This window comes from Lolium perenne, chromosome 4 (assembly GCF_019359855.2).
Source record: "Lolium perenne isolate Kyuss_39 chromosome 4, Kyuss_2.0, whole genome shotgun sequence".
Lineage (NCBI taxonomy): Eukaryota > Viridiplantae > Streptophyta > Magnoliopsida > Poales > Poaceae > Lolium > Lolium perenne.
In genome coordinates this window covers 193047494-193118628 of record NC_067247.2, presented here as the reverse complement: position 1 = coordinate 193118628, position 71135 = coordinate 193047494, and the positions used below count along the sequence as shown (strand labels likewise).

General features: G+C 43.8%; 5 protein-coding genes across 7 annotated transcripts; 3 read left to right on the top strand and 2 right to left on the bottom strand.

The window, feature by feature from the left end:
* The first annotated feature begins 34542 nt into the window (after positions 1-34542).
* On the top strand, positions 34543-38812 carry LOC127295314 (proteasome subunit alpha type-5). Its single transcript, XM_051325247.2, has 9 exons — positions 34543-34702; positions 34842-34923; positions 35117-35197; positions 35999-36112; positions 36195-36296; positions 36879-36937; positions 37779-37881; positions 38327-38392; positions 38477-38812. Exons 1-9 carry the CDS (start codon positions 34689-34691, stop codon positions 38567-38569), a joined length of 714 nt encoding a protein of 237 aa, XP_051181207.1. The 5' UTR covers positions 34543-34688; the 3' UTR covers positions 38570-38812.
* A 4292-nt stretch (positions 38813-43104) lies between these two features.
* Positions 43105-46500, top strand: LOC127295315 (uncharacterized). Its single transcript, XM_051325248.2, has 4 exons — positions 43105-43283; positions 44547-44623; positions 45751-45838; positions 45908-46500. Exons 1-4 carry the CDS (start codon positions 43200-43202, stop codon positions 46286-46288), a joined length of 630 nt encoding a protein of 209 aa, XP_051181208.1. The 5' UTR covers positions 43105-43199; the 3' UTR covers positions 46289-46500.
* A 941-nt stretch (positions 46501-47441) lies between these two features.
* Positions 47442-50603, bottom strand: LOC127295317 (DNA-directed RNA polymerase I subunit rpa49). The gene is made up of 4 exons (XM_051325252.2): positions 50118-50603; positions 49451-49597; positions 48636-48944; positions 47442-48098 (listed from the first exon to the last, which is right to left on the bottom strand). The coding sequence occupies exons 1-4, from the start codon at positions 50535-50537 to the stop codon at positions 47664-47666; spliced, it is 1311 nt and encodes a 436-aa protein (XP_051181212.1). The 5' UTR covers positions 50538-50603; the 3' UTR covers positions 47442-47663.
* A 187-nt stretch (positions 50604-50790) lies between these two features.
* Positions 50791-58637, bottom strand: LOC127295316 (uncharacterized). 3 transcript variants are annotated; one of them, XM_051325250.1, is made up of 12 exons: positions 58418-58637; positions 54965-58261; positions 54145-54701; positions 53990-54063; positions 53509-53593; positions 53219-53305; positions 52528-52600; positions 52053-52096; positions 51809-51937; positions 51542-51646; positions 51310-51456; positions 50791-51224 (listed from the first exon to the last, which is right to left on the bottom strand). In XM_051325250.1, the coding sequence occupies exons 2-11, from the start codon at positions 57864-57866 to the stop codon at positions 51406-51408; spliced, it is 4107 nt and encodes a 1368-aa protein (XP_051181210.1). In that variant the 5' UTR covers positions 57867-58261; positions 58418-58637; the 3' UTR covers positions 50791-51224; positions 51310-51405. The 3 variants fall into 3 exon arrangements, with proteins under 3 accessions (XP_051181210.1, XP_051181209.1, XP_051181211.1); XM_051325249.1 differs by having other exon boundaries at positions 54965-58637; XM_051325251.1 differs by having other exon boundaries at positions 51340-51456; positions 54965-58637.
* Positions 58638-60892: 2255 nt separating this feature from the next.
* Positions 60893-64069, top strand: LOC139839241 (uncharacterized). The gene is made up of 4 exons (XM_071829293.1): positions 60893-61142; positions 61240-61526; positions 61695-62222; positions 62855-64069. Exons 1-4 carry the CDS (start codon positions 60893-60895, stop codon positions 64067-64069), a joined length of 2280 nt encoding a protein of 759 aa, XP_071685394.1.
* The last annotated feature ends 7066 nt before the right edge of the window (positions 64070-71135 follow it).

Here is a 71135-nt window from a genome sequence, read left to right as displayed (position 1 = left end):
CCGGCTACAACCAAATTTTTATGGCTCCAGAAGATATACACAAGACTGCATTCAGAGTGCGAGGCTCGGTAGGCTTGTTTGAATATGTAGTCATGACTTTTGGACTGAAGAATGCTGGCGCAACATACCAAAGAGCCATGAATTACATCTTTCATGATTTAATCGGCAAATTGGTGGAAATTTACATCGATGACGTGGTGGTCAAGTCTGTTTCGACGGATGGACACTTCGAGGATTTGCGACACGTCCTGGACCGAACTAGGAAGTTCGGACTAAGAATGAATCCAAAGAAGTGTGCCTTTGGTGTGACGGCCGGTCAGTTCATGGGTTTCTTGGTTCATGAACGTGGAATTGAGATCGGCCTGAAAAGTCAAGAGGCAGTGCGAACGATGAAGCCACCCACCACGAAGAAGGAACTTCAATGTCTCATCGGCAAAATTAATTTCGTCAGAAGGTTTATCTCCAACTTGTCAGGACGAATCGAGCCGTTCATGGGATTAGTTAAAATCAAGTCTGATGAGGAGTTTCGCTGGGGGGCAGAGCAACAACAGGCATTTGACGATATTAAGGAGTACCTAACGAAGCCACCTGTTTTAGTTCCGCCACAGCAAGACAGGCCGTTCTACATTTACTTATCAGTGGCTGACACCTCCATCGCATCAGTGGTGGTGCAGGTTTTTGATGGTCTGGAAAAAGTGGTTTTCTACCTCAGCAGAAGGATGTTGGATGCAGAAACAAGGTACCCTAAAATTGAGAAGTTGTGCCTCTGTCTATTTTTCACCTGCACCAAGATCCAGCACATCTTGTCGAGAAATCATCGTCATCCGCAAATCGGATGTCATCAAGCACATGCTTTGTCGGCTCCCATGAAAAGACCGACTCGACAAATGGATGTTTGCGTTATCGGAATTTGATATCCGGTATCAACCTGCGAAAGCAGTCAAGGGACAAGCGTTGGCCGATCTTATCGCTGAACGAATAAACACGGACGTAGCCGCACTATCTGTGCGTGCATGGGCCATGTTCTTCGATGGATCGGTCTGTGAGGATGGTTGCGGCATCGGCGTGCTACTCGTGTCGCCTCGGGGGGCAACATTTTCCTTCTCCATCAGGATAGCTACCCCTTACACCAACAATGTTGCTGAGTATGAAGCGATGTGCAAGGGAATGGAGTTGCTATTGGACGCTGGGGCGGAAGCGGTTGAGATCTTTGGAGACTCCAAATTGGTGATTTCTCAACTCACGGAAGAGTACAAGTGTGAGAGCGAATCGCTCTTTCCATTATGGATACAATGCCGTGAGCTGATGACACGGTTCAGATATATAAACTTCCATTGGATCCCAAGGTCGCAAAATACCGAGGCGAACGATCTCGCACAAACGGCGTCAGGATACAAGGACATAGCCGATGGAGCCGATTTTCAGGTGCAGTTCATGGAACCAGATGATTGGAGAGCCGATATCTTCAATTACTTGAAAGATTCGGCTCGGGGGGCACCTAAACGGATAAGATATAGGGCCATGAAGTATGTACTGATTGGCGATGACATGTTCTACAGGACATTGGAAGGATTACTTCTCAAATGTTTGGGACCAGCCGAGTCCAATCGGCTCTTGCATGAGGTGCATGAAGGTGCCTGTGGAACTCACCAATCGGCTCATAAGATGAAGTGGCTGATCAGGCGATCGGGATTTTATTGGCCCACCATGCTTGAAGACTGTTTCCAGTATTATAAAGGGTGTCAAGCATGTCAGAAGTTTGGGAGCATTCAGATGGTACCCGCATCAGCAATGAATCCTATCATCAAACCTTGGCCATTCCGAGGTTGGGGCATGGATATGATCGGCAAAATTCATCCTGCATCAAGCAAAGGCCATGAATGGGTTCTGGCCATTACAGATTACTTCACTAAATGGGTGGAGGCCGTCCCTATGAAGTCAGTAGCATCGAAAGATGTTATCAGTTTCGTGTTAGAACATGTCATTCATAGATTCGGGATTCCCCAGTCTATCACGACCGATGGAGGTTCGGTCTTCGTTTCTAAGGAGTTTAGAAAATTCTGCGAGGATATGGGAATCAAGCTGATCCGATTGTCTCCATACTATGCTCAAGCAAATGGGCAGGCTGAAGTGTCCAACAAGAGCCTGATCAAGCTGATCAAGAGGAAAATCGACGAACACCCTAGACGATGGCATGAGGTATTGTCAGAAGCTTTGTGGGCTTATCGCATGTCGTGTCATGGAGCAATAAAAACCTCGCCATACCAGCTGGTCTATGGACAAGAAGCTATGTTACCCTGGGAAATCAAGGCTGGGTCGAGATGGATTACATTTCAGAATGATTTAACTGCTGAAGAATATGCAGCCCTGATGAGCGACAGCATTGAGGACGCAACGGAACTCAGACTATGGTCACTTGAGAAGATCAAGGAGAATAAAGCCAAGGTGGCTCGCGCATATAATAAAAAGGTGAAGCCAAAGGAGTTCCATGTTGGTGATCTGGTATGGGAAGCTGTATTGCCGTTGGGGACTAAGGACAAGGCATATGGTAAATGGTCTCCAAATTGGCATGGCCCGTACAAAGTTGACCAAGTTTTAAAGGGGAATGCGTACATGCTTGAGCAATTGGATGGTGTGAAGTTCCCAGTGGCTATCAAGGGTCAGCATCTCAAGAAGTATTTCCCAAGTATGTGGGATGATGGGCAGTGAGATACGGGGGCCGATTTTTAAATCGGCCAGTAAAAAAAAACTTTTTAGCCGATGCACGGTTATCGGCTTAAGAATAAAACAGCCGATGCACGGACATCGACTTGAGAATGAAACAGCCGATGTACAGCCATCGACTTTAGAGTTGCGAAATGTTGTGGTCGGATATCAAGTTACAGTCTGAATTCGAGGAGTGTTTGCTTGAATATCTGTCTGATTTAGGATTTGAGCTCGGCCTTATGGGCATTTGAGGGTGAAAGGCCGATACGTTGCTATCGGTTCTTAGTGCGTTGACTTGTTTTGGCAGTCGGAAGATTTGAAATTGAACAAATGGAGAATCACATTGGAAGAACGATTTTCATTGATTCGAAGAGGAATTTTTACAAGAAAGAGCCGATGGCTCTCAAAAGATCATCCGATGCCTAATGCGCTACTACTACTGGTCCTGCGCTACTTCCTAAATCTACGGGCCGTTGCTGCCCTCGTCGTCGTCATCACTGCCGCCGGCGCAGCTGCTGGCGGGCTCCTCGTCGCTGCTCCCGTAGCCCTCTACGGGAGCCTCGTCTTCCTCCTCGTCGTCGTCGTCGTCATCGTCGTCCCACCAGGCGCGGAAGCACTTCGCCGGCGGATATTCGTCGGAGGAGGTGTCGTCCTCCTCTTCCTCCTCCTCGTCAGAGGAGGTGAAGTCGTCCCAGGAGAAACGGTCGTCCTCGCTCTCCGCCTCCTCCTCCCCGTCGACGAGGAATTGGAGGTTGTCCTCTCCGTCGGTCAAGGACTTGTCATCCTCGGACCAGACGGAGGAGTCGTGGTCCTCCTTGTCCCACGTCGTTGGGGCGAGGATGTCGTGCGCCGCCAATGAGCCCCATTCGGGCGTCAGTTCACGAGAGGGAGATGATACGTAGGAGGAACCTGATGTGGCCAAGGAGGAGGAAGACATGGCTACAGAGGATTGGGGTTTCTTGGTGCCGATAGCCAGTACGGAGCAAGAGGATGAAGAGGCGAACTGCTCGGCGCGGTTAAATAAAGGGGATATAGTGGAGATTTAATGCTTGAACAGTTTTCGAGGATGCGGTGCCAAAACTGTCAATCGTGCAGAAGTTGAGAAGACAGGGTATCATGATGGAAAGATACTGAAGCGGTTCTGCTCTGCCACGACATGACCCTACGAAGGAAAAACAGAGTGGTTTTGAAATTATCATTACCAAAACCAGGGGGCATGTGTTATCCCCAGATTTTAGCCAAATCAGGAGATGGGCCGTAATTGAGATGGGCTTGAAGAAGATACACGTGGAGAATATCTGAAGCGGCCTTGCACGAGAGTTGGGCTGAATTGCCCGTGTATCTGTATATTATTAGTAGATCGTATTTAGAATTGAAAGATAGAGTTTAGCTCGTACACGGTTAGGTGTACTTCCGAATTAGCAAGTCCCTTGGACTATAAATATGTATCTAGGGTTATTGAGAAAGGAGGACAATCACGTTCACAACAAACACAAACCAGGCGCATCGCCACCCCTTATTTCGAGGGTTTCTTCCGGGTAAGCATCATGCTGCCTAGATCGCATCTTGCGATCTAGGCGATATCGTTATTCGTTACCTTGTGTTACTCGTGCTGAAGCGTTGTTGATGGTGAGTAGCACTATTTATCGTAGATGTTTTGGGGCTTGCATTGAGGCTTTTCTTATGCATATTTGCTTAGCAATGCCGTCCCTCGATATCTAGCTGTCCTTACACCTATAGGTGTAAGGGCAGCACCTTGCTTGTTCGTTACTTAGTAGATCCGATCTGTTAGTTGTTCCTTGTTCTTCAAGGATTAGTTTAATATCTGCATGATTAGGCCTTATGCTGGGGTTGGATGATCCGGTAGTGCGTTAGGTGTTGTTTTACCGTTCCTACAAGGGATGTTCCGGGAATTGACTTAATGTTGGTTTTTAGGCCTCTTTTAGGAATAGTTTCCATCATCTTTCGTATCTGCTAGGCCCAGCTACGCGTAGGATGTTCCGATTATGCGGTGAAAACCCTAAACAGTCGTAGATTGGTTTAGCTTTGTTTTGATCAAGCAGGATCCCCATGTCATCGTAAATCCGACGTGAACCATGGGGCGATCGGCTCTTTGAGCCGATCCACAGGGCAACCTGAGAGCCGATCGGGCTCGTATTTAATATTTACGTGTCTACCATGCAGGAGACTGATACGTCTCCGACATATCGATAATTTCTTATGTTCCATGCCACATTATTGATGTTATCTACATGTTTTATGCACACTTTATGTCATATTCGTGCATTTTCTGGAACTAACCTATTAACAAGATGCCGAAGTGCCGATTCTTGTTTCTGCTGTTTTTGGTTTCAGAAATCCTAGTAAGGAAATATTCTCGGAATTGGATGAAATCAACGCCCAGGGTCCTATTTTGCCACGAAGCTTCCAGAAGTCCGAAGACGAGACGAAGAGGGGCCACGAGGCAGCCAGAGCGTAGGGCAGCGTGGCCCCTGCCCTGGCCGCGCGGCCCTATGGTCTGGGCCCCTCGTGCCGCCTCTTGACCTACCCTTCCGCCTACTTAAAGCCTCCGTGACGAAACCCCCAGTACCGAGAGCCACGATACGGAAAACCTTCCACAGACGCCGCCAACGCCGATCCCATCTCGGGGGATCCAGGAGATCGCCTCCGGCACCCTGCCGGAGAGGGGAATCATCTCTCGGAGGACTCTACGCCGCCATGGTCGCCTCCGGAGTGATGTGTGAGTAGTCTACCCCTGGACTATGGGTCCATAGCAGTAGCTAGATGGTTGTCTTCTCCCCATTGTGCTATCATTGTCGGATCTTGTGAGCTGCCTAACATGATCAAGATCATCTATCTGTAATTCTATATGTTGCGTTTGTTGGGATCCGATGAATAGAGAATACTTGTTATGTTGATTATCAAAGTTATATCTATGTGTTGTTTATGATCTTGCATGCTCTCCGTTACTAGTAGATGCTCTGGCCAAGTAGATGCTTGTAACTCCAAGAGGGAGTATTTATGCTCGATAGTGGGTTCATGCCTGCATTCACACCTGGACGATGTGATGAAAGTTCTAAGGTTGTGTTGTGCTGTTGCCACTAGGGATAAAACATTGATGCTATGTCTAAGGATGTAGTTGTTGATTACATTACGCACCATACTTAATGCAATTGTCTGTTGCTTTGCAACTTAATACTGGAGGGGGTTCGGATGATAACCTGAAGGTGGACTTTTTAGGCATAGATGCAGTTGGATGGCGGTCTATGTACTTTGTCGTAATGCCCAATTAAATCTCACTATACTCATCATGATATGTATGTGCATGGTCATGCCCTCTTTATTTGTCAATTGCCCAACTGTAATTTGTTCACCCAACATGCTGTTTGTCTTATGGGAGAGACACCTCTAGTGAACTGTGGACCCCGGTCCAATTCTCTTTACTGAAATACAATCTACTGCAATACTTGTTCTACTGTTTTCTGCAAACAATCATCTTCCACACAATACGGTTAATCCTTTGTTACAGCAAGCCGGTGAGATTGACAACCTCACTGTTTCGTTGGGACAAAGTACTTTGGTTGTGTTGTGCAGGTTCCACGTTGGCGCCGGAATCCCTGGTGTTGCGCCGCACTACATCCCGCCGCCATCAACCTTCAACGTGCTTCTTGGCTCCTCCTGGTTCGATAAACCTTGGTTTCTTTCTGAGGGAAAACTTGCTGATGTGCGCATCATACCTTCCTCTTGGGGTTCCCAACGAACGTGTGAGTTACACGCCATCAAGCTAAATTTCTGGCGCCGTTGCCGGGGACCTGAAGAAAAGTTACATCACAGGGATCTCTAACTCCCACGTCAACTTTGCGCCAGCAGTAAATTTCTGGCGCCGTTGCCGGGGAGATCAAGACACGCTGCAAGGGGAGTCTCCACTTCTCAATCTCTTTACTTTGTTTTTGTCTTGCTTAGTTTTATTTACTACTTTGTTTGCTGCACTAAATCAAAATACAAAAAAATTAGTTGCTAGTTTTACTTTATTTGCTATCTTGTTTGCTATATCAAAAACACAAAAAAAATAGTTACTTGCATTTACTTTATCTAGTTTGCTTTATTTACTACTATTAAGATGAGCAATCCTGAAGTTGAAGTTCGTACGTTTAAGCAACAAGGGGGAGAATGTTTAAGAGATGCTTGGTATAGAATTAGTAATGCACATAATAGGTGCACTAAGAAACACTCCACCACTATTTTACTCAGGAATTTTTATGTTGGTATCTCTAGCTGGAATAGGTATGTCCTTGATTGCCTCGCAGGAGGTAACTTCTTAAGTACTCCTGCATTAGAAGCTAGCTGCATTATTGAGAGTCTATTTGGAATACCCCCTGTTGATGAAGTTAAAACTGAAATCTCTCTTGAAGATGTTATGAAAAAATTGGAAACCATAGAGAATTTTTTTCCAAGTGTTGAAACTAAATTGGAAATGTTACTTGATAAAACTGATGAACTTGATAAATCCTTAGGAGGAATTGATGAAAGAATTAGTGTCCTAGGAACTTGTGTTGTCCATGATGATCAAATTAATAGGATTAACGAACTTGAAAAAGCTATGGGAACCTTGGGTTCAACATTTTCTTCTCTTAAATATAAGGAGAAAGCTTATGTGGGTAAGGAGCAAAAGTTTATGTATGTCTCTAAAGTGCCTAAACCAAAGAAATATTACTATAGGCCTAAAATTGATAAAGCCCTTAGTACCACCACGGATGGGGGAGCTTGTGATAACGTTACACCATCTCTTGATAATACTTGATGCACACTTTCTGCGCCTAGCTGAAAGGCGTTAAAGAAAAGCGCTTATGGGAGACAACCCATGTTTTACCTACAGTACTTTGTTTTTATTTTGTGAATTGGAAGTTGTTTACTACTGTAGCAACCTCTCCTTATCTTAGTTTTGTGTTTTATTGTGCCAAGTTAAGCCGTTGATAGAAAAGTAAGTACTAGATTTGGATTACTGCGCAGAAACAGATTTCTTTGCTGTCACGAATCTGGCTGTTTTCCCCTGTAGGTAACTCAGAAAATTATGCCAATTTACGTGAGTGATCCTCAGATATGTACGCAACTTTCATTCAATTTGAGCATTTTCATTTGAGCAAGTCTGGTGCCATTTTAAAATTCGTCAATACGAACTGTTCTGTTTTGACAGATTCTGCCTTTTATTTCGCATTGCCTCTTTTGCTATGTTGGATGAATTTCTTTGATCCACTAATGTCCAGTAGCTTTATGCAATGTCCAGAAGGGTTAAGAATGATTGTGTCACCTCTGAATATGTTAATTTTTATTGTGCACTAACCCTCTAATGAGTTGTTTCGAGTTTGGTGTGGAGGAAGTTTTCAAGGATCAAGAGAGGAGTATGATGCAACATGATCAAGGAGAGTGAAAGCTCTAAGCTTGGGGATGCCCCGGTGGTTCACCCCTGCATATATCAAGAAGACTCAAGCGTCTAATCTTGGGGATGCCCAAGGCATCCCCTTCTTCATCGACAACATTATCAGGTTCCTCCCCTGAAACTATATTTTTATTCCATCACATCTTATGTGCTTTTTCTTGGAGCGTCGGTTTGTTTTTGTTTTTTGTTTTGTTTGAATAAAATGGATCCTAGCATTCACTTTATGGGAGAGAGACACGCTCCGCTGTAGCATATGAACAAGTATGTCCTTGGTTTCTACTCATAGTATTCATGGCGAAGTTTCTTCTTCGTTAAATTGTTATATGGTTGGAATTGGAAAATGATACATGTAGTAATTGCTATTAATGTCTTGGGTAATGTGATACTTGGCAATTGTTGTGCTCATGTTTAAGCTCTTGCATCATATGCTTTGCACCCATTAATGAAGAAATACATAGAGCATGCTAAAATTTGGTTTGCATATTTGGTTTCTCTAAGGTCTAGATAATTTCTAGTATTGAGTTTGAACAACAAGGAAGACGGTGTAGAGTCTTATAATGTTTTCAATATGTCTTTTATGTGAGTTTTGCTGCACCGGTTCATCCTTGTGTTTGTTTCAAATAAGCCTTGCTAGCCTAAACCTTGTATCGAGAGGGAATACTTCTCATGCATCCAAAATACTTGAGCCAACCACTATGCCATTTGTGTCCACCATACCTACCTACTACATGGTATTTTCCGCCATTCCAAAGTAAATTGCTTGAGTGCTACCTTTAAAATTCCATCATTCACCTTTGCAATATATAGCTCATGGGACAAATATCTTAAAAACTATTGTGGTATTGAATATGTGATTATGCACTTTATCTCTTATTAAGTTGCTTGTTGTGCGATAACCATGTTCACTGGGGACGCCATCAACTACTCTTTGTTGAATTTCATGTGAGTTGCTATGCATGTCCGTCTTGTCTGAAGTAAGAGAGATCTACCACCTTATGGTTAAGCATGCATATTGTTAGAGAAGAGCATTGGGCCGCTAACTAAAGCCATGATCCATGGTGGAAGTTTCAGTTTTGGACATATATCCTCAATCTCAAATGAGAAAATTATTAAATGTTGTTACATGCTTATGCATAAAAGAGGAGTCCATTATCTGTTGTCTATGTTGTCCCGGTATGGATGTCTAAGTTGAAGAATAATCAATAGCGAGAAATCCAATGCGAGCTTTCTCCTTAGACCTTTGTACAGGCGGCATAGAGGTACCCCTTTGTGACACTTGGTCAAAACATGTGCATTGTGATGATCCGGTAGTCCAAGCTAATTAGGACAAGGTGCGGGCACTATTAGTACACTATGCATGAGGCTTGCAACTTGTAAGATATAATTTACATGATACATATGCTTTATTACTACCGTTGACAAAATTGTTTCATGTTTTCAAAATCAAAGCTCTAGCACAAATATAGCAATCGATGCTTTTCCTCTATGGAGGACAATTCTTTTACTTTCAATGTTGAGTCAGTTCACCTATTTCTCTCCACCTCAAGAAGCAAACACTTGTGTGAACTATGCATTGATTCCTACATACTTGCTTATTGCACTTATTATATTACTCTATGTTGACAATATCCATGAGATATACATGTTACAAGTTGAAAGCAACCGCTGAAACTTAATCTTCTTTTGTGTTGCTTCAATACCTTTACTATGAATTATTGCTTTATGAGTTAACTCTTATGCAAGACTTATTGATGCTTGTCTTGAAGTGCTATTCATGAAAAGTCTTTGCTTTATGATTCACTTGTTTACTCATGTCATATACATTGTTTTGATCGCTGCATTCACTACATATGCTTTACAAATAGTATGATCAAGGTTATGATGGCATGTCACTCCAGAAATTATCTGTGTTATCGTTTTACCTGCTCGGGACGAGCAGAACTAAGCTTGGGGATGCTGATACGTCTCCGACGTATCGATAATTTCTTATGTTCCATGCCACATTATTGATGTTATCTACATGTTTTATGCACACTTTATGTCATATTCGTGCATTTTCTGGAACTAACCTATTAACAAGATGCCGAAGTGCCGATCTCTGTTTTCTGCTGTTTTTGGTTTCAGAAATCCTAGTAAGGAAATATTCTCGGAATTGGACGAAATCAACGCCCAGGGTCCTATTTTGCCACGAAGCTTCCAGAAGTCCGAAGACGAGACGAAGAGGGGCCACGAGGCAGCCAGAGCATAGGGCGGCGCGGCCCCTGCCCTGGCCGCGCGGCCCTATGGTCTGGGCCCCTCGTGCCGCCTCTTGACCTACGCTTCCGCCTACTTAAAGCCTCCGTGACGAAACCCCCAGTACCGAGAGCTACGATACGGAAAACCTTCCAGAGACGCCGCCAACGCCGATCCCATCTCGGGGGATCCAGGAGATCGCCTCCGGCACCCTGCCGGAGAGGGGAATCATCTCCCGGAGGACTCTACGCCGCCATGGTCGCCTCCGGAGTGATGTGTGAGTAGTCTACCCCTGGACTATGGGTCCATAGCAGTAGCTAGATGGTTGTCTTCTCCCCATTGTGCTATCATTGTCGGATCTTGTGAGCTGCCTAACATGATCAAGATCATCTATCTGTAATTCTATATGTTGCGTTTGTTGGGATCCGATGAATAGAGAATACTTGTTATGTTGATTATCAAAGTTATATCTATGTGTTGTTTATGATCTTGCATGCTCTCCGTTACTAGTAGATGCTCTGGCCAAGTAGATGCTTGTAACTCCAAGAGGGAGTATTTATGCTCGATAGTGGGTTCATGCCTGCATTCACACAGGACGATGTGAGAAAGTTCTAAGGTTGTGTTGTCTTGTTGCCACTAGGGATAAAACATTGATGCTATGTCTAAGGATGTAGTTGTTGATTACATTACGCACCATACTTAATGCAATTGTTCCGTTGCTTTGCAACTTAATACTGGAGGGGGTTCGGATGATAACTTTGAAGGTGGACTTTTAGGCATAGATGCAGTTGGATGGCGGTCTATGTACTTTGTCGTAATGCCCAATTAAATCTCACTATACTCATCATGATATGTATGTGCATGGTCATGCCCTCTTTATTTGTCAATTGCCCAACTGTAATTTGTTCACCCAACATGCTGTTTGTCTTATGGGAGAGACACCTCTAGTGAACTGTGGACCCCGGTCCAATTCTCTTTACTGAAATACAATCTACTGCAATACTTGTTCTACTGTTTTCTGCAAACAATCATCTTCCACACAATACGGTTAATCCTTTGTTACAGCAAGCCGGTGAGATTGACAACCTCACTGTTTCGTTGGGACAAAGTACTTTGGTTGTGTTGTGCAGGTTCCACGTTGGCGCCGGAATCCCTGGTGTTGCGCCGCACTACATCCCGCCGCCATCAACCTTCAACGTGCTTCTTGGCTCCTCCTGGTTCGATAAACCTTGGTTTCTTTCTGAGGGAAAACTTGCTGCTGTGCGCATCATACCTTCCTCTTGGGGTTCCCAACGAACGTGTGAGTTACACGCCATCAGAGACTAATCAAAGCAATCCAACACCTTCCTGATCAGGTATAGGTCAGGTGGCACGCCCTTGCAACCGCCAGGACGTGTGCTGGGACTTTGCGGGACGACGCGAGGCACCAGGGCCCACTTAGCAGTCTTGGGAGTCTCCCGGCTCTTCGTGTTGCTTAACCACTGCTCGCTGGTGGGTTTTGGCAGGCAACACATATCTACTTAAACGACATCAAACCTTAAGTGTGTCACCCTACTGTTCGCGAACTATGCAGACATGGTTGAGACCTCTCTCCGACCAATAACCAATAGCGGGATCTGGAGATCCATAATGGCTCCCACATATTCAACGATGACTTAGTGATCGAATGAACCATTTACATACGATACCGATTCCCTTTGTCACGCGATATTTTACTTGTCCGATGTTTGATCATCGGTATCTCTATACCTCGTTCAACCTCGTCTCCTGACAAGTACTCTTTACTCGTACTGTGGTATGTGGTCTCTTATGAACCATTCATATGCTTGCAAGCTAATTAGACGACATTCCACCGAGAGGGCCCAGAGTATATCTATCCGTCATCGGGATGGACAAATCCCACTGTTGATCCATATGCCTCAACTCATACTTTCCGGATACCTAATCCCACCTTTATAACCACCCATTTACGCAGTGGCGTTTGATGTAATCAAAGTACCCTTCCGGTATAAGTGATTTATATGATCTCATGGTCGAAAGGACTAGGTAACTATGTATCGAAAGCTTATAGCAAATGAACTTAATGACGTGATCTTATGCTACGCTTAATTGGGTGCGTCCATTACATCATTCACATAATGACATAACCTTGTTATTAATAACATCCAATGTTCATGATCACGAAACTATGATCATCTATTAATCAACAAGCTAGTTATACAAGAGGCTTACTAGGGACTCCTTGTTGTTTACATAACACACATGTATCAATGTTTCGGTTAATACAATTATAGCATGGTATGCAAACATTATCATAAACACAAAGATATATTATAATAACCATTTTATTATTGCCTCTTGGGCATATCTCCAACAGTCTCCCACTTGCACTAGAGTCAATAATCTAGTTTACATTTGTAAAGATATAACACCTTGGCCTTCCGGTGCTTTATCATGTTTTGCTTACGGGAGAGATTTTAGTCTACGGTTCTGACATGCTCAGAAACATATGTATTTTGCAATTCTTTTATGTCTTCACGCATCACTCATTTTCCTAATGAGTCGGCATTAAATATGTTTTGTCTTCTGGTGGAACCTTAATTCCGCGGTCTGAAGTATGTCACTAATATTGTCACATACAATATAGCTTCAAAGTTCTGACACTATCGAAACTACACCAAGTTCTCAAAGAACTTTTCGACTTAACATCCTCAATCATTGTCAAAACAATGACACACTCTGCCTTCTTTTGTAGAATCCGTCATAATATTTAGAACTCTTTAAAATCTAGCATTTGTGCTACCTTTTTAATAACACTTAGCCTAATTGAGATTGAAATTTATTTTTATATGTGACCAAACTGATATCGGTGCAACACTTTACAGCGATTTTGTTTGTCATTACCCCATATAAAACTATATATATATCCTTGGTTCTTCTAAAGCACACATGGATATTCTTACTGTTTTGTCCAATGATCATCACATGAATCATTCTGGTATATGCTCCTAACTTTTTAGAACACGGGACATCTGATTGTGTACATATTATTCATGATCTATAATCACTCATGTGTTTTTACTCATTGAGTGTCAGATACACTCAAGTCTTATTAAACCTTCACATGACAAGAACATTTTCTTAAAATTTCTTATATTGAACTACTTCAATATCCATTCTATGTACTTTGACTTAAACTTATTATGTGTTTCAATCTATCTTCATAGATCTTGACACAAAATATGTTTCAGTCCATATTCTTTCATTGAAATTAATTCTCAATGAAACCTTTTATAATCAAGTATATAATTACATCATTTATAACCAACTATATGTCATTTACACAAAGTATTATAAATATGTCTCAGCGCTCCCACTTAATTTCTTGTAAATGCAAGCATCTTCATCGTTTCTGATGAAATCAAAAACTCTTTGACTATTTCATCTGGTGAAGATTCCAACTCCGTGATACTCACTTTATCCATTTGAAGTTCGTATACCTATCTAGTATTCTACGGACTAGCAAAACTCTTGGTTGTATCTTGTATACACCTTTAACACACACTTCTGTTAAGTAATGTATTTTTCCATCCTACTAACATATCTCATAAAAGAAATATGTAGCGATTACTAGAATAATCCACATAGACTATAAGCATTGCTACGGAAGATCTAATCTTATCGTAGTCAACTCTTTGAACTTTGTCGTAAACAACTTTTCGACAAGTCGAGCTTCTTCAAGGATACTTCATCCAAGTCCATCAATTTTATAGATCAATTTAATTTCAAAAAGTATTCATCTATCTTGGATTTCATGGCGTATAGCCATTTTAACGGAGTCAGGGCCCATCATAACTTCTTTGTTTGTAGTTGGTTTATCATTGTTCAAAATCAATCCTTTGTTCACAAATCATTTATTTGATCACAAAGTAAACCATACCTACAAGGTTCAATATGTACTTTGATCTCCATGACTAAAACACTTTGTAGTCATGGGAGCCATGATTGTCGTGGCCGCTTCCGGAACCAATTCCGATGCTGCGCTACTCTGATTATTATGCTCAGGTTCATAAACCTTATCAAGTTCTATTGTCCTCCCACTCAAATACTTCGCTAGAAAACAATTTCTGGGAAATAAGTAAGAAACATCGACAAACACTTTTGTCTTTGTCTCCATAGTGGAAAGAATTCCCAATAAATTCTTTGGGATAACCAACAAAGACATTCATCCTATTTTGGTTTTAAACTCTTAGACCAAAATTTAAATAAATGACTATTAGGATTTATACCCATACCATAACTCGTATGGTGTCATTTCAACGGATCATGATGACGCTCTATTCAGTGTAAAAGCGGTAGTCACTAAGCATAATCCACAAAAATATAATGGCGTCATTTTATTTTATCTCATCATTGATCCAACAAGGTTTGGATACATCTCTCGGATACTCCATCATCACTATGATACTCCAAGAAACGTGAGTTGTAGAACAATTTCATAACTCTCTTAGATGTTCGCTAAAACTCATAATTCAAATATTTCCACCATGATCCAATCATAGATATTTGACTTTTCTATTACGATTATTTCCACTTCATGCTGAAATTTATTTGAATCCATTCAAATGTTTCAAACTTCTTCCTTATCGAATATATCCACATATATATACTCAATTCATTGTTGGAAGTTTTTATGAAGTAGAAGAATCTCCCGCACACAACTATGCCCAGTGAACCACACATATCATCATGTATGTTTCCACTAAGTTAGTTGCCCGTTCAACTCTTGGCCTATGAACGGTATTTCAGTCATTTTCTTTAGAAAAGATTTGCAAGCGCCAAACGATTCAAAAATCGAATGACTCCAAAACTCCATTTGCATGGAGTTCCTTCATGCGTTCCTCTCTAACATGACCTAAATGGCGGTTCCACAAATAAGTGGAATTCAAATCATTTGCCTTATGGCATTGTAGCGTCAGTATTATGTATGTGTGATTCACCATTAAGATTTATAATAACTTATCCATCGTATATGGATTAATGTCATAATTTGAACAACTTATTGTTTTTATTTGAGCAGAGCAAAATAACAATTATTAAGTTCTTTATTATAAATTCTAAGGGCTAGATAGAATGCCAACGACGAACATAATAACACTTTATTTTTGTTCCAGACGTGCATTCCTATCATATTCCTTGTCAGTCACTTAGGCCATTCTATTCTTGTATTGCGTTGTTTTGTATGACACTTCATACCAACCAATATGGTACTAATACCCAAGACTTTCATTGTGTGATCAAACTAGGAATACAACCATAACATGTATATCATTTATATACACCTGAGCTAGACTTTCTAGTCTTTTCTTTTCTTTCTGCCAAAATATCTTTTGTAGTTTCTCTTTTAGCTTTCCTCATTATTCAGAAAAACACTTCAACATCAATAACTTCTAGGTTTGTTGGTCAAATACCAATAACCTTGAGGTTCTGAAGTTGATCATCATATGACAAGTGTTCCAGATTTCACTATTAGTAATTTTGTAATATGATGAACAATTTCACTCATATTTTTATCCATTATATCATGACGACTTTCCGAGACCATGTCTGTACATGCTAGGCTCGTAAAGTTTAACCTCAGTATTCGCATGTGCAAATCTGGCTTGCACTCGTTGTATGCACACGTAGAATCTATAACACCCGATCATCACGTGATGCTTCGAAACGACGAGTCTTAGCAACGGTGCATTCTAAGGACGATCACTTCATGGATATGCGAATATCGTTAGTGCCCCAATAGTTGGAGGATTGGGACGCCTGGCGTCTTCAACCTTCATACATTCCCATAAAACTTAGGAGTTTATGTAGTCTCACCAAATTATATTCTATCACCTTGCAATAAGGTCTTAGATATCACATATATCTCATACCTCACTTATTTCTGAAAACAAACTTTTCAGCTCCTTACTTTTCAAACGGATTTGAACATCAAGTTTCACGGAGACAAGATGATTCTAAGTACTAATTGAAACCATTGTTCTTTGAATCAGCAATGTGAGGTTTACTAAAAGTTTGCAATAGGACTTAATCAATTCTTGATTCTTTAACAATACGGTACCAGTCCGTAAAGTTTCTTGTCAGATTTTAACAGTATTTCTATCTCAATTACAAGACTAGCGCATGGTAGAAAACGGATGCCAATACTACAAAATTAATTCAAAATACTACTCAGACTATGTTTATGATAATTAGTTCATGTTTTAATCTAATTACTAATGAACTCCCACTTAATACAACATCCCTCATAGTTGTTAAGTGGTACACGATCCACATCCACTACACCAAAACCGATCATCACGTGAGATGATGTAGCTTCAATGGTGAACATCAACATGTTGATCATATCATCCATATGACTTGTGTTCAACCTTTCGGTTTCCGTTGTCCCGAGGCCATGTCTGTACATGCTAGGCTCGTCAAGCTGTTGCGGTCAGAAACCCACTGGCGAGCAGCGACGGGCAACACAGTAGAGCCGGGAACAACTTAGGGCTGCGGCTGGCCCTGGTCCCTCCGAGCGACGGCCCGCAAAGCCTCCGGCACGCACGTCCGATGCTGGTGCAAGGGCATGCCACCTGACCTATACCTGGCCAGGAAGGTGATGGAGATGCCTCGCTTAGTTTCCTGCATGGCATACACGTAAACATTAAATACGAGCCTCGATCGGCTCTCAGGTTATCCTGTGAATCGGCTCAAAGAGCCGATCCACCCATGATTCGTACGAGGTGCACGAATATATGGTGGTCCTGATTGATCAAGATAAAGCTAAAACGATCTACGACGATTTAGGGTTTTCACCGCATAATCGGATCATCCTACTCACGATTGGGCCTCGCGGCCACGCACGGTGATCGTAAGACGATCCTAGATAGGGCCTAAAAACCAACACGAGGTTGATCCTCGGAACATCCTGTCTAGGACTAGCAAACGACACCCTACGCGCCGCTGGATCCTCCAACCCTTTGTAAGGCCTAACTATTGCAGATATTAAACTAATCCTTGAAGAACAAGGAGCAACCGTAACGGATCGGATCTACTAAATAATGATCAAGCGGGGTGCCGCCCCTACACCTAAGATAGGTGTAAGGGCGGCTAGATGTATAAGGGTTGCACTATGATAGCATACGATACGAAGAACAATGCTAACCCTAACACATCTAAGATAACTACGTTGCTCGCCATCAAAAAGACTTCAGTACGAGCAACGCATGAACAACGAAATAAGCTTATGCTGCCTAGATCGCAAGATGCGATCTAGGCAGCATGATGCTTACCGGAAGAAACCCTCGAGACGAAGGAGTTGGCGATGCGCCGAGATTGATTTGTGGTGAACGTTGGTTGTTGTTTATTTCATAAACCCTAGATACATATTTATAGTCCAGGGGACTTTCTAACGTGGGAATAATCCCAACCGTGCACGAGGCAAACTCTACCTAACCGATACGTAATCTACTATATTAAGATACACGGGCCAACTAGCCCAAACTTTGCATAACAGGCCGATTCACGAATTTCTTCTATGTAAATTCTTCAAGTCCATCTTGATCGCGGCCCACCTCTGACTCGGTCAAATTCTGGTGATAACACATGCCCCCCTGGTTTTGGAATTGATAATTCCAAAATCACTCTGCTTTTTCTTCGTCGGGTCATGTCGTGGCAGAGCAGAACCGTTGCAGTATCCTTCATCATGATGCCTTGCCTTCTCAACTTCTCCGCGTGACCTGGCAGTTTTTTTTCTTTTAGGCACCACTTCCTCGGAACTGTTGTGGTATTGAATTTCCACTATATCCCCTTTTATTTAACCGCTCCGAACAGTTTACTTCCGCATCCCCTTCGCATTAGCACTCCAAAAGCCCTCCTGCGCCACCATGTCTTCTTCCTCCTCTGCTTCATCGGATCTTTCCACCCAGTCCTCTTCTTCCCGCGAGCCGACGCCGGAGCCGAACCAGGAGGAGGTCCACGCGGCGAACGCCCGCCGCGCCATCGAAGCCGGGGAGGAGTCTAGCCACGACTTCTCCGTCTGGTCTGAGGACGACAAGTCCTTGACCGACGGGGAAAGTGACCTCCGCTTCCTCGCCGACGGGGAAACGGAGGAGGAGAGCGATGACGATCGCTTCTCCTGCGATGGCTTCACCTCCCCTGAGGAGGAGGAGGAGGAGAAGGAGGAGGAAGAGGAGGAGGACGACACCTCCTCCGACGAGCCGCCGGCCAAACGGTTCTGCCCCTGGCCGGGGAACCTCAGCGACTTCGACAGCGACGACGATGACGCTGACGAGGAGGATGAGGACAATGAGGGCCCGGCCGGCGGCCGCTGGAGCAGCGACGATGAGCCCGCCGGGAGTAGCGCCGATAGCGGCGACGACGGCAACGACGAGGGCAGCGACGGCCCATAGATTAGGACCATTAGCATAGGATCAGTAGTAGTAAACGGGGCAATGTATCCCCTAGTACTTCCTTTTGAGAGCAATCAGCTCTTTATGTAAGAAATCTTGCTTATCAATGAAGAATTTCCCCAATTTGATTTTGCCGATTTCCTTTGAGCCAATTTAGCCGATCCCCCTTATACTGATTTTGCCAATTTGTCCCCTTAGCCAATGTTTAATGAGCCGATAGCCACGCATCGGTCCTTTACAATCCATCCTTCAATTCTTCAACTGACGACCTTAAGATCTGGTGGATAATGTGGAGTCTTCAAGAAAGCCTTTAACTTCTTCCCACCAGGCCCAATGATCTTCTTCTGCAAGAACTCAGCATTTTTGAAGAAGGTTGCAATGAAGGATCAGCCGATGGTACCCCAATCGGCTCCTAAACAGAGCATCTACCAGGCCTGCTGCCCCCCGAGCCTTACTCAAGACGAGAATATCGGTGAGGATGCACCAAAGCCGATCACCTTTCTTCCCTCGAAAGCCGATATATTTCTTCTGACAGCACTGCTGAACTGGCACAAAGGGTTGAAAATCCTCGACGAGAAGGTTCAGGCACCAGAATCGGCTCAAGGCAGCTGAGGAAGCTCTCATTGTTTTACTCCCTCGAGGAAGCAGAAGGCCCCGCAGCTGAACTGGACTTGGTGAAGATCCGCGCTTTGAACACATAGCCAGTAGATCCTGCGTAGTTATACTAGAGTCGATGGCTGTGCATCGGCTTTGTCTCTTAGTTCTAAAGTCGATGTCCTTGCATCGGCTGTATATCGTGATGCTGAATTTTTTTTTACTGGCCGATTTTTTCTAATCGGCCCCCAATGTTTCACTGCACACATGTTCATCTGCACATGTTCATCTGATTAGGTGCCCCCCGAGCCGAATCTGCCAGGTGACTGCAGATATCGGCTTTGTGGTTAGCCAAGGCATTGTATTTGCACGTCGGCTCCGGTAGGACCAATGTTGATTTTTCCTAACTCATCAGCCGACGTAAACCGCTGCCCAGTAGATCAATGTTGAACACAAGCAGAACATGTGGTGAGGATAAATTTTGGCCGATTGCTGGAATTGGCCTCCATATCGATCGAAGCGCTCAATGAAGGTTTTGTAATTTTCCTTCATAGATCTTTGGGGCCGATCCCAAGGATCGGCCTCGCCACGTTTGCTCATTGGTTTGTTCTTGCTACACGGTCAGGCCAGTGGATAGGACCAGCCTAACCCTGCCCTTCGTCACGTCGATGCGCTCGCAGTCGTCCAAATTGATACCTGAGAGTGGCTCTTGGCCTGCTGCTTCCCAAACGTTCATGTCAGCCGTTGAAATCTCGGCTGAGTCATCGGCCTGGACGACCTCTACCTCATCTCCATCCCACTGTATTACGCATTGGTGCATCGTGGAGGGAATGCAACAGTTGGCGTGGATCCAATCTCTTCCCAATAGAACAGCATAGGTGCTCTTGCTATCGACGATGAAGAACGTCGTAGGGATAGTTTTCCTTCCTACGGTCAGATCCACGTTCAGGACACCTTGTGCGTCAGATGCTTGGCCGTTGAAATCGCTCAATGTCACGTTGGTCTTGATCAGATCCGAGCTAGAGCGTCCCAACCGACGTAGCATAGAGTATGGCATAATGTTGACTGCCGCTCCGGTGTCCACCAGCATCTTGTTGACAGGCCTCCCATCGATATAACCTCTCAAGTACAGGGCCTTCAGATGTCTGTAGCTTCTTTCTCGTGGCTTCTCAAAGATAACCGGCCGTGGGCCGCAGTCAAGTTGTGCCACAGGTGCCTCGTCTAATCCTGGAGCACTGAACTCCGCAGGAAGGATGAACACCATGTTTGTGCCAGCCGATGTTTCATCATCGGCTTTCCTTTGCTTGGGGCGCCACTCCATTTTTTGTGGTCGACCCTCTTCATCCAGGGTTCGCTGAATTTTCGCGGCCAGATCAGGCCACGCTTTCCTTAGCGTGTGCAGGTATAACCTTTCGGCTTCCTCCAAGCCGCGCAATCGCTGAACCCTACGCTTTTGGGAACGGCTGAGTCCATCAGGGCACCACCTTGGCCGGTGGTACCTGTCTTCTTCTTCTTCATTGTCTTCCAAATCCTCGAGATCTTCTACTCGAGGGGACTCAGCGTGCTTGTTCCGAGGCGGGAGAGGCCCTAGGCGTTGGAACACGGACACGTTAGCTGCCTCCTTCTTCTTCTGGTTACATTCTGGGCAATTGCCGATTGTGGGCAATCGGCTCATTCCTGAATCCCAGCAGTGTCTGAAGAAGGGACAGTCCCAGTGCCTATCTTCGTTGTCTTGCTCCCTCGATTCTTCCTTGGCACGGCGCTCGTACTCCTCCTCATCGTGATCATGCCGATGATGTCTTCTGGCTTCTCTAGCCAGATGATCTCTATCATCATCATCGCTGGATCGTCGGTGTTGGTCATACCGACTCACATACTTGTTGAGGAGGTGATCAGAGAGAGGTCGCTGATATCTTATGTTCTTCACCTCTCCCTCTGTGACGTAGCGCTTGCCATCGTGACGGAGCCGATCGCGTGGAGCGGCCTCCTCTGTGTCCTTGCTGCGAGAGCAGCTGCCCTCGTCTCCATCTTTGCCAGAGTGTTGTCCAGGTCCTACCATGTTGATGCTGAACGAGGATCCTGGCTGGCAACCTTCAGGGTAAGTGCATTCCACCATGTTAACGGCGGGGAAGGGGTGGGTGTCGACCTTCATGGCGTACTGGATGAAAATCAGACGTCCTTGTTCTATCGCCATTTGGATCTGCTGACGCCACACCCTGCAGTCGTTGGTGGCATGGGAGACCGAGTTATGCCATTTGCAGTATGGCTTTCCGTTCAGCTCCTATACCGTGGGGATTTTGAGGCCTTCGGGTATCTTCAACTGTTTCTCCTTGAGTAAGAGGTCAAAGATTTGCTCAGTTTTGGTCACGTCAAAATCGAACCCTCTGGGCGGATCTGGTGGCTTCACCCATTTGCAGGACACGAGGGTTGCCCCCCGAGTCCATTCAGCCACTGCTACCTCTTGATCTCCCGCAGAGCCTTCGTCTTCATCGGCCTCAACCAGGACTACCGCACGCTTGAATTTGTCCTGGTACAAGTCCGGATGGCGCTGTTCATATGCTGACAGTTTCTGAACCATGTGCGCCAGTGAAGGGTAGTCTGCTTGGGAGGCCATATCCTTGATTTGTGAGGCAAGGCCCACCACTGCCAACTCGACTGCTTCTTTTTCAGTCACACGAGCCGAATAACATCGGTTCCTAAGATTCCTGAAGCGCTGGATGTATTCTGCCACAGTTTCTCCACGCTTCTGACGTATCTGTGCTAGATCGGCAAGGCCAGACTCGGAAGCTTCTGAGTGATACTGCATGTGAAACTGTTCTTCCAACTGCTTCCAAGTCCGGATCGAGTCCGGTGGCAACGAAGTGTACCACCCGAAAGCCGATCCCGTGAGGGACTGTGCGAAGAACCTCACACGTAGTGGATCCGACGCTGAGGCCATTCCTAGCTGTGCCAAATATCGGCTCACATGCTCGATGGAGCTGGAACCATCTGATCCACTGAATTTAGAGAAGTCAGGGAGCCGATATTTGGGTGGTAGCGGGACCAATTCGTATTCGTCGGGGTACGGCTTGGAATAGCCGATTGTCCTCCTTTTCGGCACCATGCCGAACTGGTCTCTCAGGATCGTGCTGATTTGATCCGCGGTGCTGGCTGCAGGAGTTGAACTCTGAAGTTTCGCCGGGGTGGCATACTTAGCCAGCCATGCTTGCTTTTCCAGCTCTGAGCCAACTGCAGGAGCTGAGCTCTGGAGGTTCGTCGGAGTGGCATACTTAGCTAGCCACGTCTGCTTCTCAAGATCTGTCGTTGACGTTCCTCCTGCTTTTCCAGAAGTCCCTGCTGTTGCGGTCTGGTTTGTGAGTGCCCAGTTACCGCAGTCTGGCACGTATGTGCACATGTACCCGTGAGGGATCTCCTTAGGCGCCTCATGCAAGAACTGGCAGTCACTAGGGTCACCACCGATCTTGTAGACGACGAATGCCGGTGAATTCGGCACTTCTGGCGCTGCCAATGCAAACGGCAGCGGTGGACGGGACTGGAGTGGCATCTCTCCTTGATGTGTCCCGAGAGCTGGTCCTGACGGAGAGTACTGGTGCCTCATGATCTCCTGGATCACCCGAAGAGCGACACGCTCCAAAGTGTTCACCAGGTTCTCAGAGTGGCGGTGTAGCGAGTGAGCCACCATGTAGTTTATCTCCTGACGCAGGGACCTGGTGCGTTCTTCCTCCGACGGGCGGAACAGGTCTATCCCATCGAGCGCACCATCAGGCGAGAACCCTTTCCACCTGATGCCATGTGAACGGGTTCTGTGAAAAGAGCCGATGAGATCGGCCTCGAGGATTGCTTTGACCTCGTCATACTTCTTCTTGAGCTCGTCGGTCAGATCCTCGTACGTGACTGGAGTGCCGTCCGCCATGTCAGATGTAGATGGTGATGTGGTTGATGTAGAAGATCGTCCCACCGGGCGTGCCAGAATGTGTTGCGGTCAGAAACCCACTGGCGAGCAGCGACGGGCAACACAGTAGAGCCGGGAACAACTTAGGGCTGCGGCTGGCCCTGGTCCCTCCGAGCGACGGCCCGCAAAGCCTCCGGCACGCACGTCCGATGCTGGTGCAAGGGCGTGCCACCTGACCTATACCTGGCCAGGAAGGTGATGGAGATGCCTCGCTTAGTTTCCTGCATGGCATACACGTAAACATTAAATACGAGCCTCGATCGGCTCTCAGGTTATCCTGTGAATCAGCTCAAAGAGCCGATCCACCCATGATTCGTACGAGGTGCACGAATATATGGTGGTCCTGCTTGATCAAGATAAAGCTAAAACGATCTACGACGATTTAGGGTTTTCACCGCATAATCGGATCATCCTACTCACGATTGGGCCTCGCGGCCACGCACGGTGATCGTAAGCCGATCCTAGATAGGGCCTAAAAACCAACACGAGGTTGATCCTTGGAACATCCTGTCTAGGACTAGCAAACGACACCCTACGCGCCGCTGGATCCTCCAACCCTTTGTAAGGCCTAACTATTGCAGATATTAAACTAATCCTTGAAGAACAAGGAGCAACCGTAACGGATCGGATCTACTAAATAATGATCAAGCGGGGTGCCGCCCCTACACCTAAGATAGGTGTAAGGGCGGCTAGATGTATAAGGGTTGCACTACGATAGCATACGATACGAAGAATAATGCTAACCCTAACACATCTAAGATAACTACGTTGCTCGCCATCAAAAAGGCTTTAGTACGAGCAACGCATGAACAACGAAATAAGCTTATGCTGCCTAGATCGCAAGATGCGATCTAGGCAGCATGATGCTTACCGGAAGAAACCCTCGAGACGAAGGAGTTGGCGATGCGCCGAGATTGATTTGTGGTGAACGTTGGTTGTTGTTTATTTCATAACCCTAGATACATATTTATAGTCCAGGGGACTTTCTAACGTGGGAATAATCCCAACCGTGCACGAGGCAAACTCTACCTAACCGATACGTAATCTACTATATTAAGATACACGGGCCAACTAGCCCAAACTTTGCATAACAGGCCGATTCACGAATTTCTTCTATGTAAATTCTTCAAGTCCATCTTGATCGTGGCCCACCTCTGACTCGGTCAAATTATGGTGATAACACAAGCAAACCCAAGTATTCAGAGTGTGTAAACATGGCTTACACCCGTTGTATGTGAACGTAGAGTCTATCACATCCGATCATCACGAGATGCTTCGAAACGACGAACTGTAGCAATGGTGCATACGAGGGGAGAACACTTTATTATCTTGATATTAATGTGAGGGATCATCTTATAATGCTACCGTCGCGATCTAAGCAAAATAAGATGCATAAAGGATTAACATCACATGCAATTCATAATGTGATATGATATGGCCCTTTAGTCTTTGCGCCTTTGATCTTCATCTCCAAAGCACGGACTTGATCTCCATCATCAACGGGCATGATCTCCATCATCATCGGCGTAGCGTCAAGGTCCATGGCGCCGTCTTCATGGTTGTTCACCGCATGTAGCAACTATTACAACTACTTTGAAATAATACTCAACATGAAATATAAAGACAACCATAAGGCTCCTGCCTGTTGCCACAATACAATAATGATCATCTCATACATATTCATCATCACATCATGGCCATATCACATCACCAAACCCTGCAAAAACAAGTTAGACGCCTCTAATTTGGTTTGCATATTTTACGTGGTTTAGGGTTTTCGAGTAAGATCCAATCTACCTACGAACATGAACCACAACGGTGATACTAGTGTTGTCAATAGAAAGAGTAAATTGAATCTTCACTATGGTGGGAGAGACAGACACCCGCAAAGCCACTTATGCAATACAAGTTGCATGTCGAACGTGGAGCAAGTCTCATGAACGCGGTCATGTAAAGTTAGCCCGGGCCGCTTCATCCCACCATCCCGCAAGATGCAAAGTACATGAACTAAACACAACAAAAGCATCAACGCCCACAAAACAATTGTGTTCTACTCGTGCAACCAATCTATGCATAGACACGACTCTGATACCACTGATGGGATTCGTAGCATAGAAAATAAAAAATTTCCTACCGCAAGAACGAAAACACAAGCCAAGATCTAATCTAGTAGATGGTAGCAACGAGAAGATCATGAGACTAACCCTCGAAGATTTCCAAAGCCTAACGAGATTAGATCTCGTGGTGGATGTAGTCGATCACTTGCCGCTTGCAAAAGCGCGTAGAAGATCTTGACCGCTTGCAAAAGCGCGTAGAAGAACTTGACGGTGCCACAATCGGGCAGCACCTCCGTACTCGGTCACACGTACGGTGTTGATGAAGACGACGTCCTCCTCCCCGTTCCAGCGGGCAGCGGAAGTAGTAGATCCTCCTCGGAATCCCGGTAGCACGACGGCGTGGTGGCGGTGGTGGTGGAGATCTCCGGCAGGGCTTCGCTATGCGTTGCGGAGATATGTGTGGAGGAGGAGAGGCTAGGGTTTGGGGAGAGAGAGGGGTGCGGCCAGCTTGTGGCTATTAGGGTGGCCGGCCCCCTCCCCTTGCCCCTCTTTTTATAGGTGGAAACCCCCAAGACTTGGATTCCAACTCTTCGAATAAGACCCGAATCCAAAACTTGCCAAAAGGTGGAAACCTACTCAAGGAGGGAGTCCTACTCAAGGTGGGACTCCCACCTTTCCATGAGGTGGGGCTGGCCGGCCACCCTTGGGGAGTCCACCTGGGACTCCTCCCCCTTAGGGTTTGGCCGGCCATGGTAGTGGAGTCCTTCTGGGACTCCACCTTCCATAGTGTGTTTCTTCCGGACTTTTCTAGAACCTTCTAGAACCTTCCATAAATGCACCGGATCATTTCCAAACTTGGAATATGACTTCCTATACATGAATCTTATTCTCCGGACCATTCCGGAACTCCTCGTGATGTCCTGGATCCCATCCGAGACTCCGAACAAAACTTCGAACTCCATTCCATATTCCATATCTACTTAAACGCCATCAAACCTTAAGTGTGTCACCCTACGGTTCGCGAACTATGCAGACATGGTTGAGGCCTCTCACCGACCAATAACCAATAGCGGGATCTGGAGATCCATAATGGCTCCCACATATTCAATGATGACTTAGTGATCGAATGAACCATTTACATACGATACCGATTCCCTTTGTCACGCGATATTTTACTTGTCCGATGTTTGATCATCGGTATCTCTATACCTCGTTCAACCTCGTCTCCTGACAAGTACTCTTTACTCATACCGTGGTATGTGGTCTCTTATGAACCATTCATATGCTTCCAAGCTAATTAGACGACATTCCACCGAGAGGGCCCAGAGTATATCTATCCGTCATCGGGATGGACAAATCCCAGTGTTGATCCATATGCCTCAACTCATACTTTCCGGATACCTAATTCCACCTTTATAACCACCCATTTACGCAGTGGCGTTTGATGTAATCAAAGTACCCTTCCGGTATAAGTGATTTATATGATCTCATGGTCGAAAGGACTAGGTAACTATGTATCGAAAGCTTATAGCAAATGAACTTAATGACGTGATCTTATGCTACACTTAATTGGGTGCGTCCATTACATCATTCACATAATGACATAACCTTGTTATTAATAACATCCAATGTTCATGATCACGAAACTATGATCATCTATTAATCAACAAGCTAGTTATACAAGAGGCTTACTAGGGACTCCTTGTTGTTTACATAACACACATGTATCAATGTTTCGGTTAATACAATTATAGCATGGTATGCAAACATTATCATAAACACAAAGATATATTATAATAACCATTTTATTATTGCCTCTTGGGCATATCTCCAACATCGTCGGCGTAGCGTCAAGGTCCATGGCGCCGTCTTCATGGTTGTTCACCTCATGTAGCAACTATTACAACTACTTTGAAATACTAGTCAACATGAAATTTAAAGACAACCATAAGGCTCCTGCCGGTTGCCACAATACAATAATGATCATCTCATACATATTCATCATCACATCATGGCCATATCACATCACCAAACCCTGGAAAAACAAATTAGACGCCTCTAATTTGGTTTGCATATTTTACGTGGTTTAGGCTTTTCGAGTAAGATCTAATCTACCTACGAACATGAACCACAACGGTGATACTAGTGTTGTCAATAGAAAGAGTAAATTGAATCTTCACTATGGTGGGAGAGACAGACACCCGCAAAGCCACTTATGCAATACAAGTTGCATGTCGAACGTGGAGCAAGTCTCATGAACGCGGTCATGTAAAGTTAGCCCGAGCCGCTTCATCCCACCATGCCACAAAGATGCAAAGTACTCGAACTAAAGACAACATAAGCATCAACGCCCACAAAACAATTGTGTTCTACTCGTGCAACCATCTATGCATAGACACGGCTCTGATACCACTGAAGGGATTTGTTGCATAGAAAACAAAAATTTTCCTACCGCGAACACGAAATCCAAGCCAAGATGCAATCTAGAAGACGGTAGCAACGAGGGGATTATCGAGTCTCACCCTTGAAGAGATTCCAAAGCCTACAAGATGAGGCTCTTGTTGCTGCGGTAGACGATCACTTGCCGCTTGCAAAAGCGCGTAGAAGATCTTGATCACGGTGCCACGAACGGGCAGCACCTCCGTACTCGGTCACACGTTCGGTTGTTGATGAAGACGACGTCCACCTCCCGTTCCAGCGGGCAGCGGAAGTAGTAGCTCCTCTTGAATCTGACATCACGACGGCGTGGTGTCGGTGGTGGTGGAGAACTCCGGCGGAGCTTCGCTAAAGCACGCGGGAGCTATGGAGGAGAGGGGGGCGGCTAGGGTTTGGGAGGGGGTGGCCGGCCACTCAAGGGGGGCGGCCAGGTTGTGGTCTTGGGGTGGCCGGCCCCCTCCCCTTGGCCCCTCATTATATAGGTGGAAGCCCCAAGTGTTGGACTACAAGTCTCCGAATAAGACCCGAACCCAAAACCTTCCATGTGATAGGGAAACCTACCCAAGGTGGGAATCCCACTTGGGTGGGATTCCCCCCTTCCATGTGGGGGGGGGGGGTGGCCGGCCCCCATAGGGGGAGTCCACTTGGGACTCCTCCCCCACTAGGGTTGGCTGGCCATGGAGGTGGAGTCCCTCCGGGACTCCACCTTCCTTGGTGGTTTCTTCCGGACTTTTCTAGAACCTTCTAGAACCTTCCATAGAACCTTCCGCATCATTTTAATTCACATAAAATGACATCCTATATATGAATCTTATTCTCCGGACCATTCCGGAACTCCTCGTGATGTCCGGGATCTCATCCGGGACTCCGAACAAATATTCGAACTCCATTCCATATTGAAGTTCTACCATTTCAACATCCAACTTTAAGTGTGTCACCCTACGGTTCGCGAACTATGCGGACATGGTTGAGTACTCACTCCGACCAATAACCAATAGCGGGATCTGGAGATCCATAATGGCTCCCACATATTCAACGATGACTTAGTGATCGAATGAACCATTCACATACGATACCAATTCCCTTTGTCACGCGATATTTTACTTGTCCGAGGTTTGATCATCGGTATCACTCTATACCTTGTTCAACCTCGTCTCCTGACAAGTACTCTTTACTCGTACCGTGGTATGTGGTCTCTTATGAACTTATTCATATGCTTGCAAGATATTTAGACGACATTCCACCGAGAGGGTCCAGAGTATATCTATCCGTCATCGGGATGGACAAATCCCACTGTTGATCCATATGCCTCAACTCATACTTTCCAGATACTTAATCCCATCTTTATAACCACCCATTTACGCAGTGGCGTTTGATGTAATCAAAGTACCTTTCCGGTATAAATGATTTACATGATCTCATGGTCATAAGGACTAGGTAACTATGTATCGAAAGCTTATAGCAAATAACTTAATGACGTGATCTTATGCTACGCTTAATTGGGTGTGTCCATTACATCATTCATATAATGATATAACCTTGTTATTAATAACATCCAATGTTCATGATTATGAAACTAATCATCCATTAATCAACAAGCTAGTTTAAGAGGCATACTAGGGACTTCTTGTTGTCTACATATCACACATGTATCAATGTTTCGGTTAATACAATTATAGCATGGTATATAAACATTTATCATAAACATAAAGATATATAATAATCACTTTTATTATTGCCTCTTGGGCATATCTCCAACATGTTCTGCTAGAAACCAGGGAAAATTCTATTTCCTATATTCAAGTGAGATGCAGATAAAAAGCTCTAGAAAATTTGATTACATGGATGAAAACTAATCTTATGCACTGTATATTGCTCAAACCACTGAAGCTTCACTTGCGTGAGAAATTTCTTGAGATTCTCATTACATGTGTAGAAAGAGGCAACCTTGCACAACCACTCACGGTGAGGCCCATTTTCATGGAAGCTCCAGCTGCCACGACATGACTCATGTCTAAAGAAGAATGTAGGTGCAAAATTTTGTCAAGCACCGTACCTGAGCGAAGGGCCAAGCACCGTACCTGAGCGAAGGGCCAACATGTGGGAGTTGAACACGACAGTCGACGACACCTTGTCTGGTGCTTGAGGTGGCGCCACCGATGGATGAGCCTGCATCTAACCAGGTGTGTGGACTTTGTAACTACAAACCTGCAGGTTATTTCGTTCTAATAAAACCAACATATTAAAAGTGAGCACCTGATAGACGCAAGAAATAACCGATAACAATTAATGACTAACCAATAACAATTACTTGTAAGATCCTGACCATCCTCTCGGACTATTGGTGACCTTGCAGGCACCCTTGTATTTAAACAACACATCAACATCTACAGATACCTCGACCAACCATCCAAGCCATGGGCTGGAAACCATAGTCACTAAGGCTGAGACTTCTGATAGCTATAAGAAATGCCATTACACAAATCTGACATTGAAGGAAAGATTAGCCCACTCGCAGATGGACTATTAGTGCAACTAAAACTAGTTAAATTCCCGTGCGTTGCCACGGGTTCTCATATTTAGTTTGCCGCCACGACATAAATATTATAGCTACATAATGTGGACTTTCTATGTAGAATATTTTTCTTATCTCTAGACCGTTCGGTGACTGGATAGCACCCAAGCCCTAAAATAATTGAGGTCATATAACATTGTGATAATTTCTCCTATTCAAAATAATTATAAAAATGGATGTACTTGCACGAGGGAGTGCTAAATCTTCCCATGTCCCACTTTCACCCTCTTCCTAAATCTACTATGAAATTCACCCATGGATGCTTCTTCCCAGCATGAATGCGATGAAGTCTATCACAATCGTCCCTCTGTAGTTCCTCGTGCTTCTCCCAACCCACCATCTAAAAATGACCTTGAATTCCCAAAGACATTTCACCTCCTAGGGGGGACTCCCGACAGAAAACTTCACTCGCCCCTCTTGTTGTCCCATCTCTTGCGCTATTGAGGTAAGGAATGACGCAGGGCTCGACCTCCCGACATGTTGCCATTTCGACGGTCTCTTTGTGGGGGTGCATGACCCTGATTCTCGGCCTTCCAGGGTCTTTGTCTTCTTGGTTGTGGCCATTGAGTTCTCCTCGGTCCGAGGTTCACCCAGCCACACTCGATCTTCTGCCTAAATTTTAGGTCGTCGTCTAACAGACGTGGTCACTACCGGTCTACATTACATCAATGATTTTTGTCTCTTTTTGTTTGGGTTGTTGCTCTCTTCGAATGTGCTATGGATTGGCTGTGGTGGGAAAGCTATTGTCCTGATGAAGAAGCTGCGACTTTATAAGTTAGGGAAATGTTTTGATTGTAATTTGATTATAAAATGACCGATTGTAAGGTGGTTATTACAACCAAAATATAAACAACTCTAGCATTTAGCATGCAGACAGCTAGCTCTCAGTTATCAGTATTTTTTAGCGTTTAGCTCTCACATATCTGAAGTTCTACATGCGCGTAGTAACAATAATTTTAACACAGGATTAGTCATGTTCGTTCTCAAATAGAAACTCTGGATACTGTACTATTTTTGCACCCACCTATTACCGGAAATTAATCAACTTTTGCAGGCACGTAATAACATGAATTGCCATCCTTAATCTCTGGATACTTTAAAATTCTGTGAAATACAGAACGTATTGGTGATCTAGCATCAACTTATGTCCGGATAATGCAAAACAACAAGAGAAATTGGACTGTACAATAAATCAAGTATCCAAGCAAACTCTGATTTGTCCGCTTCAACTTCCAAATAATACTCTGTATATGAAATGAGTAAGTGCCAGGTATAATGCATGAGTAAACATGTATGGATTCGTGATGCTAAAGTGACAACAAACAGAAGACTGAAGCGAATCGGCATAAGTATATAGAGTGCATGAAACAATCAGTGGCTTGCGACCTCCTAGTCGGTCAGAGAGAGATCTACATTGTGACCTGACCTTCTTCAAAAAAATAAAGCAGACGGTGGTGCTAGAGCTCGGCGTGTGCGCGGTGGCATCTTTCGCGCGCCAGCATGGTTTCTGTTTGCATTATTTAGTTGAGGACATCTAAAATCTCCTTCAGAAATTGCTACAACTGCAACCGTTGATAGTACATGCACACTCCTTTAGTAATTGCCATAACTGCAACTTGCCATGCTCTCTGTCAAACAAAGATCAGAGATAAGATAAATGGCAAATTGAAGTAGCGGTGTACCCTGCACACTGGCTGTGTTCGTAGTGCCTCCACACGCAGTTTCAGTTAAATACAAACTGAAGTAGCGTCGTCTTCGTTCTAATAAAACCAACATATTAAAAGTGAGCACCTGATAGACGCAAGAAATAACCGATAACAATTAATGACTAACCGATAATAATTACTTGTAAGATCCTGACCATCCTCTCGGACTATTGGTGACCTTGCAGACACCCTTGTATTTAAACAACACATCAACATCTACAAATACCTCGACCAACCATCCAAGCCATGGGCTGGAAACCATAGTCACTAAGACTTCTGACAGCTATAAAAAATGCCATTACACAAATCTGACATTGAAGGAAAGATTGGCCCACTAGCAGATGGACTATCAGTGCAACTAAAATTTAGCAGCAGTGGTCGCTGCTCTAATTACGTACAACTATTTGATTAAGTTTTAGTTTAGGAAATATAGCAGAAGTTCTATACTGGCTATTCGATTAAGCTTTAGTGTGGAAATATAGGAGAATTGCTGGTTAAATCAATCTGGCAAACTGCAGCTTCCAAATTTTAGCCTATGCAAACCTCTAGATAGTAGTAGCTATCCAAGTAACACTAATTCATCAGTAGGCACAAATAAGCAATTAAGTAAGCTGTTGTTCATAGGCTAACACAGCAGGAAATACTATTGCACACTTGCTTCATATATCAATCATGTTAGCAGATACACTCAAAAACATATTATAGACATTTGAAAGACTATTACAGACATGTGATTTTGATGTAGTATCCCACAAACATATAAGGCTATTTGCCATAAATCCAGGCATAAATTCCTGCATTGACCATAAGGATTCGCAAATGGTCTGATATTCTATCCAATTAATCAAATCACTAAGAAGGGTTCAAGAACGGAGAAGCATACACATTGATGCCAAGAGTCACAAGTTCTGGAACTTGTGTGGAGAACCATTGTCACTGCCACATTCTCAACTCTGCAAACGAAGAAGGCAAAAGTAGCAGAGATGAACATTGCACACACACACACACACACACACCCAGGCCAAGGTGCTCACCACTGCACGTGCCATGGGCTGTAAATAATTTTGACGAATAACCTGGATACAACACTCTTGTGCAAAAATACAAGTAGAAGTTAAAACACACCTCTTTGAAATTAGGAACCAAACCAAAGCAATGAGATTTTCTATCCACCTCATAGTTCATACTTCCTGCTAAGCACATGTAGGCCATTATCTAAAAACACATCTGCGGGGTAGTCTTTTGCATCCTTCAAAAACAACGGTAAGTCGGAAAGTGATGACAATGCGCATGGTGGAGTAGAGGGGAAACAAAGGTGGTGAGGACGGGCATACCTGCAGCATCCATGAGCTCCATGAAATGCCAATGATACCTGTTGTCGTAGTTTTGTAAGAACCTCATGAACATCCAAACCCTAGATGCAAATAGATTATTTTTTCAGGATGAAATGAGAAAGAGAAGCTCAACCAGCGAGGGGAGTGAGAAGATGCCGATGTGTTCCAGCCGGGGTTCGCAGCGCCGTGGACATTGCCGGGGCCGGGTGACCTTCGTCCGTGCATCGCTCAAACCGCCGGATCTCGAACCCCTGCCGGCTGTGGACGACCTTCTCGAGCTCGAGGCGCCGCGCCGCCACCACTCTCCGCGTTGAGGCCACCCTCCTCCATGAACTCTCCTGCAGCGCCTCCTCTAGGCCACCACCGCTGCCGTCCCCATCTGGCGCCGCGCCCCCATGGTCATCCCAGCCGGTCCGCCGGCTCGCCGCCACCCTCCTCTAGGGTGCCGTCCTCCAGCACCTGCTCGCGTTCACCACAACGACATCGCACGTCGAGGTAGTCGATTGGGAGGAGGAGAAGCGGAGATTGGAGGGAAGAGGAGAGACGGGATTGGGGGAAAGAGAGGAGACATGAGGATTGGGGGAAAGCGGCGATCTAGGTTTTCACTGCCACTCGGCTGCTCCCACGCACACGCGGAAAGCAAGGCGATGCAAACGAGCGGAAGCTGAAGAAAAGCGACGGGAACAAGCGAGCCGGGCTATCTCTGCTGGCCGACCCCATACCCGACTGGCCCAAGGCGTCATGGATTCGATAAGAAGCTAAACAAGTCAACAAGAAACTTACCGATCCAACGGTTAGAGTGAAAAGTGGGAGAGCAAATTTACGGTAGCAGCTAAAACATGCGATCCAGATTTATTTGCCTCCTCAGGATAGCCTGGTTGGCTGGGTAGTCTAGCAACATTTATAGGAAGTAATTTCAATGGAACCAGGGGTTTCACCCCTTTTTATGTAAAAAAAACATAATGGGCCAGAACGGGCCAGAACTAGCTCAGGCCCAGCTAGGACTGTCCGGGTAAGCCCAAAGTGGGGCCAGCGTGAGGGACCCACTCCGTTCCCAACACTCGCCGCCGTCTCGTCTCTACTTCGTCCCCAAGAAGAAGGCACCAGCAGGAGCACAAAGCCCTTCCACGATTTCGATTTCGAGCGAAGAAACAGAGAGAAAGAAGGCTCCGTTCCTGCTTCGATCCCGCTTCCACCGCCGGCGACGAGATGTTTCTCACGAGGTTAATCGATTCCATCCTCCTGGACTTTCGTTTTTTTGCTATATTGTTTCGTCTACATCGATTCGATCTGTCGCGGTGATGGGCGGCGATGACGGGTTGCTGATCTTGGTGGGTTTTTTCCCTGTGTGTGTGTGTGCAGGACGGAGTACGACCGCGGGGTGAACACCTTCTCCCCGGAGGGGCGGCTGTTCCAGGTCGAGTACGCCATTGAGGCCATCAAGGTGAGATTCCGCGTTGGGCTAGATTTGTGGGGTTTGGGGAGCGGGGCAGTTCTTTGGTCGTAAATCTGAGCCAGACGGAGGATTTGTTGAGGACTTAGGGTGGGATTGTTGGATCTCTGGTTTCTGTGTTGCCAGATTTAGCTCAGATTTCTGCGCAACGTAGCTGTATGTAACCTCCTGTTACGTCTTGCAGTTGGGCTCGACCGCCATCGGGTTGAAGACTAAGGAGGGTGTTGTCCTGGCTGTCGAGAAACGTGTCACCTCACCGCTGCTCGTAAGTGCATCATATTCACTTGCTAATGTTTTGTGCCAGAGAAATAATTGCTCAGTTGTATGCCGTGCATTTGGATATTTAGTCGCAAACCTTGCCGACTGAACTTATTCACCATGCATTTCCTTTTGTATGGATGACCTTTTGTACCGATGACATGAATGCTACTGGTGCTACTCCATAGTTTTCTGATTTATTTTCCACAAAAACAAAATCGTGTTCTAAGTTTCAACTGGCAACGAGATGTGGATTACCCAGATTTATGCAAATTGTTATACCCCAAAGATATATTCTGCCAAATATTGAAAAGTCTGCAATCAATTGAAATTCATTCACGGGCACTTGTACAAATACTATACTACCGGAGAAATTTACAAGTACATAGCTGTTTGTTCTCTAAATAAATAAAACTGTCTGCTCTTTTATCTTCATAATTTACCAGCAAGGCTCACTGGACATATCACTGTGTGTGATGTGTTATATACTGTGTCCCCCTTTGTCAGAGAAGTATCTTTTTTGTTTCTTGTTTGCATAATTGGATGGCATGCAAAAGTAACACTGCATTCTTTTCCCCATAACTCAGTTGTTTTTATTGATATGAAGCTACATGATACTCATGTGTAGTAGTAAAAGCTAACTGCCCGGTACTGACTGAACTTGATGTTACCTGTTATTCCTTAAGATTGTAGTTGGCACGATTCAGCTTTTTGTTTCTATGTTATCGGTTGCTTTTCCTGTCAAAAGATGTTACAGGTTGTACCATGCACAAACTGACTTAAAGTTATCTTTGCTATTATTATACAGGAACCAAGCAGTGTGGAGAAAATCATGGAAATTGATGAGCATGTAGGCTGTGCCATGAGTGGCCTTATTGCTGATGCTAGAACACTGGTTGAGCATGCTCGTGTTGAGACCCAGGTACACATTGGTTATTATTTATATGCAATTCATACCCTTTGTCTGTTTACTACTTAACTCAACTTCGTATGTTCACAAACAGAATCATAGGTTCTCATATGGGGAGCCAATGACAGTAGAATCTACCACGCAAGCTATCTGCGACTTGGCTTTGCGCTTTGGCGAAGGTGAAGAAGAGTCGATGGTGAGACTCTGTTACTCTTATTCTATTAATGCAATGACAACAAGTCGTGCACACCTGAAGACCATGGGAAACACAATTAGCAGCAGAACCCTTCTTTCTTCTTGTTTCGTCTCTTTTTAAAATTAATTAATACCGTATCACACTCTTTGATGGTGGCATGCTTCCTTACGGTATCTTTAGCTACTGCGCACTCTTGGTTGCATGCTTCCTGTACAGTAGTTCAGCTATGGTGGAAATTTAACATCCAGAGAAGCTGTGTGTGCTGTAATTAACCTAATATCCATGTGAGTTGACATGGCTATTAAAATTTATGAATGATGAGTTTATGAATCTAGACCAATCCAGGCTGCACTTAGTTTGGTTCGTTGGTCATTATATCTTCTAACGGCAATGGGTGCCTTTTTAGTTACTTTGTCAAGGCGTGTGTACTTGCAAAACAAAACACCCTCACTAGTCAAAGCAATTTTGTTAATGTTGAGTGTTGACTACAAATTACTTTTGTTGTATACTCATTGTTCCTGTATTCTACCCACCTACCAATATTGTAGAATAGGGTTCTGATGTACTTGTTTTTTTATGCAGTCACGACCTTTCGGAGTCTCTCTCCTTATTGCTGGTCATGATGAAAACGGACCCAGCTTGTAAGTATTGAGTCTGTTTGACTTGGCTATTTGGGTTGTTAACGTTTATTTGAATAGTAATCAATTCCCAGTGTACCCTCTTTTGTTTAAAACAGTTGTGTACTTATGGTACCATGCTGCATATGCTTTTCTTTGCTTTTTTGTTTCCTTTTTCTGCGCTGTCATGTTAATTGCAATCCCTGACCCCTCAGTGCTGCCAGAATATCTCTGCTGTGTTGATACAGTACCATATTACCATTTATTTCCAGTTCTGTGAACTATATCCTGTATTGTTTGAAAATGAGGTTCACCAAGTTGTTCTAATGGCCATATGTGTAATCGGTTTTCATCCTGTTTACTCAATTAAAGTTGATGTGATAAATATCATATTTTTAACTGTTCAGCTTTTAATATAAGCTAGTTGCTTTGCCTTTCAAAATTCAAGTTGTTTTACACCCTCTAAGATGACATGATATTCACTTAGTATAATTGAGAGTTCATATTTGAAAATCTGGCACTATCAACGAGTGTTGTCCAAAAAGTTGCATCGTGGTTTTATATGTTACATTAGTCCATCACTCCATCTGTATATGTCCATGTATTTTTTTTCCTATAAGAAAAGGAACTGTATCCCTGCTTCCTGATAAGGCATAAGTATTATGTCTTTCATCTTAGCTGAGGTTGTTTATTAGTGCATATGCTGTCAAGGTGATGCACTTGAAACATCCCTATTTGTATGGCATTTCCATATGTCTAAGTTGTTAGGTGAGCATCGTGTAACTACTTGTAATGATCAGTTCAGAAAGCCAACTGAACTTTGCTGCTTCTTAATAACTCATGGATCAATTCTTGTGTATTGCAGGTACTACACAGACCCATCTGGGACCTTCTGGCAATGCAACGCCAAGGCAATTGGATCAGGTTCTGAAGGAGCTGATAGCTCACTACAAGAGCAGTACAACAAGGTACTATATACTATGCTGAATAGGAGATATACCATAAGTTGGGTGCATTTATACAAACTACTTTGGATCGAGCAGCAAAAACATAAAAAGGCTCCCAATTATCTTGAAGAAAATATATGCATGGCAAGACTGTATCCAAATTTGATGTGACAGTCTTGCAGATGCATTGACCTATTGCATCAAAGCCAGTTACTTGGTCTTTAAGGGCCGTCACACCAATTGAACTACAGCATTTTTTTTTTGTTGGTTTGGGTTGCTCATCAAGCATATCGCTCGATAATTGAACTACAGCTTAGAAATCTTAACTTTGCTGTCTACATAGAAATACATACCGAAATCTGGTTGACCTATTTAACAGGCCTGCTTCCTGTTATCAAAATGGATGCATACAGAATTTTAATAGAATTGCTTCAAAGAATAATGAGGATTTGACATCTGGATGCAGGAACTGACCATTGCTGAGGCAGAGACCATTGCTCTTTCTATCCTGAAGCAGGTTATGGAAGAAAAGGTACGGTATCTCAAGCCACTTCATTTTCCTCATTTTCTTGGCTCAACTCACATATGTCTGAGCTTGTAACCTCGTTCATAATAGGTGACCCCAAACAACGTTGACATAGCAAAGGTGTCCCCCAGCTACCACCTCTACACCCCTGCAGAGGTCGAAGCGGTCATTGCGCGGTTGTGAAGCATTTGCCACTTTGTGAAACAGTCTCTTGCTATTCCCATGAACCCTAAAGCACGATGAACTGTTGATGTGGGTTTTCTGCCTATTCCTGTCATAATTATCGTTCTTTAAGAATTATTAGTGCCTGCATCTGATTTCTGATCTCCCAGTCCAGACTCTTTTTTTCTGTTTCCAGTAGCATTAAGACATTGTACCACCAAAACGAGTTACACATATTTTTCAAACAGGCGCAGTCTGAACTTATTTCCGCGTACCATTGGTTGGGCCGTGCGGCCACTCTGATTCTTCTGACGTGGTCGGCCCTGCCGATGCGTGTGGTCAAAGCTAAGACCAGTCTTGTACTCTTGTTTGAGATTTAACTGGTGTGGTGTCAATGCATCTTTTACTCCGTACAACTTAATCGCGGAAAAGCTTATTGTACACTTGCAGAAAGACCGCTCATTTACATGCAATGCAATGCTGCAATCCAAATTAAACCAAACTCCAAAGGTTACTTCGAGAGATGACTAATATCTTTAGGACAGAGCGTCTTAATGGCAGCTCCAAGTGCTGTTTCCTGAAGTTCTTTTGACGGGGAAATCGTCTGGTGGAGAAGAACCCCAAGGAGTCGATTGCAATCTATGTTTGTTGTTCAGGGTTCTTTTTGTAAAACTCAAGGATTGGAGCTACATTTTCTGTTCTTTTGAGGGTCCTTGTGTAACATGTAATCCCACTGGTGAGTTAATGAAACTTCGGGGTCATTCGAAACCCTTCCCCTATTAAAAAAAAGTGCCCCACCTAAATGAAGAAAAGTGGTGAGTTTGCGTTAAAACGGACGTGTAGAGGCCAAACCTCCAGCCCAACGGTTCAACGCATAGTGACCACCGTGTCTGCACCGACTCATTCGCTTGTAAACTCGTGACGAGTATCAACCTACCGGCGGGTTGGCTTCTCAACTCGCGGCGGGTATCGGTGCCTCTTGTGCCGCGGGAGCGACGCGACAAGATCCATCGCTGCTGGTTCATCCTCCTGCCGGATCTACGTGACGATCTGGCCTTCGCGATAAACACCTTCAACTAGCACACCTTTAGGTCCTAGGATTTCGACCTGTTGTGGCGTGCATGCTACCTTGGCGATGTCGAATAGATCAGTATGCCGAGTAGGAGGGCGGAGACGATGATGACAGCGACAATGACAACGATCTCTTCGACAACGGCAGGGGAGGGGGGCGCTATGCCGGTCGGCGTGAACCCAGAGGTTCAACCACCGGACCTGACGGAGGACGAGGCCATGGAAATAGCCAGAGCTATCTCGACGAGTTCGCCAGGTGGCACAACCTTGGCGTCCAGCTGCGGGAGCCCGCCCTGGCTCAGGGTAGGCCGGTGACACCTCCAGTCACCCCTACGCGTAGCCGAGCATGCGCCACCACCTCCTCTCGTGCCTATGCCGCCATTGCCACAGCCGGCTTTGTACTGGCCCTGGCCGTTGGCACCTATGGTCTTTGTCGGCTTCATTGTTCCATGGCGCAAACCCTAGCTAGCGTTTTAATTTTAATTTTTTGGCACTAGGTAAATTCAAGGTTTAAAATAGCGTGCTAAATGAAATAGCGTCGGTCTCCTTCAAATGCTATGGACGCTATATCGTGCTAATTGCATGCTATATTTCAAATAACGTTTTGAAAAAATATCAAATGTAGTATAAAAATAAAGGATTTCGCTAAAAAGTTTGGATATTTTGTCCAAAATTACTGAATCATACATACATAGCCACATACAACAAATAGATCTCGAATTTTTTAGAAGGCTAACATCAGTATTCCATAAGGCAACAACATAGTATAAATTATTTATTAAGAATCATAAGCATTAGCAATATTAAGTTCTAATCTGGAAGAGGAACCAACATATTGCAGTCCATCATCACGAAAATGTGAAAGTAACTTTGCTTCAAAAAATAGCGCGCTAACGCTATGAAGTTTTAGCACGATATATCATGTTATTTCACAAATAGCGCCATAGCGAGTGAAATTACTAAAATTTAGCGTAGACCCTCCAAATATGCTATTGCGTGGTATTAACGGAGAAATAGCGCGCTATTTTAAACCTTGGGTAAATTACTTCCTATTAATAATTATTGTTATTGAAAAATAGGTCGGGCTGCTCGGCAGACCCCAAATATTATTTTCATGTTGAAGATCCAATCCAAATGAATATAAACAGACACGAAATGCGTTGGGCAGGTGAAGGTGCGCCCGAAGTTTTAGGTACTCCTACATGATTGGATTTTTTTTTTTGCGAAACACAATACAATCAAAGACACTCATACATACGCGTACACTCACCCATATGAACGTACACACGCACACCCTACTCCTATGAGCATCTCCAAGAGACTGCGTCAAAGAACTAATCCGGTGGAAACGTCGCCTCCCACTGAGAATATTTCGCGTTTATGAGTCAAATCTGGGACAGGGATTGACACTATCCTCCTAACCATCAAACCACAAGTTGGTTCTACTCATGATTGGATTGAACACTATCTTGTGGTGTGCATATTTTAGACTAAATCAATTAGAATTTGTCATTAAAAAAATCGAATAAAAGTCGGAAAAAGGTAAAGAAAACGTGCCTCAACTTCCACGCATTCTCCTGGATCTCGCATACGTACGCGTGCTCCTTCTCCCAAGCAGTTTCTGTTGCTCGCTGCAGCTAGCACGCCACGGCCAGTGCTTTTGGCCACTCGACAGTCCACCACTGAACCGCACAACAGGATCGGAATAGTAACAACTGACTTGGTATATCTCCTTTTCGAAAAGACAAATTTGCCCATAACTTCACATGCAAGCCTCGTCACCTCCGAAAGTGGATCTAGAATGTGATCATGCTGATTCCAAGAACTAATGGCATGGTATAAACGCGTCCATTGACATCAGCGCAAAATTAAAATGATTTGCTTGAAAGAGGTTGACCTAGCTCGAGTGAGCGTGCGCGGCTAAATGTAGAGTCTCACCATCTAACTCTAAATATTCTTGATTGAATTTGAGCGCATGTTTTGTTTTGTAGAGTGGATTTTAATCTTTTTTTTATACCATAATCATGTATTTTGTGACATCTATTAGGCAGTCTAGTGAAAATGCATCTAGAGTATGCCATGTAAGAAACTTTGGACTATCTTCCTTCGATATGCGTCCAGGAAAAGTGTGAGGTGATGGTCGAGGTTCGATAATATTAAGAGGACCGTGAGAGTGGAAGGCCATACTAGATCGTCGATGACACCTTGAAGCTTTACACATTGTTATCACGCCACATCAACCTGACATGCTGGTACTGCCTAACAAAACGTGAAAAATGCTTAAATGGTGTTAGCCCGAGTTAAATAGTAGGCTATCACTAATCATGGTTCATATCTAAGAAACTTCCAAGCCGGCTTAACATCAGGGGATGGCTTATCTAACATCGATAATGGTGTGGAAATTGAGGCAATAGCTAGTGGCTGTGGAGGCCCTATGGATGTGAAGATTGCATTGTGTCTTGTCCCGTTGACACCTTTTTGGTTTCAATGTGCTCTTTGGCTGTGCGATGCCAACTCACTTTCGCTAGATTCCTCATCTACCTGGCCATAGCTAGGGAGTTGATTCATCCATTGATGCGGACATTACTAGCCCATTAAAGGATGATGTGTCATGAAAACCTATTACAAATAAATGATGAGTTTAAGGTGGTGCCAATAGTTATGTGTTTGCATCTAATGTCTATGTCTTTGATTCTAGAGGTTATGAATTTGAGTCAAAGTTGGAGTCCAAGTCTCATATGGTTGTTTCCCACCGCCTCTGTCCCATATGGGAGGTGCGATCAAATTAGGGGAGTTCAAATTTTAGGTTAAATAGTTTTGAATCATCATGAGGATGTCTCTGGGGAATTGGTGACTATCTACTATATCAAATTTTGTGTGAAGGTTCTTCTGTTACTAATTGGTGGCGGAGCCAATAGGGTGGAAGAGTTGGGCCTAAGATTTGGCCCAACCCATATGTCATCTATTGAAAATAAGAAATAGAAGGAAAAAAATTCCCAACGCAATTTATGCGAGCCACACCCTAGCAGAATGGGTTGGATTGGCCGTATCAAGGATTGTTGTGTTGTGGCATGAGGCATATGCTAATCATTAGTATGTTGCTTGTCAGTTACATCTTTTTCGGTGTGATATCCATCTACATCAACGTGCTGCTTACAAGATTGGTGTTTCACTACCTTTAGGTTGTGTGTATGGCTCGCATGAGTGGAAAATTATTTCCTCTGATTATCATGAAAGATTGGGCCAAATTCAAGTCGCCCCCTAAAATCGTGAGGGGTTTGCATTTCAGAACCTTAGGGCTTATTTGGTTCATATGATAGAAAAAGTGGAGGAAAAATAAAGAATTGCTATGGCTTATCCTAATTACATGTTCCTCTTTTCGAGAGAATTTGCCATCTTTCTTATGGCAAGGGCAAATTAGTAAAACCAGCATCCTCCTTTCCTTTTCCTTCCGTTGGCTGAGTTGTGAAACCCAAACCCCGCTCCGGGCTTAACGACCTGGAAAAAGGAGTAAAGCGTGAGAGAAGAAGAAAGCTACGCCCGCCCCACCGAATCCAACAACCCAGAAGAACAAGCAGCGATGCAGCAGGCCATGTCCATGCCCCCGGGGCCGGCCGGCGCCGTGCCCCCGCCGGCCAGCATCACCACCGAGCAGATCCAAAAGGTTCGATCCGCCCCGCCCCGTCCCCTCTCCTTCCTGCTAGGGTTACGAACACGCTTCCCTCGGCGCCCAAATACTTTGTGATCTTTTCCTGTCTGTTTACAGAACTATCCGGCCTCTTACGGTTAGGTGATCACAGGGTAGTAGATTTCTCCCTTGGATGCGCTGATTAATGTACTATAAGTTGTTGTCAGTCTATGCAACAAGGCATTAGAAGAAGAAATATATGTATGAGGAAAAGGGGATTGGGAATAGGCATATCACATAGTAGTATTAATAAGAGGGTTCGGGATAGAGATACATGGTGTTGGGAGAGTTGTGGTTGCTTTCCAGTACGAATATCATTATCTGGCAGAGGCCACTGGCAATCACAACAGCTGAATCTTGCCGTTGCCAACTCAGTGTGCACACGCCAACGCTTGACGGCCATCGCAATCCCATGCCGCACGATACGCCTCACCGATCGTGCTCTATGGTTCTACTGCAGACTGCTATGTTCATCATCCTCGCACGGTCCATCATCGTCCACCGATGCGTGGCCAGCAGCCGTGCAACACTACTGTCGGACCATGTCCCCGCTGCCACATAATGCCTCTTGCTAGCAGGTGTTCAGTGACTGGTATTATCCATTGACAGTCGCCAACCACCGCACGATGTGGCTTTCTAGCCTTTCCTCCGGAGGCCAGCTGCCATATGATTCCACTCATCAGCCATTGACCCCTGCCATATGATACTTTTAATCCACAAGCATGGGGCTGGTAATTTTTTTTTTATCAAAATGCATTTTAGCTGAATGAGTGATGCTGTTTTATTAAATGAAAAGACTCCAATTGTAAACTGCCATATGCTGTGAAATTGAAGTTACAGATATTTCTGTAATGGCCCTCTTCGAGTCAGTTACAAACTGGACCTCATACCCCTATCGTCTATGCATATCCAGGATTATGAACTCGTCATTGTTACATGTGCACAGTATGAAATCATCCATTCAACGATCAATATCTATTTATACACATTCCTATCCAAAAGACTGAAATCAAATCAAGCGTCCATTTCATGAATCCCTACTATGTTGGAGCGATGAAAGGAAGAATACACGGGACAAGGATCCTCTGGGAATCAAATTTCTTGTATGATTCCTACACGAGGGTGAATCAGAAGAGATAAAATCAATGATTTAAGACTATACACAAGCCTAGCGGTGTAGTGTGGCCATAATCATTAAATTGGATTAGTGATTTACTAACATTGACTTACTTTTTGCAGTATTTGGATGAAAACAAGCAACTTATTTTGGCCATCCTGGAGAATCAGAACCTAGGAAAGTTGGCTGAATGTGCTCAGTAAGTAGCTTGCTAAATTGTTCTTTTAAGGTTTTACTTCTTGCCAGTACTACATGAAATGTTTGCTGTTGGTTTCGTGTTGATTGGCCTTTTTTATCTCATTTTATGTAAATATAACCTTAAACTGCATGTCCATAGTATTTAACAGATGGGTTTAATATGGGTGGAGGCTGATTATGCTTTCATGAAATTAAAGCATTCACCTTTGTCCATTGGATTATGCAAGCCTATGAGTTTTCCGATGATGATGCCACCAGTTTTTTTATTATTGAAGTTGTGTGTATGACATTCTAAATCCCCCTCTGTCTTTTGTATCCAAGAAATGGCTGATAATAAAAGGTAGCAGTAGATCACAGATATAGTATATGATCTACCTTACATAATGCTCAGATTTGGAAACAATGTCTTATTGTCTTTTAGCAGCATCGTTATAGTATTATTTTGTTCATCTGGACTGCCTTTCCTTGGGTATGGTATTGATCAGTAATTATTTTTATTTACGAAGTTCGTGCTATTGATAGTGTACGTCTTGGTTATTTTTTTTTTCTTTTTTAAATATATAATTTTAGTAATCAGTCTGCATGACTTCGTGTCTTTACCTTTTCTTTATGTTGGTGAGATTTTGGCTGACATGCAACATGATGCCATCAAGTCAAACTTTTATGGGCCAATTGAATGCGTAAGCCTCTATATGTTTAGAGGATTTAGAAGATGCAATCTGAAATTCGAGATTAACAATATACAACAAAATTGTATCTATTTCTGTGTCTGAAATAATATTGTTCCGAGTATTATGATAAAAAAAAACTCCAGAAACACTATCTTGATATTTGTAAAATCAGACTACTGCCGATGACTTCACAATTTACAATGTTAAAAACTTCAGATAGGTAGGTTAGTTCAACTGTTGGGCTATCTGAAGTGCTTGTCCATTGGCTAAATACCTCATATTGCCTTGCTAGTTTCGGTTGTCAGTTGAGAGGGATACATGACAAGCTTCTTACTTTCTGGTGCACAAGAACCAGTATTTGTGTTCATAATGCCTGAATAAATGCTTCCTTTATTGTAAATGTATTTTTAGTATTGCTAACGCATTTAATAATAGTGTTTATGCTCTGGATCTTTAGGTATCAAGCTCAACTTCAAAAGAATCTCTTGTATCTTGCTGCCATCGCTGATGCCCAGCCACCACAGAACCCTGCAAGTCGCCCCCAGGTTAGGTTGTTCCAGACACCACCATAAGACCCTCTGCTACATTTACTCAGTTATCATTTCTGCGTACAGATGGGGCAGCAGCCTGGTGCTATGCCAGGTACTGGGCATTACATGTCGCAAGTACCAATGTTCCCTCCAAGAACCCCTTTAACCCCACAGCAGATGCAAGAGCAGCAGCACCAGCAGCTTCAGCAGCAGCAGGCACAAGCTCTTGCTTTCCCGGGCCAGATGGTCATGAGACCAGGCATTGTCAATGGCATGCAGCCTATGCAAGGTAACCCAGCCCGCGCCGGTGACCTCCAGCCAGCAGCACCTGGCCCAGCAGATGGCCGAGGAAGCAAGCAGGACACAGCAGCGGCTGAGGCCAGCTCGGAACCTTCTGGCACCGAGAGCCACAAGAGCGGAGGAGCAGATAATGAGGTTGGCGGTGATGTAGCAGAACAATCCTAAGCTGTTAGTGTTAGGCTAATAATGATGCCATGATGTATACTAAGAAAGCAAGCCCCTCTGCTCCTGGATGACAACAGAACTGCACTGCAGAAGACTCGTTTTAATTGTCGTTTAGGACAAGCTTTAGATTAATGATGTAATCTGTTCGAGAATGTTACGCTAAATTGTTGTAACCCTTGTGGAATAGTTTGGCAGCATATTGTTCCAGATGATTTCTCCTTCTGTTTACTCACTAATATGATGTTTATGACGATTGAGTGTGCTTGGACAAATGTAGTGTGGCGTATATCATTGTAACTTGAATTTGCTGAAGTATTGAAGTTTTTTTTTTTGCTATGATAGAATGATGGTTAGTGTAATAATAATGGTATAATGGAAGGAGAAGCCTCCTTTGTTCACATAGTCTAGATTTGTGATGTAATATGAAATCTATGGGGTATCAGTCAGATAGTTCATCCAAAATAAATCCCAAGATGCTAAAAAAAAAGTAGCACCAAAATTAGATTGCAAAACATAAGTAATATGGCCATCTCTGGTAATCATTTTGGTTCACCGAGATAATTTTTATCTATAAATTGTTGTAAACATGATGGAATAGTTTGTTAGCATTTAGATGATTTTTCTTCTGTTTACCGACCAATATGATGCTTAGTACTACCTCCGTTTCAAGGAATAAGGCGCACGCGTATTCCAAGATGAACTTTGACCATAAAAATTGAGCAAAAAAATCTTGATTATATTATATGTAATTAGTATCGTTAGATTCGTATTGAAAAGAACTTTTCAATGATATTAATTTCATACAAACAATGTTTATCTATTTGAAGTAATTTTTGGTCAAACAAAAAAACACATAAAAAGAGGACGTCTTATTCCTTGAAACGGAGGTAGTACTTCTTGAAAAAAGTGAAATCATTGTAACTTGAATTTGTGAAGCATCCAGTTTGAAGTTGCGCTGTACTTAGTAATACATTAATGGTCAGTGTAAATTGGGTCAGTTTGAGGTTGCAAGTATTGCTATGTCTGTTGGTGTAAATATGCTTTCTTTTATTCAAGTAATTATTAACACGATATCTAGTCTGTATCATGCTAGATTATATAGATGATCCGGAAGTTGCAGCGAGATGCTAAACGAAAAGTTAGCATAAAAAAATTCTGACAAGGAAGCAAATAGCTACCAATACATAAGTAATAAAAAGTTCATCTATGGTAATAATTCCCAAGCAACAACAGAAAACAAAAATACAGAGTATATTGCAAAATCTGAGCCAAGAACACGACACACTTCAACGGTGGCAATGCGCTTCGTCAAACCATATCTTAAAACAGCCTTTCCAATCACAGCCATATCCAACAGAAACCTTCTCACAGACGATTAACGTTGTTGCCGTCTTCTCTTTGTGACTTCTGATGGGAACTTGATGGGGGCTGGAAGAGTCATTACAGATGGTTTAAAAGAAACTGCCACAGACTTGCATCCCAGCTGGTCATAGTATGGTTTAAGCATCCCGTGGGTCATTTTCAAGTCCGCACATATATCCTTCGTCTCAGATCTGAAGTCATCCGCAAAAAGTGTGAGCACTAAAATGTAATTGATCAGAAGCTCCTGCTTCTCTGATGACAAGGCAGAAGACCCCGGCTCAATGAACATCAGCAACAGCATACGGTGCACAGCCTCTGGGATCATTGGTCCATGGGTAGCCTGCTCATTTTCCTTTCTCTTGTGCTTGGACGAGTTGTTCCGCGCCAACAAAGTCAGTAGATGCGTGATGTAGGACAATATCCATGCAAGCCTCTGCTGATCTTCACCCTACAAAATAAATACACACATGCTACTGATTTTAGATCACATGGAATAATAAGTGAAGCAACTCTAGAAAAGCACCTTGTAAACTGAATTGCATATAATATTGAGCAGACAGTTGTTTTCCACCATTTTGGCAGCATAACTCTATGTAATAGATATCTAAAGGGAATAACATGGAATGCAGGAACACTGTAGTTGGCATCACAACAGTCTAGCAATATGTGCCATCCAAATAAGAAAAGCAAGAATGTGTGCATCGCATCACACATACACTGCCTAAGGAGCAAGGATCTTTCCTAGACAGATCTATTGCAGAAAAACTTATCTTAAATGTCCACAAGATCGGAGCCAAATAACAGCATACATCCACTTACATGACGAGATAATAATATCAGATTTTTTAATTCATTGTTCATGTTGTCTAGAATAAAAAAAATCTTGTTTCAATAAGCTGGATATGAGCACGTTGTAGATGAAACAAAATGAAACCTTGCCAGCAACAGATAACATGAAAGTCTTCAAAAAATGATCAGTATGTACCTGAAGCTCATTTAACCTATTCACACGATTTGAGACAAAACTCCCATAGCCTTTTGAAGCAAATTCTCCGGATTTAAAGTGTCCCACAATATCCAAAAGGTGCATTCGTATATTCTTAGGAATGATCTCATCAAAAAGGTATGCCTTTTCAGATGTATCTGCAGCAGGATTGTAAGGTGGAATGTTCCGAACATCCATTGATGCCTGACTGTCAGTGGCATCTGAGGTGATCCTGGACTCTCCAAGGTCAAGGTCTTGATAAGCAGAAGGATCTTCCCTTTGTTCTTTCAATGACCTCCACCTTTCATCCTGCAAGGAATACATACTTATCTTCAATTGAACTGAACCATGTCTGTATCCAAAACTGAAGTGCTAAGTATGTCAGATCACTCTTAAGATGGGAGAAAGGAGAATAAAAAGTAGTCCTGTAACATCACAAAAATGACTGAACTAACTAAAATGTTGGGGTTCGCATGTAAGGAGTCTGTAGAAGCATATTTTAACTTTGGGTCACTGATAACAGTTATGCATAAACAAGAAAATATGTTATTGTTACACTAAAAAAAGAGAGGAAAATCCAAGTTTATCTAGATGCGCAAGGAAATTGTAGCAAAAAGCATACTAGCTTCATGACAGTTCATATTATCCTTGATTTCAACAAGGAAAGCATAACGAAGACCCTCTTCATTCATGTGCATTATGCTCTACTGTGTTTACAAACTTCAGAGTTCAAGTTTACAAGATGAAATAAATTTTTTACAGAAAAGCCAAATATAGTTGACAGCAAGATAGTAGAGCAAGTAACACAAACATACCTTAGCCCTATCATTCTTGGTCCCAAAAGCAAGGGTAAGTTCTCTTCTGTCAAATTCAGTATCTGCTTTGGATGAACCTGCTTCTAGAGCTGACTGCTGCGAATGGGCCGGTTGCTGCACTTCGAAGTGTGGCTCTAGCCTCAGAATCTGTTAGAAAATACAAACACTCAGAAGAGCACTAACTATCATTCAATCACAAATGTTAAATGTTATCCGAAATTCCGTACTACTAAATCGATTTCGGCTACTTGCAAGTGTAACAACACTATAATGGTCATACTTAGAAAGAAAGGTCTCTTTCAACATTCCAGGGACCATCTCGCCAACAACAGGAACTACGAACTGGCACATCTGCTGTGATAAAATCCTACACTATGCTAGTGATGTTTAAGCATCACCCAGTTGCAGCAGCATTTTTTTAAAAAAATTAAGGAGGTAAATCAGTACACCAATTGCAGGCTTGTGCGCTTCCAATGCCCCCAAAGGGAAATGCTAATAACATACCACATCTCATGTTCCTTTGAGAAAGTATGTTAGTTGTTACACAAGAGTTCAGTTTGCTAGAATTGCTTAATTATTATTATGTGAACATACCATTTCACGACAACCAAGACCAATCTGTAGAATTGTTTAAACAAAATGAGAACCATTCGACCGAGACGCTCACCTTGTTGGAGGCTATGGGGACGATCCTGAGAGTGCCGGAGGCCTTGTCGAGGACGCCGAGGGCGTAGCCGCAGAGCTGCGGCGCCGCTGCCTCGCCGGCGTAGCTCCGGCCGACGAAATCGGGGCCTTTACCAGGGGCGCTGACGACGAGCTCGACGCGGTTATGGTGCTTCTCGTGGCGGAAGAGCCGCGCGCTTGGGGGCTCTTGGGCTGCTAGGGGGTCGTAGCCCGTGGGGAAGTAGCCAACGACGGGGGCGGGGGCGGCGGCGCCGGCGAAGGAGGCGTCTACAGTGACGTCGACGGGGTCGGAAGAGGCGCCTACAGCTTCTTCGATTGCCCTGCGCTTCTTGGAGTGCTTCTTCTTCTTCTTGGAGGAGGAGGAGGGGGCAGGGGACGCGCCTAGGGTTTGGTGGCTCGCCATTGGGGCGGCTCTAGGGTTTTTGGTGCTCGTCAATGGCCTGGCCTAGGGTTTTGTCACTCTCCTTAAGATGATTGGGAATTTTACGCGCAAGTCCTCCAAATTATTATATTTTTTAGGGAGGGCTCTTAAGTTGTGTTGAGCAGTTGATTGCTCAGGATTGTATTTTTCTTTTTCTTTTTTGAGAAAGCTCAGGATTGTGAACTCTATTCGGAGCTCTCTCAGAAATTCCCTCTTCCAGCACAAAACAAGTAACTACACAAAAAGGCACCCAACTTATAGTTCTAAAAATAATAATACAGTATCAATATTTGAACTTTTTCTTCTACAGTACATAAATTACATTGGTATACAAGTAAATAAGGAAGAAGAAATGAAGTCTCAAGAAAACTGGCATGACCTGTAGAGCAGTAACATATCTCCCAGATTGCCTCCCTCCATTCCACTTCAAGATCATGGAGGGGGTGACCTGCCCAGTATCCATTTTCAATGCTATGATGTCTGATGGACTACAAGCAGATTTTGAACAGTTACACAGAAATTCTGCCACCACGTTGGTAAGTATAGACTGTAAGTTGCCTATTACTATAATCTTTTTTTTGACGCGCCTATTACTATAATCCTATATACACCATCAATCTTCCAAGATTCATATCAGGAGCATTCACGCATCGCCAACCAACATTCGGCCTGGGGAAACAAACAGATGAAGAGTGAGTCAAAAATATGAGCCCATGCAAGAAACTAGCCGGGTAACAAGGTATGTGGAAAATACTTCAGTGCGCTATCTCTCGCCATGTCTTGCCTTCTTATGAACATTGCTGTTGCCCCATAGAACTAGCACGCTCTTGTGCCAAGACTGCACTTGTCCTCAAATATCAGGCAGTGGCATTTTCCAGTAATTCCAGGTATTGAAGTCCTCCTGAAATAAATAAGATCTCACTGTCAGGTCAAGGTACTTCGACTGACGGACAAACACTGCACACGAATTAGAAAACACGACAAACCTGCTCAGGTGGTGATGATATGGGAGGGAACATCCGATTGACAAGAGCATGCAGGGACATGTATGACTTGGTAGTATTAATCCGGCGATTCACTGCAACTTCACCCTGCACCAAAGAAAGTTATAAGAGCTTTTCCTACAGAAATGCCATTCGTGTCCAATCGCAAGCATGCCTTCACTGGCTGGACTACAATGCAAAAATGCAGATACAGAAGCTTTGTTCGACTGGAGTGACGCAGTGATTTTTGTCTTTCAAAAATCTTTTTACCTTGGGGTTTATTATGAAGATCTTGCCCATAGGAATCCCAACCTTGAGGTAGCTAAGCTCATCTGTATCTCTATTCCCAAATCCAGCATAGAAAGGATGCGAGTCGGGAGGAAACAGTGCTTTGATAGCCTGCTTGGAACAGTTGATCAATACATAATTATATTTTCCAAGAGTACAAAAATAATTCAAGATTTTTTTTTCCTTCTTGATTTTGTGCGTGTGCCAAGAAGTACTAGTTACTCACCCCTAGGCATGAGATCTTGAATTCATGAGGAGCTCTTCTGATAACTGCAACACAATGTCAAGAAACAACATCAGAGTTTCTAAATTAGAGCTAACATAAAGAAGCATTCATCATGGTGCTAGTAAGAAGGGGGCGTGAGTTTCTTATCCAACACTTGGTCTCTTAACGTTGGTATTTTTTTTCGACATTCAAACGTGGGGTTTTAGTACCTTTTCACTTTGGCACAGATCAAATTAAGTAGAGCAGCATAGTAGTTCAGCCTCTGGACTCGTCAATTCGAGTCTCAAACTTTAGATGTTGAAGTTAGTTGATCGAACGATTCAAGTCAGCATGTCAGCTGTTTGTTAAATTTTGTACTGGCCTCATCTCCGAGCATCACCACGCGTGGATGTAGCCAATTTGCCCACTTTTGGCCAATTAGCATACAAGAAAAAACAGGGCTATAGAAATTTAAAGGGCAGTGCTCACTGCTCACCTTCTCTGTACAGAGATGGAAAGAGGCCATCAGGAGATATCACAACAGGGCCATCGGGAAGTGCTTTTCCATCCTGATATCCATATTGACATGTGGTTAGAATAAGATAGATGAACACTTGGCACTCTTTATAAGATTATTTCCATATGAACAGCACTCACACACATCTGAACTTCATATAGTAAATTTGGTGTTCAGGGGAAATCTAATTCGGCTCGCAGGTGCATATGAACCAATTGTGTGAAAACACGTTTCAAAATGTTAAGAAATTCTGACATAAAATTCCGCATATACATATAGACATTATATATTCATACACAAGTTTTCTTGGAAAATGAAATTTTCTTGTGTCCCATGTAAAGAAAACAAATATTTATGCTCCAACATGACTATTCACGAGACATGTTTTGTCTTTTTTACACAGGCCACATAAAATATTCTTTTTACCCAAAAATTTGTGTGCTAGCATAGAATGTTGGGGTGTACACTCGAAATTTTATTTCGGAATTTTCTGGCATTTTTGAAATTTGTTTTTAATGCATTTTTCATAATAGGTTCATATGCACCTATGAGCCAAAACACCACCTCCGGTATTCATCATAAGAAATCTATCACCACTCGTATATGCTTAGGTTACAAACAGATGAGCAAAGGACGAGATAACTTATTAATGAACCACTGTACACAGTACCTGCTTTAGGTTGAAAAGAAACTGCCTTGTCAGGTGGGCCTGTGAAATAGAGCGTGCACTTAGAAAAAGCAGCTGATATCCATTTTCCTGTGGAATGCCATAAGAACACACAGTTTTAGAAGTTAGGGTCAGCTTGCTGCAAAACTCCACACAGGAAAAAAGGCAATTCTTCAGGCATTTGGAGAATCTTCACTAGTTAGAGAGAAGATGATAATAAATCTATTGCCGCTGTCTTGAGCTAGATCTGAAAACGAAATTTAGCAGTTATGTCTTGATGTACAGTTGCATACCTTTATTGCAGAAAATAAATGAGCAACTCCATTCTGAGACCAATCAACACCAACCATTGGCATGAACTGGCCAAGAACATCAGACCTGCATTTATAGTAAAGCTACATATAATTATACATTTTAGAATAAAAGAACTTCCATAGGTGGCATAGATAAAATGCCCCTAGTGTCTTGTGATTATGAATTGTTTAGAATACAAAACGTTTACTTTTTTTTGTCCCTCTTATAAGTAGATAGGACAAGTTCCATCAACCAAAAAACGGATGTTCGTTTTTCAAAGTCTTTCCACTTATCTATCATTTTTCATTATCAAACAATTGTCATTTAAAAGCTGAAAAACTAATTAGATGTTAATCGAATCAAATGGAGTACTTTATTATTACAGAGCTGAACGCCACTGGCTAACTGCTATTCCCGGCGATCAGGAGACAAAATTTAAGTTAAATAAAAGTATAAATGAAACTGGATTGCCCAACTTACTTGGTAATAGTTCCATCAACATCTGATATGACAATGTGTGTATTCCATTTCCATAAATATATGTTAGCATCTACCTGTTCAAAAGGGCAGGGAGGATGAGAAACTGCAGTCTGCATTAGCAAATTAAGTGCAATGACGGAAGAATGGAAACAAACCTGCTGTATCCCAAGCATAGCAGTTGAGAAGGTAAATGTCACCACGTTCCTGCCCTCTCTAAGATCAAGAGATGAGAGCTCCTCAGATGTGGGGGTGAGAGATGGCACTTTTCTCTCCATCCTCTTTTCCCTGAGTTTATTTATGTCTCCATCCAACTCTTTAACAGGAATGGATAAGGTACTCTCCACAGTGCTCTCACAAACTGGCTCACGTACTGGCTGGATAGTGTTCATAGTCGTTGTTTTCCTGACACTAAATGGCCAGAGTCTCCAGCTGCCACCTTGTGTCACACTGGGTTCAACTCGCTCCACCTTTATCATACCTTGGTGTTCAAAGACTTGTTCCTCGCTGAAAGAAACCATACCCAGTACTACAGGTGAAGCTACATCCCAGGGGAAGTAACGACCAGAAATCCTAACAACTAGCTTGCTGTTGCTTATCAATGACTGCTTCATGGCACGGAACTTCTCTAAGGTTATCTTCTCAGCATCAAAGGCTCTGCATGCAGCATCTGCTCCCATGCCTTCAGATAGCAAGTGCCTGCATAGGGATAATTCTACAAAAATGACACAGCTAGAGATCATTACATTGACACTGACAATACTGCAGGCAACCAACAGAAGTAGAAATAAAGATAGATAACGAATCCATTGAATTTGATATATGTATGTCTACAAAATTCACTACACATACTGCACAAACAGAACTATTAATTAGATTTCATTTCACAAAAAAAACAACATTTAATCTGCAGAATGAATATCGTAAAAGCATTATAGTGCACAGAAGTAGTAGCTTATATTGGTAAAATAAACTCACCCACAAAAGGGCTGAATGAATCGACTTTCAGGTCATCAGAGTTCTTGTCGTCAGGCACTGGATTGTTCATAAGCTCAGCCGAGCCACTATTTTCTTTTGACTCACTGGTGCCTTCTAGTTCCTGCTCTGGAAAGCTAGAAACCTTACCATTCACTGGAGCAACCGGGCTACTCTCACTATTGCACAGAGAGCAACTTACTTGAAAACTATCAGAACATACAAGATCTTGTATGTGAGAACGGAGATTTGGTAGAGATTTAGCCTCTAGATTATTATCACCTAGATGCAACTCACTTCCAGGAATAGGAATAAGGCTAGTCTGAGGCCTTGACAAATCATAATGGTTTTCTGGTTTAATTTCAAGATCGATGTCATTCCCTCCCTCTACATCTACATTGCAATCAGATTCATCATGTACACCTGCGCCTGATGCTTTATTAGCTACTACATCATCCAGAGTCTTTCCATCAGCAAAACTTATAGTGTCACTAAACTGAAACTGAATTTCGTCTAAAAGCTCACAGGACGATACAATTGCTTCTTCTTTGTCCCTTGGGTCATCACACACATGACCAGCAACTCCACTTGTGGAACCAGGAATGCTCCTGTTATCTTCCAGTTTGGTGTTTTTTGCTTTTACTTTGCTCAAACTGGAAAATTCAGAAATAATTGGTGAAATTTCAATTTCTAATTTATTAGAGCAAACAGTTGTTTCCTCAACAAGCTTTGATGGTGACACAACTGTTTCTGATCTGTCCCTTGGGTCATCGGACATAGGCCTGATTGCACCTCCACTTGCAGAACTAGATCTGCTTACATCATCTTCCAGTTCAGTGGTTTTTGCTTCGACTACGCTCAAACTGGAAGAATCCGAAATAATTGGTGAAATTTCAACTTCTAATCTATTAGGACAAACAGTTGTCTTCTCTACAAGCTCTGATAGTGACTCAACTGCTTCTGCTTCGTCACTTGGCTCCTCAGGCACAGGCCCAATTTGAACTCCACTTGCAGAACTAGATCCGTTCTCATCATAATCCAGTTTGGCATTTTCCGTGTTGACTTTGCTCAAACTGGAACAAAAAATAACTGGTGAAACTTCATCTTCCACTTTATTAGGGAAGTTAGATATTTGAGCAATGCACTCTCTGCTCACGCCTTCCATTTCTGATGTCTGAATGAGCGAAACATCATGTTCACCATAGCATGTTTTAGTTTCCAAGGTCCAATCCTTTGTTACGTCGTCAGGATCATTTTCATGCACATAACTCAGCATATCTATACCACTGGAAGAAGCATCAGGAAATATCAGATCATTCTGACAAGCTAAATCATGAGCTGAGCAGGTACTACGATCATCTGCAACAGTGTCCACACAAATATCCATGTGGTCATGCACAAGAATATCCACAGAAATACTCTTGTCAGAAATATTAGCTTGAGAGGTTTGGGAACTAAGGTTCTCAAAAACAGAAACTTCTGGAACATCCAAGTTACATATGTCTTCTTTATTGCTGGAATCAACGTGATATGCCAGTGACCTTTCCTCAGCATCTGTCTCTTCTAATTTTTCGCTGGAGACTCTGGAGCATTCAGACTGTAGCCCATCAGTCAATGAGATACCTTTAGCATCATGAACTTTATCAGTCAAAATACTGGGCACATCATAGGAACTCTCCACAGTCTCCAGACTACTGATACTGACCACTTTCTCTTGGCATGCATCATGACAACAATCAATCGATAAACCATCATGCTTTTCACTTGAAAATAATATGGTGCTATAAGTTGGCGAATTTGTTTGAGTAAATTTTTGGCTGACACCATCGGAACCAACAGCTACAAACTGTGAAATCACCTCATTCTTACCATCAGTAATGTTTGTTTCAATTGCACGAATTTCGAAAATGCCATGGGAAAGGACCTCCTCCGTATTCATTGCCCTTACTGTAACATCTTCAAAGTTACCTTGCAACTCACCTTGAGTATCAACAGGACCATTTATACTCTTCCCTGCATCCATATCATTTGGAAGAGATTCTGTTCCTGGTGAGTCTACAGTAGAGATTATCCCATCAGTGAAATCACCTGTCTTATGTGTGCAAATTGCAATAACCTCCTCATTGACACTAATGCTTTGTGCACAGTACTCTTTTTCATCTCCTGAACTCTTCTTTCCTCCATGTGGATTACCAACAGTGCTGTCCACATTGTCACAATTAGAATCCATAGCTTTGTAATGATCAAAATTACAATCTGGAAATACCATTTTTGTGGTTTCCACCTGATTATCCTTGCCAGCATCTGTCAGATGACTACTGGAAGGTTCATGATTAGAACAACGAGCTTCTGAACCACGTGATGTCGACCAATTTGTATCAAGGAGTTCGGCAGCAATCTCTGCGCGTTCTAATGAGCCCACCCTATCCACAGCATGGGCATTGTCCTTAATTGATTTCCGTCCAAACATCCGCTCAAGTATGGTGCTCCGTCTTGTGAGTACCTTCCCTTCCCCAGCACTAGTTTCCATGGTTGAGATATCACAAGAAGTACTCTTTGACTTCCTTAACTGAGTATCCTGCATCGGCACCACCCGTTCATCTCCCAAAGATGAAGAAGGCACAATAAAGTCCCCTTCTGCAATGTTTGATTCTGCATCCCTGAGGAAATGAGCCTGACCATTGCTATCCAGGTACATGTTAAAGCCGGCTTCAACGCCATTCACAGCAATTTTGACCACCTTCTCCCTTGTCTTGAGAACCCCCTGGAACTTGCCAAACCTCACATACCATGGCGAGCTCTTGAAGCTTCCATCCTGCTGCTGCACGACCACTATGTCAACCGCACCACCAAATGGGTGAAATGGGGCGGCGACACTATACAAGACCTTTCCAACGGCGTACATTTTGCCCACAATCTATGAGCTTTTGCACGGCACAGATCATCAAACCATGAAACACTGGAACCTTTAGCATGGGATTTCCTTGCGACTTCGACCATCCATCTCAAAGGTCAATATTTTTATTATGCCCCAGCTCATTCACAATCATGAGAAACATTCAAGAATATGCAGAAAAATCCTAAACCGTATTGCTTTTTTGACGAACAAACCGTATTGCTTTCGCCTCAGAACTCCAACTAATCCGAAGAAATCAAGAACCGCGCAATCCCCAATCAGAATCTGCGCCAACCCAGCAAGCTAATGGGCGGATAAAATCAAAGAAACCTCCAGGGCAGGATCGGGAACCGACACCGCCCAAAAATACCTCCGATTTCCTGCCCAAATTAGACGAACGCCACCTGAAGAGATCAACACTCTTGGGTAATCTCAACCCAAGCAACAACAAAATACCCAAGAAACAACAAATCAAGCCCACAAATCAGAGCTCGAAAAGAAAGGATCTGCCCACGATCCAAGCAAAAACTAAGAGACCAAGGAGGCTCGATACAACTCACTCGGATTTGTGTATCAAGGATGTCTGATTAGCGAGGTTCGCTGGAAGAAATTCGTGCGGGCGGACGATAGTATATTCGGGGATCAAATAATGCCGGGGAAGGGATAATTCCACCCTTCACCGGCATAGAATTGTGTATCCAGATGACGATACCAGTTATAACTTATTGCTTCTTGATTCGGTCCTTCTTTCACTTACTTTTTACCCTTTGCTGTTTTGGCAATTTGCACCGTCTTACTTGCCACATGTTGTGCAAAAGGCCAGAGTTAGTTTCTTTTTCTTTTATAGGCGCAAGGTAACGGGAGTGGTGTTTTGGAAGATGGGAGCATATGCTCACTCTATTTTAAAATGTATTTTACACATATTTTGAATTTTAAAAAATTGAAACAAAAAATTCGCATGTAAATCTTCTCGTGCTACACGCTTACAAAATTGTTTCATAAAAAGTCGACTTATCATGTGATGTGTGTAAAAAGATAAAACTCAGTGCTAAAAATAATGCTTTTCATAAGATAAGTTTTCTCTTTTTCATATAGACCACAAAAAATATTGGTTTTTCGTGAAACTTGACGAACGAACATATATTATGAAGATGTACATATTTAATTTTTTGTTAATTTTTTTTGACATTTCGAAATATGCTTTTTTGGTAGAGGGTGCATACACACCCGGGAGCCGAATTGAATTCCCGCAAGGTAACTAAGTACTACCTCCATTACGGAAAATAAGGCTATAATTTTTTTCTAAAGTTAAATAATGTAAAGTTTGACTAAGTTTACAAAAAACAATTATCATATTTTATAGATATACTACAAAAATATATTTAATTATGTATCTAATAAGATTGATTTGACATTGCTAAGCTTGATCATTTTTTATAAAATTTTAGCCAAACATTTTACGGTTTACTTTTAATAACATTTATATTTTTTCCACACAAATACACGTTTTTGCTCCGTCTTTCTCGGGCGACTAGGGTTTCCCTGTGCCGCCACGGGTAAACGGGAGTAGGATGGTTTCTCGGCCAATTCTGCGGCCGGAGAGCTCGGATCGGAGACCTTCCAAGTCTCCAGCACCGCAAGACGGAGGGACTCCTGGTGTCACATGACCGCGGGAGGCTAGGGCTGACTCGGGACATATAAGGAAACCTCCAGATTGGAGGAGGGACTCTTCGCATAATCGATCGGCGACACCCATGGCGGCGCCTGTAGCAGATAGCGGTGTGTCGATGGCTGAAGAACGTTGTGACGACAACTTCGGCGACCCGCAAGAGAGTGCGGATCGGGCAGAACCTGATGCTCAATTCGAAGAAGAGGAGGATGAGATCCTGGAGGAGGTCGACTGGATTCGGCCGGTGGAGATTGAGGATGACGATGAGGATGAAGCGGACCTGGACGCTGCTGTTAGAAGGTGGACGGCTCTAGCGCGTTATGTCTCACGCCGCCGGTATAGTGCTCGTACCATGTTCAGTGAATTGGGTTTGGTATGGCGCACAGAGTATAAGATGACGTACAAAGATCTTGGGGATAACATGTTTCAGCTTGATTTCTATGGAGAGGCTGATTATAAATTCTTTATTAAAGGAGGGACCTGGTACCATCGCCATGATGTTGTGGCCGTCGTTCCGTTCGGCCGGGAGGAGTGTGCGGCAGATGCTAGACCCCTAGCTTTCCCTATATGGGTTAGGGTTTATGATCTCCCAAGGAAGCTGATGACGAGGAAGAAATGCACGGCCCTGCTGGAACAACTGGGAGAAGTTTTGGAGGTGGATACTGATGATGGAGAGCAAGCAAGCAGCCCCTTTCTGAGAGTGTGCCTGTGTTGGCCAATTCGGCAGCCTCTGGTTTACACTTTACCGGTCTCTAGGAAGGAGAGGGTTACTAGACATAACATCCGATATGAAAGGGTTCCGAATTTCTGTTTCCTCTGTGGTCGCATTGGCCATGCTCGCAAAGAGTGCAAGCTTGAGGTTGTTTCCCATCCTGGTCGTCGGTATGGGTCTGAATTGAGGGTCTCCCATTTCAAGAAATTTGATGCTCGTCGCTTTACGGTTAAGGGCAGGAAGCCGTCTGCTGCCCGTAAGCTCTTTGATGATGAAGATGAGAGTATCTTCGGAGGTAGTGACCGGCCGTCATGCTTGAATTCACCGGCTGCATCTCACGTTCAGTCTCCGAAACGATCTAGGAGCAATCGTCGAGCGTCGCTGCCACCACATCAGGGGAAGGAGGGTGACAACAAAAAGGAACAAACTGAGGCAGACAAAACGGCGCACGAGGATCTTCTACGTGACTTGCAGGATAGGCTGCAAGTCCGCGAGTCACCGGTGAAGAGTGCACCTACTCCACACATGTGTAATGCAACGGCGACTGAACGGGTAGCCAAGATGCAGGAGGTCACGTGAAACCTTAAACGCACTTTTGATGGGGTGCGTGAGCTGAGGAAACAGTGGGAGGAGAGGGTCACCAAGGAAAAATCCATGCCACCAAATAGCAAAGAATCTGAGGATACGAAGGGGCAGGAACCATCGGTGAACTCACCGTCAGTTAAATCGAAAGTGTCTGAGAAGGAGGAGGCCGCTACTTCAGCTCACCATATGGAATCAAAACGGTTTTCTGAAGTCACAGGCATAAATTATCGGATATATAAGAATCAGAGGGGCGCGGTTAATCAGTTGAAGATCCGTGAACTCTTTGGAAACAAGGGTGGTGCTGAGCTCCGCGCAAACAGTATGTTGAGTAAGAGAGTGGCTGGCTTTGATATGGCTCATGCTCACGAGGAGCGAGAGTCCAGTTTTGAAATCCTTCTTGGTCCTCAACGCATCAGGAGCGAGGCCCGACATGAGCAATGAGTATTCTAGGCTAGAACTGCCGGAGGCAGGGCAATCCCCGGCAGTTCAAGAGCTCGTCTGTCTTATTCAGACGCATCACCCCAATCTCGTCTTTCTGTGCGAGACTAGACAACATCCTGATCGTGTGCGAAATCTGAGATATCGCTTGGGTATGAAGGGTTGTTTTGCTGTTAAAGGAGACGGCTCTGGTGGTGGCCTGGCCCTCTTTCATTCAGAGGACATTGTGGTTGACTTGCTGTCTTTTAGCCACCGACATATCGATGTACATATTCAGGGAGGGCCGTTTGGGGCCAGGTGGAGAGGGACGTTTGTGTATGACAAACCAGAACCGGCCGAGCGTCATAATATGTGGACATTTTTACGCCGGATCAAAACTGAATCTTCTGAACCATGGATGTTGCTTGGTGACTTCAATGGAGCGATGTGGTAGGCTGAACATTTCTCTAACTCCAAGCGGTTTGAACGCCAGATGATGGATTTCAGAAACACGCTCTCCTTTTGCGATGCGCACGACTTGGGTTTCACTGGAGTTCCCTGGACTTTTGATAATAAACAAAAGGGAGATCGCAACGTCAAAGTCAGACTCAACCGGGCGGTAGCCTCGCCAGCATGGTCGCTACGGTTCCCCGAGGCCAGGGTGCAACATCTGGTCTCTTCGCGCTCTGATCATTGTCCGCTCATGCTGTCATTGTTTCATATTCGGGAGGCACAAAGGAAACCTGCTATCAGGAGATACGAAATTATGTGGGAATGTGAGCCGTCGCTCGCTGCTACTGTTGAGGAAGCATGGTCAAGGCGTGTAGGGGTATGTGACCTGGGTGATATTCGCTCTTCGCTTCGTCAGGTTATGGGCTCCCTGTATGATTGGAGGAAACATCACTTTAAGCCTGTATCCAAGGAGATCGACAGTAAACGGAAGAAGCTGGAAGCTCTAATGGCTTTATCTGATGATGAGAGTGTGCGTGCTCGGCAGCAACTCTAGTGCGAGATGGACGAGCTGCTCTATCGGGAAGAGTTAATGTGGCTACAACGGTCGCGAGTGGCTTGGCTTCATGAGGAAGACAAAAATACTCGGTACTTCCATCGCAAGGCCTCCTAGCGTAGGAAGAAAACCGCATAAATAAGCTGCGACGGGAGGATGGTTCATGAACCGAGGACCCCGAGGAGATGGGTGCTCAGGCAACCTCTTTCTTCCACCAGCTGTATACAAGAGAGGATAGCATTGATCCAACTGAATTACTTGAGCTCTTCACACATCAAATGAATGCTACCTTGTGCGCTCCATTTTCAGAAAAGGATATCAGTGACACCTTATTTCAGATTGGTCCTTTGAAGGCACCAGGGCCCGCCGGTTTCCCCGCGCGTTTTCTTCAGCGTTTTCTTTAGCGCAACTGGGATCTAATCAAGGAGGACATAGTCAAGGCAGTACAAGCTTTCTTCAGCTCTGGTGTAAATGAGACGGCAATTGTCCTTATTCCGAAGAACGACAACCCTGAAGAGCTCAAGGATTTTTGACCTATCAGCCTATGCAATGTAGTGTTTAAAATCATCTCTAAATGCTTGGTTAATCGCCTTCGCCCCCTTCTACAGGACATCATCTCCCCGATGCAGAGTGCGTTTATACCAGGCAGGCTCATTACGGACAATGCTTTCATGGCTTTTGAGTGCTTCCATGCAATACAAAGTAACTCGATAGAGCGGTCAGAATTTTGTGCTTATAAGTTGGATATGGCTAAGGCTTATGACCACGTGGATTGGTGCTACTTGGAGGGTGTAATGACGAAATTGGGCTTTCATAGCACATGGATATGGTGGATTATGCAGTGTGTCACCACCATACAGTACTCGGTTCATCTCAATGGACATGTGTTGGACACCTTCACGCCTACACGCGGGCTACGCCAAGGCAATCCTATCTCCCCATATTTGTTTCTCTTCGTTGCTGATGGCATTTCCTGTCTAGTGCAGCGAGAGGTTGAGGTTGGCCAGATGAATGAGCTGAAAATCTTCCGTCACGCCCCTGGCATGTCTCATCTTCTCTTCGTTGATGATAGCCTCCTTTTCTTTGAGGGATCGGTCCAACAAGTCATGGTCGTCAAGAACATCCTTGACCGCTACGAGCAGTCTACAGGTCAGCTTGTTACTTTGGGCAAGTGCTCGATCATGTATGGACGGCGAGTGCCTGAGCCAGTGCAAGCGGAAATCAAGCAAATTCTGTGTTATGATACTAAGAGCTTTGAAGAGAAGTACCTCGGCCTTCCAGTCCCAGAAGGTCAGATGTGCAAAGGCAAGTTCAAATCTCTGAAGGAGCGTTTCCAAAAGAGGTTGAGTGACTGGGTGGAGAAATATTTATCAAGTGGAGGAAAGGAGGTACTCATCAAAGCTATTCTGCAAGCCCTACCTGCCTATGCGATGAGTGTTTTCCAGTTCCATGCTGGACTAGTTGAAGAACTGAACCAGATGATCCGGGATTTTCATTGGGGAGACGAACATGAGAGAAGGCGTATGCATTGGCTTCACTGGGACAAATTGACGCAGCCAAAGCTGAATGGCGGCATGGGTTTTCGAGACTTTCGAGTATATAACCAGGCTCTCCTAGTTCGACACTCTTGGCGGTTACTGCAATTCCCGGATAGCCCATGTGCTCGGCTTCTCAAGGCGAAATACTACCCTTCGGGCCATCTTCTTGACATTGCTTTTATCAAGGAGGTGTCGGCGACATGGAAGGGCGTGATGCATGGTCTGGAGCTCCTGAAGCAGGGTGCTATATGGCGTATTGGATCAGGCTCCATGGTGAAAATCTAGAGGGATAGCTGGCTGCCACAGGCACATAATATGAAGCTTTCTGGGATGAAAGAAAGGTGCAGACTGAAATGGGTAGCTCAACTGATCGACCCGGCGATGAACACATGGGATGAGACAATTATTCGGCAATACTATCTCCATCACGATGCGGAAGCCATTTTACAGCTTAAGCTGCCTCAACGAAGGTCGGATGATTTTGTGGCATAGCTCCCAGAACCTTCTGGCATGTTTATTGTCCATGGTGCATATCGTCTAGGCATGCAACCAAAGACGCACTCTCTAAGCAGGGGACAAAGTAGCTCGCAGCCAAATGGTGAGCGGAGTATATGGAACCTGATTTGGAAGAAGCCTGTTGATGTAGCCCCGCTCACCGACGACACTACACCAAGACCAACAAGTCCCCCAAGTGGACCAATGACGCGGACTCGAGTTAAAGCGCTACATGATAAGGTGAACTCGCTCCTCACTACCCTCGATCTCGGTACCCCATTGGATGGAATTCTACCTCATGCCGATATGCTTTGTGTCATTAGGTACAAGGTGCATCAAGACCCCGGAGAGGAGGACGCCCCATGGTCAAGAGAAGGAGAGGAGCAGCTGGACGTGAAGATGGACATGGAGCGGGACCCAACGTCATCCGAAGCGCGCGAATGAAGGAAGAGAGCCAGCCGGCCCAGGACCCGATCGACCGGCCCCAAGACCGGACCACCCGGTCCCAGACCCGGTCAACCGGGCGGCACGCCGGACTCCCCTCGGCATCAACCGGGCGTCGCACCGGGGCGAACCGGGCGGGCATCTGCGACACTTCCGTTGGCGCCCGGTCCCCGGCCCGGTTTGGACCGGACCGGCCGGTCACAGGTCCGGTCTGACCGGCCCCCGGACGGGATCCGTTGGACTGCCTCTACCAAAACTGCCCAAGTCATCCACTTATGTACCTTTCTGACCTGTGGGCCATGTAGACCTATATAAGTACCCAGGACGCCCCTTTTACTCTTTAGACATAATTTGAGCTTAAACACTATTTTGAGCTTTGTCTCCCTAGGGTTAGATCCCCTTTGTAACCAAGGCTACTCTTGTTGAGGATTTGGATATTTGTGAGTGAGATTCTAGTGTGCTCCACTCTCTCTCCCTCACCAGTCTCCGTCTCCAACCCCAATCTCTCACACGGAATTCTACCTCGTGTCTCTTCCGGGTAATTCTATTGGCGTGGTCCATCGAGCCATGAGGGTAAGATTCGATTGTATCAGGTTGGTGTGCGTGTGTTCTTCGTCGTGTTCTTCGCGTTCTTCAACCTCTCCCTGTTTTCCCCCTTTGGATTTGGGTCAATCGCGAGATCGGGCCACACCCTAGATCTTAGATCTCATCATATGGTATCAACATCTTTTGGTTACTGCGATTTTGACCCTCCACCCACCCAATTTTTTTCTAGAAAAAAAATTCCAAAAAATCCCCAAAATAGCCCTAAATTGCCTTTGGACGGATCTGCGATTTTGTTGCGTTTTGAGTGGTTTTGGTCCTTGGATTCGGTGTTATTGTGCTTGATCTACTATTTCCCCAACTTTTAGCCCAATTCCATCGTTTTCCTTCGATTTGATCTTTTGGTTTTGGTTTGGGGAAGAACAAGAGAGAGAAACACGATGATCCGGTTGTGCAACCGGTTGACCGGCCCCCAGACCGGACCAGCCAGCCCAGCACCCGGCCGACCGGGCGCCAAACCGGACAAGCAGGCCCAGAAACCGGTCCGACCGGCCCCCAGACCGGGCGCCACTCCGTGCCCGTCCCGACTTCGATTTTTGACTAACACCACCACCACCACCACCAACATCGCAGGTATAACTTGCAGTTTTCCCTTGTAGCCCTCTTCCTTTTGCGATCTATCCTATCGAGCATTGCTTATCTAGTGTTGCGAGACATTGCACGTGGCCCCGATTGTGAGGTGTGTGTGTAGTGTGGAGTAAAGCTTCTAAGCAAACACTCGTGTGGCAAGATAGCAAAAGCAAGGCTAACGCTAACATAGTGCGAGAAAAAGCCGCAAAAACACAAAAAGAGTGCAAGTCGCACCATACATACAAAAGAGTACAAGTGCCACCATAGATACAAAAGAGTGCAAGTGCCTGATGGCGTGTAACTCACACGTTCGTTGGGAACCCCAAGAGGAAGGTATGATGCGCACAGCAGCAAGTTTTCCCTCAGAAAGAAACCAAGGTTTATCGAACCAGGAGGAGCCAAGAAGCACGTTGAAGGTTGATGGCGGCGGGATGTAGTGCGGCGCAACACCAGAGATTCCGGCGCCAACGTGGAACCTGCACAACACAACCAAAGTACTTTGCCCCAACGAAACAGTGAGGTTGTCAATCTCACCGGCTTGCTGTAACAAAGGATTAACCGTATTGTGTGGAAGATGATTGTTTGCAGAAAACAGTAGAACAGTATTGCAGTAGATTGTATTTCAGTATAGAGAATTGGACCGGGGTCCACAGTTCACTAGAGGTGTCTCTCCCATAAGATAAACAGCATGTTGGGTGAACAAATTACAGTTGGGCAATTGACAAATAAAGAGGGCATGACCATGCACATACATATTATGATGAGTATAGTGAGATTTAATTGGGCATTACGACAAAGTACATAGACCGCTATCCAGCATGCATCTATGCCTAAATAGTCCACCTTCAGGTTATCATCCGAAACCCCTCCAGTATTAAGTTGCTAACAACAGACAATTGCATTAAGTATTGCGCGTAATGTAATCAGTAACTACATCCTTGAACATAGCACCAATGTTTTATCCCTAGTGGCAACAGCGCATCCACAACCTTAGAACTTTCTCATCCTTGTCCCAGGATATCAATGGAGGCATGAACCCACTATCGAGCATAAATACTCCCTCTTGGAGTTACAAGCATCTACTTGGCCAGAGCATCTACTAGTAACGGAGAGCATGCAAGATCATAAATAACACATAGACATAACTTTGATAATCAACTTAACAAGTATTCTCTATTCATCGGATCCCAACAAACGCAACATATAGAATTATAGATAGATGATCTTGATCATGTTAGGCAGCTCACAAGATCCGACAATGAAGCATAATGGGGAGAAGACAACCATCTAGCTACTGCTATGGACCCATAGTCCAGGGGTAGACTACTCACACATCACTCCGGAGGTGACCATGGCGGCGTAGAGTCCTCCGGGAGATGATTCCCCTCTCCGGCAGGGTGCCGGAGGCGATCTCCTGGATCCCCCGAGATGGGATCGGCGATGGCGGCGTCTCTGGAAGGTTTTCCGTATCGTGGCTCTCAGATGCGGGGGTTTCGCGACGGAGGCTTTAAGTAGGCGGAAGGGCAAGTCAGAGGGGGCACGAGGGCCCCACACCACAGGGCCGCGCGCCAAGGGGGCCGCGCCGCCCTAGGGTTTGGGCACCTCGTGGCCCCACTTCGTCTCCTCTTCGGACTTCTGGAAGCTTCGTGGCAAAATAGGACCCTGGGCGTTGATTTCGTCCAATTCCGAGAATATTTCGTTACTAGGATTTCTGAAACCAAAAACAGCAGAAAACAGCAACTGGCACTTCGGCATCTTGTTAATAGGTTAGTTCCAGAAAATGCACGATTATGACATAAAGTGTGCATAAAACATGTAGATAACATCAATAATGTGGCATGGAACATAAGAAATTATCGATACGTCGGAGACGTATCAGTATCCCCAAGCTTAGTTCTGCTCGTCCCGAGCAGGTAAAACGATAACATAGATAATTTCTGGAGTGACATGCCATCATAACCTTGATCATACTATTTGTAAAGCATATGTAGTGAATGCAGCGATCAAAACAATGTATATGACATGAGTAAACAGGTGAATCATATAGCAAAGACTTTTCATGAATAGCACTTCAAGACAAGCATCAATAAGTCTTGCATAAGAGTTAACTCATAAAGCAATAATTCATAGTAAAAGCATTGAAGCAACACAAAAGAAGATTAAGTTTCAGCGGTTGCTTTCAACTTATAACATGTATATCTCATGGATATTGTCAACATAGAGTAATATAATAAGTGCAATAAGCAAGTATGTAGGAATCAATGCACAGTTCACACAAGTGTTTGCTTCTTGAGGTGGAGAGAAATAGGTGAACTGACTCAACATTGAAGGTAAAAGAATGGTCCTCCATAGAGGAAAAGCATCGATTGCTATATTTGTGCTAGAGCTTTGATTTTGAAAACATGAAACAATTTTGTCAACGGTAGTAATAAAGCATATGTATCATGTAAATTATATCTTACAAGTTGCAAGCCTCATGCATAGTATACTAATAGTGCCCGCACCTTGTCCTAATTAGCTTGGACTACCGGATCATCACAATGCACATGTTTTAACCAAGTGTCACAAAGGGTTACCTCTATGCGCTTTGTACAAAGGTCTAAGGAGAAAGCTCGCATTGGATTTCTCGCTATTGATTATTCTCAACTTAGACATCCATACCGGGACAACATAGACAACAGATAATGGACTCCTCTTTTATGCATAAGCATGTAACAACAATTAATAATTTTCTCATTTGAGATTGAGGATATATGTCCAAAACTGAAACTTCCACCATGGATCATGGCTTTAGTTAGCGGCCCAATGTTCTTCTCTAACAATATGCATGCTTAACCATAAGGTGGTAGATCGTTCTTACTTCAGACAAGACGAACATGCATAGCAACTCACATGAAATTCAACAGAGAATAGTTGATGGCGTCCCCAGTGAACATGGTTATCGCACAACAAGCAACTTAATAAGAGATAAAGTGCATAATTACATATTCAATACCACAATAGTTTTTAAGCTATTTGTCCCACGAGCTATATATTGCAAAGGTGATGATGGAATTTTAAAGGTAGCACTCAAGCAATTTACTTTGGAATGGCGGAAAATACCATGTAGTAGGTAGGTATGGTGGACACAAATGGCATAGTGGTTGGCTCAAGTATTTTGGATGCATGAGAAGTATTCCCTCTCGATACAAGGTTTAGGCTAGCAAGGCTTATTTGAAACAAACACAAGGATGAACCGGTGCAGCAAAACTCACATAAAAGACATATTGAAAGCATTATAAGACTCTACACCGTCTTCCTTGTTGTTCAAAGTCAATACTAGAAATTATCTAGACCTTAGAGAAACCAAATATGCAAACCAAATTTTAGCATGCTCTATGTATTTCTTCATTAATGGGTGCAAAGCATATGATGCAAGAGCTTAAACATGAGCACAACAATTGCCAAGTATCACATTACCCAAGACATTATAGCAAATTACTACATGTATCATTTTCCAATTCCAACCATATAACAATTTAACGAAGAAGAAACTTCGCCATGAATACTATGAGTAGAAGCTAAGGACATACTTGTCCATATGCTACAGCGGAGCGTGTCTCTCTCCCATAAAGTGAATGCTAGGATCCATTTTATTCAAAAAAAACAAAAACAAAAACAAACCGACGCTCCAAGCAAAGCACATAAGATGTGATGGAATAAAAATATAGTTTCAGGGGAGGAACCTGATAATGTTGTCGATGAAGAAGGGGATGCCTTGGGCATCCCCAAGCTTAGACGCTTGAGTCTTCTTAGAATATGCAGGGGTGAACCACCGGGGCATCCCCAAGCTTAGAGCTTTCACTCTCCTTGATCATGTTGCATCATACTCCTCTCTTGATCCTTGAAAACTTCCTCCACACCAAACTTAGAACAACTCATTAGAGGGTTAGCGACAATAAAAATTAACATGTTCAGAGGTGACACAATCATTTTTAACACTTCTGGACATTGCATAAAGCTACTGGACATTAATGGATCAAAGAAATTCATCCAACATAGCAAAAGAGGCAATGCGAAATAAAAGGCAGAATCTGTCGAAACAGAACAGTTCGTATTGACGAATTTTATCGAGGCACCAGACTTGCTCAAATGAAAATGCTCAAATTGAATGAAAGTTGCGTACATATCTGAGGATCACTCACGTAAATTGGCATAATTTTATGAGTTACCTACAGAGAAAACAGCCCAGATTTGTGACAGCAAAGAAATCTGTTTCTGCGCAGTAATCCAAATCTAGTATGAACTTTTCTATCAACGACTTTACTTGGCACAACAAAACACTAAACTAAGATAAGGAGAGGTTGCTACAGTAGTAAACAACTTCCAAGACACAAAATAAAAACAAAGTACTGTAGGTAAAAACATGGGTTGTCTCCCATAAGCGCTTTTCTTTAACGCCTTTCAGCTAGGCGCAGAAAGTGTATATCAAGTATTATCAAAGGGTGGTGCATTCTCAGCGGGGTGTGGAGTTTTCTCAACCAGGCATAGTATATTAGATACATAAGTTTTAGCATCTCCCTTTTCATTAGTCTTAGGCGTGCTACTCTCATCAAACAAATTTTCAGGAACAAGCCAAGCATAGTTATTTTCTAGTGCATCATTCATAGCTAAGAGTTTACATGGTATTGGTGCTTTGATCTCCCCTCCATCATTAATATTATTAGTGTATCTTATTCTATCCATGTCCATCTTTTCAAGGAGACTAACAAAATTAGTATGAGAACCAAGCATATTAAATTTAGCAAAGACCTTTCTAGCCTCCCTTGCTAGACCACCAAATTCTCTAAGAAGGGTTTCTAAAACAAAATCTTTCTTTTCCCCTTCTTCCATATCACCAAGTGTGAGAAACATGTGTTGGATTATAGGATTGAGATTAAAAAATTTAGTTTCCAACATGCGGACTAAAGCAGCAGCAGCAATTTCATAGGTGGGGGCAAGGTCTACCAAGTGTCTATCTTCAAAATCGTCAACGGTACTGACATGGTTGAAAAATTCCTCTATATTATTTCTCCCAACTATAGACCCACGTCCTACCGGTATGTCTTTCGTGGTAAAATTAAAAGGAAACATGATGAATCAAGCAAGGTAAATGCAAGTAACTAATTTTTTTGTGTTTTTGATATAGCAAACAAGATAGCAAATAAAGTAAAACTAGCAACTAATTTTTTTGTATTTTGATTTAGTGCAGCAAACAAAG

Bases quoted from the DNA above. Each gene is read 5' to 3' on its own strand.
- LOC139839241 (XM_071829293.1), top strand. From the start codon at position 60,893: ATGCCACCAAATAGCAAAGAATCTGAGGATACGAAGGGGCAGGAACCA. The intron at 61,143-61,239 runs GTATGTTGAGTA...TCAACGCATCAG, and splicing joins TGCTGAGCTCCGCGCAAACA to GAGCGAGGCCCGACATGAGC. The intron at 62,223-62,854 runs GTGCGTGCTCGG...CCCCTTCTACAG, and splicing joins CTTTATCTGATGATGAGAGT to GACATCATCTCCCCGATGCA.
- LOC127295317 (XM_051325252.2), bottom strand. From the start codon at position 50,537: ATGGCGAGCCACCAAACCCTAGGCGCGTCCCCTGCCCCCTCCTCCTCC. The intron at 49,598-50,117 runs GTGAGCGTCTCG...ATTTTCTAACAG, and splicing joins TCCCCATAGCCTCCAACAAG to ATTCTGAGGCTAGAGCCACA. The intron at 48,099-48,635 runs GTACATACTGAT...TTTATTTTGTAG, and splicing joins ATAGGTTAAATGAGCTTCAG to GGTGAAGATCAGCAGAGGCT.
- LOC127295314 (XM_051325247.2), top strand. The intron at 34,924-35,116 runs GTGAGATTCCGC...TACGTCTTGCAG, and splicing joins ACGCCATTGAGGCCATCAAG to TTGGGCTCGACCGCCATCGG. The intron at 36,113-36,194 runs GTACACATTGGT...GTTCACAAACAG, and splicing joins ATGCTCGTGTTGAGACCCAG to AATCATAGGTTCTCATATGG.
- LOC127295316 (XM_051325249.1), bottom strand. From the start codon at position 57,866: ATGTACGCCGTTGGAAAGGTCTTGTATAGTGTCGCCGCCCCATTTCAC. The intron at 53,306-53,508 runs GTATGCAACTGT...GGCATTCCACAG, and splicing joins ATTTATTTTCTGCAATAAAG to GAAAATGGATATCAGCTGCT. The intron at 51,938-52,052 runs GTGAGTAACTAG...TGTTCCAAGCAG, and splicing joins TCAAGATCTCATGCCTAGGG to GCTATCAAAGCACTGTTTCC.
- LOC127295315 (XM_051325248.2), top strand. From the start codon at position 43,200: ATGCAGCAGGCCATGTCCATGCCCCCGGGGCCGGCCGGCGCCGTGCCC. The intron at 43,284-44,546 runs GTTCGATCCGCC...TACTTTTTGCAG, and splicing joins CCACCGAGCAGATCCAAAAG to TATTTGGATGAAAACAAGCA. The intron at 44,624-45,750 runs GTAAGTAGCTTG...CTGGATCTTTAG, and splicing joins AAGTTGGCTGAATGTGCTCA to GTATCAAGCTCAACTTCAAA.